Source organism: Saccopteryx bilineata, chromosome 5 (assembly GCF_036850765.1).
Source record: "Saccopteryx bilineata isolate mSacBil1 chromosome 5, mSacBil1_pri_phased_curated, whole genome shotgun sequence".
Lineage (NCBI taxonomy): Eukaryota > Metazoa > Chordata > Mammalia > Chiroptera > Emballonuridae > Saccopteryx > Saccopteryx bilineata.
This window is the reverse complement of record NC_089494.1, coordinates 162,106,715-162,178,803: the sequence shown is the minus strand read 5'-3', so window position 1 is coordinate 162,178,803 and position 72,089 is coordinate 162,106,715. Positions and strand designations below refer to the sequence as shown.

At 39.0% G+C, this 72,089-nt stretch overlaps 1 protein-coding gene across 1 annotated transcript; it reads right to left on the bottom strand.

Moving 5' to 3' along the window:
• Positions 1-26,518: 26,518 nt before the first annotated feature.
• Positions 26,519-43,995, bottom strand: LOC136338564 (aldo-keto reductase family 1 member C15-like). Its single transcript, XM_066281056.1, has 10 exons — positions 43,874-43,995; positions 40,883-41,018; positions 36,389-36,556; positions 35,399-35,515; positions 34,063-34,140; positions 33,142-33,264; positions 31,550-31,659; positions 30,619-30,784; positions 28,323-28,405; positions 26,519-26,728 (listed from the first exon to the last, which is right to left on the bottom strand). The coding sequence occupies exons 2-10, from the start codon at positions 40,967-40,969 to the stop codon at positions 26,686-26,688; spliced, it is 975 nt and encodes a 324-aa protein (XP_066137153.1). The 5' UTR covers positions 40,970-41,018; positions 43,874-43,995; the 3' UTR covers positions 26,519-26,685.
• Between the last annotated feature and the right edge of the window lie 28,094 nt (positions 43,996-72,089).

Below are 72,089 nucleotides of genomic sequence, written 5' to 3'. Positions count from 1 at the left end.
CAGTCTCTGAATAAAGCTCTCCAAAAATGTCCCCAGGTACAATGTTCTCTTGGGTTTTGAAGTGAACTTTCCTGAGATTGCAACAAACAATTACAACAAACATGGTGATGATGGTGCCGTAGGCACTACTCTACATTCTACAAGAAGAGGTCAGAAGTCCAAGTGGCACACCATGGCCAGGAGCCCTTGCCTTAGACACTCTGATGTTGTTGCCTGGGTCTCCAGACAAATACCAAACACAAGTGAAAGCCTTGTGTCCAGCCATCTGCTCCGAAATGTCAGCCATGCTTATTTCTAGATGATGGATTTGTGATAAACTTTTCCGCATAATTTAGATTTCCCACACGGAGCATGTAATATGACAAGACAAAAGTAAATTTAGAGTTTTCATTTTGGAGAAAGTTTTAGGTTTTTTTAAAGAAGGAAGTGCATATATTTGGTCTAACATCCCCTCTGCTATTTATTCTCTCCAGCGAGGATGAAGACCTATGATCCAAACCATCGCATGGTAGCACCAGAAGTGGTCAGCTCAGGTAGGTGTGGCACCCGCTGGGCTGGAAGGCACCTCTCTGCTCACTCCTGGAGCCACGGGGCGGGCAGGGGGAGGGGAGCACTCACTGTGGCCCAGCTGGTGACTGACTAGAACAGTCCTGTGTTCACCAGCCACTTGGGGCCGCCATGGTCCCATTAACTCAGGCCCCATGGGCAATTCTTCTTCCCAAGCTCCCAGACCACCTCCCTCAGCCGCCGAGCTCAGAGCTCAGTGGACCACAAAAGGAATTTGTTGTTCTCTTCCTGGCTCTAATGTCCAACAGTTCTGAGGACTGGACACGTTAATGAATTCTCGTTAAGGTATCAGAAGGTCCTCTGAGTTCCTCTCACCAGCTGCTGTCCTTCAGACATGCTGGAGGGACAGTGCAGAAGTGCTTCGGTTCCTGCGGACTCTGGAACGGAAGGTCTGTGGTGGTAGTGCCTGCTGCCCCTGACTGTGGGCTTTACTGCACAATGAAACAGGAACTGTCTGGAAGCAGCTGGTCTTTGACTCCACGTGATTGCCATTGTCTCATGAGATTTTTTTCCCTGTAAGATTTGACCCGTTTCAGATCCAGAGGAATGTGATCGTCATCCCCAAATCTGTCACCCCAACGGGACTCTCAAGGGTTTCCAAGAAGGTGTTTTTCTTCTCTGACGGCAGTGCGTTTGGGGTCATGTGTGTGCCAGACAGCTACACACGCGATAAACTGACTCAGCCTGTGAGGCTCTGACACAGCAGAGGGGCGGGAGAAGCACAAGCCACACCCACCTGGGGGCTGCAGACTGGAATAAACTGGGGGAGGAGGCATAATGAGGGGCCAGGGAGCCATATGCGCCACCTGCCTCCCAGATGCCTGCTCTGCGCCCAGCACCACTCATTAACGCTGCCCCTGGGACTGCCCACTCTGACAGGAGGGATGCTTCCAGGCTGCCAGCTTCTCCCTTCAATGCCAACCACCCAAGCACAGCTCCCCCTCCAGGCAGAACTGCTGATTAGGCATCACGTGGACTGTGGACAACCCCGTGGGTAGATTCTGGCTAGGGCCTGTCCCCTCCTGGACAAAGATAAACTCATGCCCTGCACCTTCCTGCCCGGTCCTCAGCAGCGGGTTAGCGCTGACTCTCCCGTGTGAAGAGCTGTGATTGTAGGAACAGCTCACAGTCCTTGGGCATGTTAGGGACCAAGTAAGGGACAGCTTAGAATGTCTTAGAAGAAATAGAAAGTGACTACTCGTATATTACAATATATTACAGCTATTGTTAGAGTTAATGGTCCTGAGGCTCTAACTGCTGGGGTGTGTAGAAGAAATGTGTAAGTTCTTTTGGGTTTGGGTTTTTTGGTTTTTTGTTTGTTAGTTTGTGTTTTTGAAAAATGGGAAAAACACTTTGTTACACTCTGTGACAATTCTGTATGGTCCTCACTCCTATGGGAACAACACGGCACACACCTCATCTTTCCCAGGGCCCCTGCTTAGCCAAGGCCAGGCAGATGGCCAAATCTCCCTGGGTCTGGGAACTGAGGTTGAAGGTCAGGGAGTGGGCCAGTTTCCTTTAGGTCTCTGTGTCCCCACACGTCCAGCTCAGTGCTCTGCTGGTAGCATGTGCTGCTTAAGTGTTCAGTGGACTGAGTTCCCATGAACATTTTCTACTGATTCCAGGTGGGGGTTTTTTTGTTTGTTTGTTGTTTGTTTGTTTGTTTTTTCATTTTTCCAAAGCTGGAAACGGGTAGGCAGTCAGACAGACTCCCGAATGCGCCCGACCGGGATTCACCTGGCATGCCCACCAGGGGGCGATGCTCTGACCCTCTGGGGCATCACTCTGTTGCATCCAGAGCCATTCTAGCACCTGAGGCAGAGGCCACAGAGCCGTCCTCAGTGTCCGGGCCATCTTTGCTCCAGTGGAACCTTGGCTGTGGGAGGGGAAGAGAGAGACAGAGAGGAAGGAGAGGAGGAGGGGCGGAGAAGCAGATGGGCGCTTCTCCTGTGTGCCCTGGCCGGGAATCAAACCTGGGACTCCTGCACACCAGACCAACGCTCTACCGCTGAGACAACCGGCAAGGGCCCAGGTGTTTGGTTTTGAATTAAGAAAACAAGACATGAATGATCTCCTCCGCCTGGACAGGAACAGCTGACTGACCACATTCTCGTGCGAGTACAGCCCCCTCAGTACTTTCAAAATGGAGGAAGCAATACTCAAATTGACTGGTTGGTTCCTGGATGGTATTTGTCATATACATTCTAGGTTGATGAAATCTAAGAATTCTTTCCTGTTTGAGAATGGGCCAGTGAGTGAACGCAAAGATAAATTTCATATATTAGGGAGTATAAAAATATGTGATTATGTCATTTATAATGTTTTTTTTTAATAAAAAAAATAGTAATCCCTTTTGTTCCTGTTTTTGACTTGTTCTTTCGTTTCCAGAACTGAAAATCACAAGGACTATCCTTTCAACATAGAGTACTGGGCTAACTCCCACCCCTCCTCCTGCACGGCCCAGACAGATCCAGGGCTCTAAAGAGCTCACTGCCCGGCACTGGGCACAGCCTGTCCACAGATGGGAGGGACAGAGACGAGCTCCGCCAGACTTCTTCTAAATCAGTGTGGTCTGTGACTGGAGAGCACGTGTCCCGAGTACATGCTCGCCCCGCAGACACCCACACAGGCGTACAAATCCCACAGGCACCGTGTGGGATTCTCACAAGTACTGAGAGACCAGCGTGAAGAAGCTCTACAGCCACAGCTCAGCCTCAGCAGTGAGGCCCCGCTGGCCTCTCTGTTCCCCACTGGGCGCAGACCCCCAGTGACTTCCGGAGAATCGCTTACCTTCACACCTGGAAACAGGCTGGGTGAAAGTGGTGAGCTGTCTTAGCTCAACACAGAGGCATTTTTTCTTACTTAAAATCTAAATTTTAATTTTAAAATGCTATTGTTAAAGAAAGTCTTCCAGGAAATCAGATTATACCTGTGAAAACACCAAATCAGAGATGCAAGTGCTCATTCTCCATTTTGCACTCGGCGTTCAGTCCAAGACAGGGACCAGCGTCCTGTCCTCTGAGGAAAACAGGCTGGGTGTGCACGCAGGTTTGCTCAGGACAATGTGTGATTCCTGCCTCCCTGCACATCACCTCCCACTCAGCCCAGGTGTCCTGGTCCCCTGGGAGCTGCTTGGGCTCCCGGCACCTCCTGCCGAGCTAAACACTGCAGCTCACACACACTTCTCCAAGGATGTGAACCGCCCTCGGGTCATGTCCATGGCCTGCCTCAAGGACGCTGTTCCTGTCCACCGGGGTTAGTCACTCCTGGCTGTCACTCTCTGGCCCAGCGCTGGGCTCCATCACCCAGTGGAGAAGGGGTGTGGAGGCTGGCCTGGCACAGTCCTGACCTGTCATCCCCCTGTTCCTCACCAGGTGCTCCCATCTGCCTCCCGTTCATGAGGCTTCCTTCCTGCTACCTTTGGTGCTCTCACCTCAGTGCACCCTTGATTCATACTCAAGCTTTGGTGCCCTGCCAGGGAGGTGACATGTGGGGGCTCCCGAACCCCCAGGCTGTTAACAGGAGCAGCAGAATGAAAACCTTTTCTGTGTCTGCTCCTGAAGCCAACGGCCAGCGAGGATCCGGGCTGGAGTCAAGGCTCCCCCACCCACATGGCCTGGGTGTGCTGAGCACGGCAAGGTGAAGACCACACTTCCTACCACAGTCAGAGGGGTGCTCTAATAGCACTGGTTTTCAGCCTTTTTACCCTTGGGGACTGGTGAAAGCAGAATTATTTCAGGGACGGCTAAGACATCATCCTGAGCATCAGTGAATTTGAATAAGATCATTGGATCTATAAACTTCATACAACAGCAGGGTGGTTAACTCTTTCACGGACAGGCATGAAATTTTTTGGCGGAGTGGTCTGTAGACTGGCAGTTGAAAAACTATGGAACTGGCTCATTACCATAGTTCCAATAGCTACCACTTTTATAATCACTTCATATTTTATGGAAAGGGTTTTACCAAAAAAAATTTTTTTTTTACTTTTCTGAAGGTAGAAGCCGGAAGGCAGAGAAACATACTCCCGCATGCGCCTGACTGGGATGGACCGGGCATGCTCACTAGGAGGCAATGCTCTGTCCATCTGGGCTGTTGCTGCTTTGCAACCGGAGACATTCTACAGCCTGAGGCAGAGGCCATGAGCCGTCATCAGTGTCCAGGCGAACTTTGCTCTAATAAAGCCATGGCTATGGGAGAGGAAGAGAAATATAGAGAGAAAAGAGAGGGGGAGGGTGGAGAAGCAGATGGGCACTTCTCCTCTGTGTCCTGGGTAGGAAATGACTCTGGGACTTCCACATGCCCGGTCATTCCTCTACCGCTGATCAAACCAGCCAGGACTTTTACAAATTTTTAAATATCCCCTTTTACGAGGGCCATTTAAAATAGCAAAATCACCAAAAAGAGTCATACAGATGAGAATCCCTTGGCTCTATTTAGACCGTGTAAGGGACACGAGTATGCAGTGAGAGTTGCAAGAAGGCACAACAGTGCCCTCTTCCCCCTTAGTAGAACCAGCCGAAGTGGCCCCAATTGTTGTTGCTCTCCGCATGTCTGAGAATGAGCAGGAAAGTCCGGACAGTGTTAAATTTTGTACTACAAGTAATTTTAGCCTATGAGCAAATACTCAAACATGGGATCCTTAATGATGAATGTATCAACTATTTTTGCATTTATCCTTCATTCCGGAGCCTGCATCAGAGCTGTTAACCACAGATGCCATTAGGGGGCGACAGAGACCAACTAACGCAAGCTCATTGAGTGCTAGCTGAAGGCATCTCTATCTCTGCGTGCTCTTAAGGGTTTTTGTTTTTAGTTTTAAACGCTGCTGGGCCATTGTGAGAATAGTAACAACAGGTAGCAAAAACAAACAGAACAATTATAAACCTCAGAGAGTTTTGCCAAGTTCATGCAGACATTCTCCATCCCGCATACTTCCCTGTTCATATGGTATTTGAAAGCTCTGTGCAACTTCTATCTCACAAGCCCTTCTCCCCTGAGGCTTGCTTTTCTCTGGCTAACCTGACTTCTGTGGAAGTTCTGTCTCACCCCAGGGCCTGTGGACACAGGCTCCGCATGGAAAAGTATACACTGGTCCCCTTCAAGGAGTAACTTGTGTCAGATGGCTGGTTTGTGTTTCTAATTCACAGTTCACCAAAAGAGGGATGCACCAGGCCTGATGCGTTTTATAAGAAATTTATGCATCTGTGAACAGGAGGACTGAGGCCTTAGTCGCGTCCACTCTGAGTGTCTGGGATTTAAGCTTTTATAGGGTTATCGAGTAAGGCTTAGTCAGGTGACTAGTTTTGGCATAAAATTTTAAGGTGGAGTGAGAGGATGTGATCAAGCTGGAGCCTGAGGGAGAAGATGTGAGATATCAGCCAGGTTTGCTCAGGTGGAGAGCTACAGGAACTGCCCTGTTGCCAGATAAAGTTTAACCTGGCTTAGTAGAGTTTTATTGGTAAGGGACGTAGGACTTGAGCCTAACACTAATTACGTTAGGGTGGAGGGGGTGCTCATCTCAGTCAACACTGTCCCACTGAAAACTTTCTCCTTTCACTGGAATGGGAAAGGCAAGGATACGTAAAAAAATTAGAGGCATACACAGTGTACTGCAGAAGGTCAAGGCCAGGGAGGTTCACACTGGGTTCAGGCTGCCCACAGAACAGCTGTGGAGCTGAAAGGCATTGGGCCATTCCCGTTTATTGGATTATCATGGCAGCAGGCAAGTGAGCAAACAGGAAAACTGCTTCCCCTTAGGGCAGACAAGTGAACAGGAGGAAATCACCACTGGGGTGAGTATGGTAACCTTATATAGGCTGTGCACACAAAAGTGGCTTTCTACCAAGTGCTTACATCGCTAATTGTGCAAAGTGAGTGCAGCCAGAAAACAAGAAAGCAAGCCTAACTGCAGCCTTTTCCCCACACAGCAAGGAAGAAAGCAGCCTAAGCAAAGTCAGGAGGTGTGGTTGGTTGTGGACAGACATTATGGACAATTGGTAAAGACAGTGAAGCAGATTATGGAGGAAGCTGGGGGGAGGGCAGTTTGATACCTTCATTCTTCTTGGTTTTACGAGTAATCCTTAATTGAAATTTGGATGTTTCAGCTGTTTTGTATTTTAGATATTAAAAGTCTGATAAATTTTTAGGGTGCAGTGAATTCATAGAACAAAAGAGAGAAAATAAAACAAGAACTACTGCCATGTGATGAAGTAGACTTTGAAAATTTGAAAGTGCGGTCAATGGTTAGCCTTTCTTGAGAGCACATGTTCCCCATGATCACTTCCTAGGAAGTCAGAATTTTCATCTCAGTGATGCAGGGAAAGAAGCAAACAAGCCAAAGAGGCGGCAGGTTGTTTGAACTCTATCATTATTTATTTGGGGGGAAAGACTAGGCTTAGAGACTTTTATTTCCTGATCCAGGCATTCTAGTCATATTGTGACTGATTAAGCAAAGGGGCATGGAATGACTAGAAACTCTCTCATCTTTGACATGTTCACTAATTATCAAACAAAAACAAAAAACAAAGAAAAAAACACTTAAGCAGCCACAAATTTTAAAAGTCATCAGGAAATGGATCATCTGGTTATCCAGCAAAACTGCAAGATAAAAGAAGAACTTTAGTCAACTCTTTCAGGGCTGGGTAAACAGAGGATTGCTTGTTTGTTTGTTTTAACTGGCTTAAGTATAAATTAATCTTTTTTGGAGATATATAAATGCAACTAGTTTTATAATAACCATATGCAATTGCATAACACTGTAATGAACACATTGGAAAAAAATAAATATACTTAACTTTCACTTGAGCACCTAAAAAAAATAAACAAATATATTCTGTTTTTGCACTTATGTTACTCTACAACTTAAGGATATAAAACTATTGATGTTGCAGCTTTAAAATCCCAAAGGGCAGAAATGAATTCTGCCATCTTTTTTTAATGCCCATCGGGATTCTTACATAAAGTTAACAAATATTACAAGGCAATGATGGGGAAGGTGATAAAAATATCATGGTTGAGAAATTTCTTCTCAGCACTCAGAAATCATTTATCTATGATTTTATTGGGTTAAAAATTATATATTAGACTTAGAAGTGCATACAATGATTATAAACTAAGTTACTTCAACAGAGAACTTCCAATTTAGCAAGTGAAGTGAACTCACTTTATATACATGATTATTTTGAGATGGAAAATACTAAATCACTGAATAACTGTTGAATAAACATCAATATTGTGAAGGATTACAATATGCTCCTCTACGTTCCCTTCCTCTTACCCTTTTTGTCATTTTCTTTTTTAAAAATTTATTTATTAAATTTAATGCAGTGACATTGATAAATCAGGGTACATATGTTGAGAGAAAACATGTCCAGATTATTTTGACATTTGATTGTGCTGTATACCCCTCCCCCAAAGTTAAATTGTCTTCTGTCACCTTCTATCTGGTTTTCTTTGTGCCCCTCCCCTCCCCCAACCCCTCTCTCCTTCTTCACCCAATTCCCCCTCCCCCCACCCCCCACCCCTGTTGCCATCACATTCTTGTTCATGTCTCTGAGTCTCATTTTTATGTCCCTTCTATGTATGGATTCATATAGTTCTTAGTTTTTTTTCTGATTTACTTATTTCACTCCATATAATGTTATCAAGGTCCATCCATGTTATTGTAAATGATCCGATGTCATAACTTCTTATGGCTGAGTAGTATTCCATAGTATATATGTACCAAAGCTTTTTAATCCACTCGTCCTCTGACGGACACTTGGGCTGTTTCCAGATCTTCGCTATTGTGAACAATGCTGCCACAAACATGGGGGTACATTTCTCCTTTTGGAGCCGTTCTACGGTATCCTTGGGGTATATTCCTAAAAGTGGGATAGCTGGGTAAAAAGGGAGTTCAATTTTCAGTTTTTTGAGGAATCTCCATACTGTTTTCCACAGTGGCTGCACCAGTCTGCATTCCCACCAGCTGTGCAGGAGGGTTCCCTTTTCTCCACAATCTCGCCAGCACTTATTCTGTGTTGTTTTGTTGAAAAGCACCATTCTGACTGGTGTGAGGTGATATCTCATTGTGGTTTTAATTTGCATTTCTCTAATGATTAGTGATGTTGAGCATTTTTTCATATGCCTATTGGCCATCTGTATGTCCTCTTTGGAGAAGTGTCTATTCATCTCCTTTGCCCATTTTTGGATTGGGTTGTTTGTCTTCCTGGTATTGAGATTGACAAGTTCTTTATAAATTTTGGTTATTAACCCCTTATCAGACCTATTGTCAAATATGTCCTCCCATTGTGTAGTTTGTCTTTTTATTCTCTTCTTGTTGTCTTTAGCTGTACAAAAGCTTTTTAGTTTGATATAGTCCCATTTGTTTATCCTGTCTTTTATTTCATCTCCCCGTGGAGATAAATCAGCAAATATATTGCTCCGAGAGATGTCGGAGAGCTTACGGCCTATGTTTTCTTCTAAGATGTTTATGGTTTCACTGCCTACATTTCATTCTTTTTTCCATTTTGAGTTTATTTTTGTGAGTGGTGTAAGCTGGTGATCTAGTTTCATTTTTTTGCAGGTAGCTGTCCAATTTTCCCAACACCATTTGTTAAAGAGGCTGTCTTTACTCCATTGTATTTCCTTACCTCCTTTGTCAAATATCAGTTGTCCATAGAGCTGTGGGTTTATTTCTGGGTTCTCGGTTCTGTTCTATTGATCTATATGCCTATTCTTATGCCAGTACCAGGCTGTTTTGAGTACAACGACCTTGTAGTATAACTTGATATCAGGAAGTGTGATACCTCCCCCTTTATTCTTCTTTTTTAAGATTGCTGAGGCTATTCGTGTTCTCTTTTGGTACCATATAAATTTTTGGAATATGTGGTCTATATCTTTGAAGTATTATGTCATTGGTATTTTAATTGGTATTGCATTGAATTTATAGATTGCTTTGGGTAAAATAGACATTTTGATGATGTTTATTCTTCCTAACCATGAGCACAGTATATGCTTCCACTTGTTTATATCTTCTTTGATTTCTTTTATCAATGCTTTGTAATTTTCCGAGTATAAGTCTTTAGTCTCCTTGGTTAAGTTTATTTCTAGGTACTTAATTATTTTGGTTGTAATTGTGAAGGGGATTGTTTCCTTAATTTCTCTTTCTGACTATTCATTGTTGGTGTATAAAAATGCCTCTGATTTCTGAGTATTGATTTTATATCCTGCCACTTTCCTGAATTCATTTATAAGGTCCAGTAGCTTTTTGACTGAGACTTTAGGGTTTTCTATATACAATATCATATCATCTGCAAATAATGATAGTTTTACTTCTTCTTTTCCAACTTGAATGCCTTTTATTTCTTCTTCTTGTCTGATTGCTGTTGCTAGGACTTCCAGGACCATGTTAAATAAGAGTGGTGAAAGGGGGCACCCCTGCCTTGTTCCTGATCTTAAGGGTATTGCTTTTAATTTTTGCCCATTGAGTATGATGTTGGCTGTGGGTTTCTCATAGATGGCTTTTATCATGTTGAGGTATGTTCCCTGTATTCCCACTTTGCTGAGAGTTTTGATCATGAATGGGTGCTGGATTTTATCAAATGCTTTTTCTGCATCTATTGAAATTATCATAAGGTTTTTCTCCTTCTTTTTGTTTATGTGGTGAATCACATTGATTGATTTACGAATATTATACCAGCCTTGCCTCGCCAGAATAAATCCTACTTGATCATGGTGTATGATTTTTTCCATATATTGTTGGATCCGGTTTGCTAATATTTCGTTGAGGATTTGAGCATCTATATTCATCAGGGATATTGGCCTATAATTTTCTTTCTTTTTGTTGTCTTAGCCTGGTTTTGGAATCAGAATTATGCTCGCCTCATAAAAGGATCTTGGAAGTCTTCCATCCTCTTGAATTTTTTGAAATAGTTTGAGAAGGATGGGAGTTAGTTCTTCTTTGAATATTTGGTAGAATTCCGTTGTGAAGCCATCGGGCCCCGGAATTTTCTTTGTTGGGAGTCTTTTGATAACTGTTTCGATCTCATTTTTTGTAATCGGTCTGTTTAGGTTTTCTGATTCTTCCAGATTGATTTTGGAAGATTGTATGTTTCAAGGAATTTGTCCATTTCATCTAGGTTGTCTAGTTTTTTGGCATACAGTTCTTCACAGTATTTTCTTACAATATTTTGTATTTCTGTTGTATCAGTTGTTATTTCTCCTCTCTCATTTCTAATTTTATTTATTTGAGTCCTCTCTCTCTTTTTCTTGGTGAGTCTAGTTAAAGGTTCATCAATCTTGTTTACCTTTTCAAAGAACCAGCTCCTAGTTTCATTGATCCTCTGTATTGTTTCTTTAGCCTCTATGTCATTTATTTCTGCTCTAATCTTTATTATTTCCTTCCTTCTACTACATTTGGGCTTTACTTGTTGTTCTTTTTCTAATTCTTTTAGATGCAGGGTTAAGTTTTTTATTTGAGCTTTTTCTAGCTTCTGAAAGTGTGCCTGTAGTGCTATGAACTTCCCTCTTAGCACTGCTTTTGCTGTGTCCCATAAATTTTGAGTTGTTTTATGCTCATTGTCATTTGTTTCTAGGAATTTTTTTATTTCTTCTTTGATCTCATTCTTAATCCAGTCATTATTTAACACCCTGCTATTTAGTTTCCATTTGTTTGAGAATTTTTGAGCTTTTCTGTCGTGATTCATTTCTAGTTTCATGCTGTTTTGATTGGAGAAAGTGCTTGATATGATTTCAGTCTTCTAAATTTGTTGAGAGTACTTTTGTGCCCTAACATGTGGTCTATCCTAGAGAATGTACCATGAGCACTTGAAAAGAATATATATTCTGCTGCTTTAGGGTGAAAGGTTCTGAAGATATCTATTAAATCGAGTTGATCTAGTGTTTCCAATAAGTCTCCTATTTCTTTGTTAATTTTCTTTCTTGAGGATCTATCTAGTGATGTTAGTGAAGTATTGAAATCCCCTACTATTATAGTATTGCTGTTGATCTCGCCCTTTAAATCCATCAAAGTCTGCTTTATATATTTGGGTGCTCCAATATTAGGTGCATAGATATTTATAATAGTTATATCTTCCTGTTGGATTTGTATGTTGGTCTGTACATATATCAAGGTACCACTGTATTACATTTAGATTTGCAGATATTGTACCAACCTTGCTCCTTGGAATAAATGCCACTTGATCATGTTGTATGATCTTTTTAACATGCTGCTGGATTTGGCTTGCTAATGTTTTATTGATGATTTTAGCATCTATGTTCATCAAGAATACAGATCTACAATTTTTTTCTTTGTAGTGTCTTTCACTGGTTTCAGAATTAAGATAATACTGACCTTATAAAATAAACTTGAGAGTTGTCCATTTTCTTCAATTTTTTGAAATAGTTTAAGAAAGATAAGTGCTAAAATTCACCTTTGAAGCAATAGATGAATGACCTTTTAAGAGTTTTCTTTTTTAAATTAATGCTTCAATTTCACTGGTTGTAATCTATCTATTCAGATTCTCTGATTTTTCCTGATTTTATTATGGTAGATTGTACATTTCTAGGAATTAATTCATTTTGTACATATTGTGTAATATTTTTACTTATAGTTCATAATATTTTTTTTACAACCTTTTGTATTTTTTTGGTGTCAGTACTTACTGCTCCTTTTTTATATTATTTATTTTGGTCCTCTCTATTTTCTTTTTGATAAATCTGATTAGAGGTTTGTCAATTTTGTTTATCTTTTCAAAGAACCAGCTCTTCATTTCAATAATTTATTGCATTTTTAAAAGACTCTACTGCATTTATTGATGCTCTAATCTTTATTATTTTCTTTTTTCTCCTCACTTGGAGATTTGTTTCTTTTTTTAAAGTTTCTTTAAATGTAAAGTTACATTGTTTATTTGAGATATTTCTTGTTTCATTATATAGCCTTGTAAGGCTATGAGTTTTCCTTTTTAAACTGCTTTCACTGTACCTCATAGATTTTGGGTGGTTGTGTTCCTATTTTCATTTGTTTCAAGGTATCTTTTGATTTCTTTCTTGATCTCATTGTTAATCCATTCATTACTTCATATCATGCTATTTATCCTTTATGTCTTTGTGTTTTCTCAGGGTTTTTTTTTTCATTGATTTTAGTTTCATATCATTATTATCAGAGAAGATGCTTAATATGATATCACTTTTCTTAAATGTATTGAAAATTGTCTTGTGTTCTAACATGTGGCCTACTGTTGAGAGTGTTCCATGTGCACTTGAAAAGAATGTATATTCTGCTGATTTGGGGTGAAATTCTCTCAAAGTACCAATGAGTTCATCTGATTTAGTGGGCCATTTACTTGCTGCTTTTCTGTCCAGAAGATTTATCTTTTGATGTCAATGTGGTGTTAAAATCCCCTACTATAACTGTATTGCTGCCATCTCTCCCTTTATTGTCATCAAGATTTACTTTACATATTTGGTGTACCTATATTGGGTAAATAAATGTTTACAAGGTTTATATCCTCTTGTGGATTGCTTTCTTTATCATTATATAGTGTCCTTCTTTGTCTCTCACTAGTATCTTTGTTTTAAAGTTTATTTTGTCAAATATAAGTATTGCTACATTAGGTTTTTTATTACCATTTACATGATATATCTTTTCTATCCCTTTCATTTCAATCCGTGTCTTTTGTTTTGAGGTGGGTCTCTTGTAAACAACATATATAAATATATAGTTCTTTTTTTTTTAATTCTTCCAGCTACTCTGTCATTTGGAGCATTTATGCATTTACCTTTAATGTGATTATTGATAGGTCCATATTTATTGCAATTTTATTCTTTTCACTATGTTTCTGTTTTCTCTTCTTCTTTTTCTTCTTCTCTTCCTCCTTCTCCTCCTTCTTTTCTAGATTTTCCTTCTCCCCTACTCCTCTTTTTTCTCCTCTATTTCCTTCACCTTCTCCTTCTTCCTTTTAAAGCAGGCCTTTTAACATTTCTTATAATAGTGGTTTGGTGGTAACAATCTCCTTTAGCTATTCCTCGTCTGAAAGCTCTTTATATTTTCTTCAATTTTAACTGAACTCTTTCTGGGTAAATAAGTTTTGGTTGTAGGTCTTTCCTTTTCTTCACTTTGAATATTTCATTCTAATCCTTTCTGGCCCATAATGTTTTGTTGAAAAATCAGTGGAATGTCATTTGGAAGTTTCCTTATAAGTAAGTAGCTCTCTTTCTTTTGCTGTTCATAAGATACTCTCTTTGTCTTTAATCTTTGCCATTTTAATTACAATGTGTCTTCGTTTGAGCCTCTCTTCTTTTGGCCAGTTTTTAAGAGTCTGTGCTTTTTAGACTTGCGTGTCTTTTCCCTCATCCAGTTACAAAAGTTTTCAATCATTCTTTCTTCAAACCAGTTTTTGATTCATGCTCTCTCTTCTCTGTCTGGTACCCTTATGATAGAGAAGTTGTTATGGTTTTGGTTGTTGCAAAGGTATCTTAAACGAGCCTCATTTTTTAAAACTGTTTTTTTTCTGTTGTAATTAAGTTTTTTTTCTACCTTGCCTTCTAAATTGCTGATTTGATTCTCTACTTCATCCATCCTATTGTTTATTCTTTTCAATGTAGTCTTCATTTTAGATATTGTATTCTTGATTTCTAACTGGTCTTTCTTATAGTTTCTATGTTCTTTTTCATTCTGTTGAGCTTTCTTTTAACTATTACATTACTTTAAACTTTATATCTAATAAATTGTTTGCTTCTATTTTATTTAGCCTTTTTTTGAGACTTCTTTTGTTTTTTTATTTATCTGTGCATTATGGCTGCCTCTTTTTTGTTTGTTTCTATTATTAGATAGGTCATCTATGACCCCCAGTCTTCATGGGGTGGCCTTAGGTAGTACATGTTCTATTTGGTACAGTCTCACTTATCACCTGAGCTTGATACTCCTATAATGTCCTTGTGTGGATTATGTTGTTCCTCTTGTTCAATTGGATCTTGATGCTATTGGGAATTCATACATGAGATTAATCATCAGGCTGACTGATTGTGAAGCTCAACTTCAATCACAGTATGTAAACTGCTGTGCAGATGCTGACTACACGCAGCAGAATTTGCCTCAGCAGGGTTCAGTGCCAGTTGAGACCTTTTTTTTGAAATGCCACTTGTGAAGATTACTCGATCTTGCTCTGATCGTGTTTGTAGCTGGCCACTGCATGTATTGTTTCTGGGGCTCTTGGGAGGTACTCTGGTGCAGGCAAACATAAGAGGCTGCCTGTGACTGGACATCAACAAACTGTTTGGAGCTACAAGTGTTCCATGTATTTGTGGCTGCCTCTGCTGGACCTGGGTGCACATGGAAATGACAAGCCATGCACCATGGCCAGCTTTTACCAGCACCAGTGCTGGGGATGGTTCTGCAAACGTTTCAAGAATTCCTGAAACCCACCTCATCCTTACTCTACCTACCATCTGTCTGTTAGGATTAGTCACTTAAAGAGCCCCTGGCGGTACTCCACAAGAAGGCATAACATACACAGGTCAGGGTGAAAAGGACTTTAAAGGGTGGGGTTATTGCTTTCCCCCAGGCTGATGCCTTATGAAATGGAGTACTTCACCCAAGATAGATGGTATCTGAGGTAAAGGAGAATGACTCAACACAGAGATCCTGGCAGCTGTCCCTTCATCTGCCTTCCAAGAGCCTGAAATTCCAGACTCTTTTCAAGACTCTACTCTGCTCCACCATTCTTCTGCCAGAGCCCACACTGAGTGGCTATGAATGAGAGTTTGTGCATTAGCCCTTCTATAGAGTTCTTGTGTCACTAGTGGTCTCCTATGTCTCCCTGGTAGACAGAAACTCTGCTGCTTTTTATAGATGTTACGTAGATGCTTCTTCCCAGCTCTGATGTTCTGGATGAGGAACCTGGCTTGGAATGTAATCCCCACACTTCTGAGGAGGGACCCCCCTACGCACACACACCTGAGATAACCATCCAAACCTCAACAATTGCCCATGGGAGTAGGGCCAGCCCTTTTCATATTATTTCCTTCCTGGCAGTCTAGATGAGGGTTCTTCTCTAAATCCTTGGTTATAAGTTTTTTCAGCTAGTCTTCAGTTGGTTATTCAGGATGATTTTTTATAATTATGTTGGTATTTCAGTTTGGTCCTGGGAGGAGGTGAGTGTAGCTTCCACATACTTGCACACCATTTTGGATTTCCTCAAGGACAATTTTAAATATGAGAGAAAAGAAACTTAATCACCTTTGATGTTTTACTCAGCAAACACAAACTCTTTTTAAGATACAAAAATTGGCTCATATAGCTGTCTTTCAGAAACAAGTCTGAGTATGATTTGAAAATTTAGAATTTACGCAGGTGACAAATCCACTTAGAGAATATTGACTGTCTAATATAAATACAATGAAGTTAATTAAAACTATAGATATAACGATGTGAATCAAGTGCATGAACAGTGGGAAAAATAATTTATGTCAGGAGTTAGATATTCATCCCTAAACTTTTAAAGAGTTTTCACACATCCCTTATTTTTCTCTTTCTATCCTCTATATAATAATGGCTTGTAGCTACTTGGAATGGAATGTGGTTGAATTCCTTAGGCTTTGAAAGACTCTGTTGGGGAAATTAAGTAGAAGTATCATTGAATCACACTATATTATATTTGTTCTTCCAACAGTCACTTTACAAAGAGAGATGGATAAACATTTTCCTGAACATTTTCTTAAATTATATCATTTGCACATGTGTAACACTCTCATGAGTATGCACAGATTTTGATGTTGGTCTGAAGCACTGGTTGCAAAACATATCTACAGATACCATGGTCCCCAGTATTGTAGCTACAATGTTACTGTGTTCACCAAACCTGACAGTAGTGGACATGAATGTTAGTGCAGCTATTGAGGAACACTATGATGGTGAACATTCTTAGTTCAAGGTCTTACTCAAGTAAACATGCATTACTGAATCATGATTTTTAAAGATTATCTACATGTATGTGGTTCTTTTACAAGAATTTAATTTTATGGGACAGAAAACTGCAGTGTGTGATTGAGAACTCACCATGCAATTTTCCTATAGCTCTTGGAGGAAACATCACTTCACCTGCCTTCTCTACTCATTAGTCAGCTATCTCACCATTCACTGCTCTTTTCTGCCTCAAAATAGTCATTTAAATTTCTAGATCACTTAGGCTGTGGTCTCCAGTGTTCTACCCATATTAACTTGGGTGAGGTATGATGAGACCAGGCACAGATCGAGAGGGAGTTCTGGGAAGTTCAAAGATTGTCCATAATCACAGTTCACTGGGGACAACCCAAAATAACAAACATGGCTACAATGGGGCTGGTCAAGTGAGGCAGAGAAAATAATTGTGAGCAAGTGACTTCAGTGTGGTTTCCATGAGAAAGATGGAGAAAGAAGGGATAAGCAGGCTTAGTGTTGGCTAGCTCTATTTGAAAGTGGCACCTCTGCCTCCCAAAGTTCACTAGAGAAACTGTCTGGTTGATAAGGGCTTTTGTTTGATCAATCTGGATTAATACAGTGGGGAAAACAAAGTTTCATAAAAAGAAGTCTTGAGCCAGCTCTGGGTGTCATCCACAGGAGGTCGAGACCTTCTCTGATAATCCCTTGGCTCTCCTTCTTCTGTGTATGAGCATCATCTTTGAGTTCTGTGAAGACAGAGTAGCAGTTTCAGACACCACATCACAACAGGATGTATACCAGCCAAAGAAGAGGGGCCACCTGTTTTAAAATTTTCTTTCCTAGAAGGAAATTAAAAGTAAGGGAACACTCTTAGAAGACCTTTGCACAGTTCTTTTCATGTGTCAATGAACAAGACTGAGTCATAATCTCCCAAGGCCATTTCACATTGAGGGCACTTAAATTAACATTACATGAATGTTAATTCCAGAACGATGGTGGTGCAGTGCATAGAGCATTGACCTGGGATGTTGAGGCCCCAGGTTTGAAAGCCTGAGGTAACTGAGTGTGGAATTATTGACATGATCACATAGTTGCTGGCTTCAGTCCAAAGGTTGCTAGATTGAAGCCCAAAGTTGCTGACTTGAGCCTAACAGCTTGAACAAAGTTCACTGGCTCAGCTGGAGCTCCCCATTCAAAGTATGTAAGAGAAGCAATCAATGAGCAATTAAAGTGCTATAAGTATGAGTATATGCTTTTCATCTCTCTCCCTTTTTCTCTCTTGATGTAACTTATTTTTCTCATTGTTCATACACTAAATATACAGCTGACATACAACATTATATTAGTTTCTCATGTACAACTCAGTGATTAGACATTATATAACTTCTTAAGTGATCATCCTGATAAGAACAACACATCTGACACCATATGCTGTTATTAAAATATTGATAATATTGAATATATTCCTTAAGCTGCACTTTACACTTATCCTCATGATTATTCTGTAACAATTAATATGTACTTCTTAATCCCCTCACCTTTTTCACCCATTCCTCCAACCCCCCCATCCATTTGGCAATGATCAAAATGTTCTCTGTATGTATGACTGTGTTTCCATTCTGCTTGTTTGTTTATTTTGTTTTTTAGATTCAATTTTAGACAGATGTGTATTTATTGTCATTTTATAGTATAATTATTTTGTTTTTGAAATTTTATTTAGAAAATTAACTTTAACACTGTGACATTGATCAATAAGAATATATAGAATTCAGGAGAGCATTACTATAGCATTTGATCTGTTGATTATATTGTATACCCATCACCCAAAGTCAAATCATTTTCTGTCACCTTATATCTGTTCCTCTTTATACACTTCCTCCCACCCCCTCACTTTTCCCAACTTACTCAAGTCTCCTTCCCCCTCCCCCATGTTTCCTTCTCCTTGGTAACCACTTCACTTTTAAATTTGTCCATATATCTCACTTTTATATCCTTATTCTTATCTCTTTTTTTTTTTCTTAAAGAAGACTTTTAAAATTTCATATAATACTGGGTTGGTAGTGATTAACCCCTTAATTTTTTTTCTTTTTATCTGGGAAGCTCTTTATCTGCCCTTCAATTCTAAACAATAGCTTTCCTGGGTAGAGTAATAGTTGCAGGTCTTTTCTTTTCATCATTGAGTGTTTTGTGCCAATCTCTTCTAGCCTAAAAAGTTTCTTTTGAGAAATCAGCTGACAGTTTTATGAAATCTCCCTTGTAGGTAATTCATTGATTTTCCCTTGCTGCTTTTAACATTTTTCTTTGTTTTTAACCTTTGCATTTTAATTATAATGTGTCCTAATGTGGGCTTCTTTGGGTTCAGATTGTTTGGGACTCTGTGCTTCCTGGACTTGAATGTCAATTTTCTTCATCAGTTTAAGGAAGTTTTCTATCATTTTGTTTTCAATTCCTTGCTCTCTCTCTTCTCCTTGGACCCCCATGATGCAAAAGTTGGTACATCTGAAGGTGTCCTAGAGGTTTTCTATACTATCCTTAGATTTTGGATTTTTTTTTTTTGGTTTTTTTTTTACTTTTTTTTTAAGGATTTTATTAATTTTTCAGAGAGAGAGAGAGAGAGGAATAGAGGAAGAGAGAGCAAGAGAGAGAAGGGGGAGGGGCAGGAAGCATCAACTCCCGTATGTGCCTTGACCAGGCAAGCCCACGGTTTCGAACCAGTGACCTCAGTGTTCCAGGTCGACTCTATCCACTGCACCACCACAAGTCAGGCCTCGTTTTGTTGTTCAGACTGGTTGTTCTTTGCTTCCTTATATTTCAAATCACCAATTTGATCCAAGTTTGATGTACTCTATTGTTGAGTCCATGTAAATTATTTTTTCATTTTAGTTAGTGTATCCATTCTTTCTGACTGGTTCTATTTTATGGTTTCTGTATTCTTTTTTATGCTTATTGTTTCTTTGTCAAAGTGCTCGCTACATTTCTTAAGCATCCTTATAACCACTGCTTTGAACTCTCTATCTAGTAGTTTGCTTGCATCCATTTTATTTAGTTATTTTTGTGGAGATTTCTTCTGTTCTTTCATTTGGGACATGTTTCTGTGTCTCCACTTTTGTCTGATTCTCTGTGTTTATTTCTATGTTTTAGGTAGGGCTTTTATGTCACCCACAATTGGAAGGTTGGCCTTGTGTAGTAGGTGTCCTGTGTCCTGTATGACCCAGTGACTCAGTCTCCCCAGTCACACGAGCTGGGTGCTCCAGGTGCCCTACTGTGTGGGCTGTGTGCATTGTGCTATTATAGATGAGCCTTGATTGCTGTAGGCAGCACTTGGATGGATTGACCTCCAAACTAGTCAGCTGTAAAAACCAGCTGCAGTTACAGTAAAGAAGCTCCTATGTAGGAGTCAACCATATGGAGCAGGACTTGCTTCAGTGAAGCTTTGGTGCTCACAGAGTCCACCCCTTGAATGTGTTGTTTGTGGTAGTGATAGAGTTTTACTCCAGCATGGTCTAAAGCTCTCTACCAGGTGCACTGGCTCTGAGTCCTCCCAGAAGGTAGAAGTTTAGCCACTCCCTGTGTCCTTCATGGAGCCACCCAGCATAAAATACAGAGTAATGTAGTAATGTGCAAATGACGGCTTCTTGTGCCCAGATGAGGCAAAGCTGTGAACCAATATCAGTTACAACTAGTGTCAAGCCAGGGGTCACTTAGAAGAGGTATGGGGTACACAGGGGTCAGGTGCTGCTTGTTTGAGATACTTTAGAGAAATACCAACCATAAGCCAAGACAGGCTATTTGTATGAAAAAAACACTGAAAATGGCTTGTGTGGACCCTTTAAGAGAAGCTTCCTGCTACTCCATCAGCTCTCCACCTCACTCAGCCACAATCCCCATTATGTTTCTCAGAAGTTATGAGGACTTCTCTTCCTAGCACTGGAAGCCAAGGCTGGGAGGCCTGTGTGAAGCTGGGTCTCCTTGTTCCTCAGGGAGAACCTCCAAAGCAGAGATACACATGAACATGGGACCAACCTGGTCCACATCTCCATCCCTCCTATCAGTCTCAACAAGGCTTCTTCATTTCCCTAGTTATAGGACTTAAACTCAGCCAGATTTTCAGTGGTTCTGCATGATGGTTCTTCTGTAGTTTAGTTGTAATTATGATGGGGTTATGGTAGCATGCAAGAACTATATATACCTATGCCACCATCTTGACCAGAAGTTACCTTGCTATCTTGAAATCAATTTTGTCAGCTATAAATGAGGCTAAGCCTACTTTCCTGTAGATGCTATTTGCTTGTAGAATTATTTTCCAACTTTTCACCTTGAATCTATATTTGGTTTTCCAGTTTAGATGAATCTCATGAAGGCAGTTCATGGTTGTATTTTGGGTGTGTTAATCTAATCTGCTACTCTGTGCCTTTTTATTGGTGAATTAAGCCCATTTACATGCAGGGTAATTATTGATAGGTGATCCATTTTATCTAAATTTTCTGGTAGCTCTGAGCTTCCAGTGTTTGTTGTTGTTGTTGTTCCTTTGTGTTTCTGCATGTTGGTTTTGATGGTATTCCATACCTTTTTCCACTATTAACTCTTCTTTTCAATTGATGAGTCTCAGTTTTGGGTATTTTGTACGTAGTTCCCATTAGGTTTATGTAAATAAACTTTCACATACACAGCACTCTTTTTGTTTTCCATTCTAATGCAATTAATTTTAATTCTTCTTTGAAAACTTTCAAAACTCAGACCTTTTACATTTTTTTAATGTTTTTGTTGTCAGAAATTGTCTCTGTTTATCTGTGAGTTTTTTTGGTAATCTAACATAGTTTTGTGACATTTTGTTCTTTGTTGGTAGAATAACCATCTTGAGTATTTCCTACAATGGAAGTATCCTGGTGGTAAATGTTCTAAGCTTCTGTATTTCCAGAAAGTCTTTATTTTTCTTCATATATAAAAGATAACTTGGCTAGATATAGTATTCTTAATTGGTAATTTTTCTCTGTCAGTAGTTACTTTCTTCAATTTCCCGGCTGTGCTGAAAATTTTTTCTTTGTCACTAATTTTTGATAGTTTTAATACAATGTGCCTGGAGAAGGCTTTTTCACATTGAGGTCATTAAGTTTTCTGTTCACTTCTGAATTAAAGCAGCTATTTTCAACTAGTGTGTCATAAGAGGCACACTGATGTGCCACAGGAATTTAAAAAATATGAGATATCTGACTATTTAGGATCACTGGCCACTTTTCTTTGAGATTGTTAATAAAAAATAACAACAACCCACACGGGAGCCAACTAGTGTGAATTAAGAAAATTATACGTACTTTTTTTCAGATCATCAAAATATAATTTTTGCTTTGCAAGAATTTTAGTAATTACTTTATTTGTGCCATAAAATAAAAATGTTAAAAATCACTAGATTAGAGGGTGTAGCTCTTTACATATGTGGAGGAAGTTCTTGTCAATCGTTTGTTCGAATAAACTCACCATTCTTTTCCCTCGCTTTTCTTCTTTTGGTATGCCTATTATTTTTTAAAATGCTTTCTGGTGAAATCTGATTGTTCTTATAAAATTCTTTTACTTTTTTAAAAAATTCAAGTCTATCTCTTGTTCTCTCTGCATCATTTCTAGATTTCTATCTTCAATACTACTAATTATTTCCTTCGTCCTGTCAGCTCTAATTTCCCTGCTTGTTAGCTTGTTCTTTTATCTCTTTTGTTGAATTTGTTATCTCCAGAATTTTTATTTCATCTTTTAGAGTTTTAATATCCTTGTTAAAGTTCTCATATTTTTAAGTGATTTTTCTCCTAACTGTGTTAAACGGACTGAGTTTTCTTACATCTTGTTGAGTTTTGTCAGAACTGCAATCTTGAATACTCTGGCATTTAAATCACATATTTCCATGTCTTTAAGTTTATTATATGGAGATTTTTAATTTTCTTCATGAGCTATTTGTTACCTTGGTTATTCATGGTAGTTGATGGATTCATCCTCTGTCTGGGCATTTATGTATGAATGACACTGTTCTAGTACATTGATAAGTTCTTCTATTGTTTTCCAGTAGTTGGCACTGTTCACAAGCTTTATAGCTTTTTGCATGCTCCAACTTTTCAGATCTCTTAGGGGTGATGGAAAATTAGATGTGTTCCTAGTCAATGTGGGTGTCTCCTCTATGTCCCTTTACTTCAGACTCAAAGAACCAGCCCTACGGGAGAATGTGGCGGCAATAGGTTTTCAAATTTATGAAATCCCAGTGCTATTCCCTTCAACCAGACACTGTCAGAAGTGCAGCTGTGATAACTGAGGGTGGGGTGAAATGGAAGAATCTAACTGCTTCTTTATTTTTCCCTGTTCTTCCAGTAATGTTGGTTGCAGAACTCTGAGGCATCCTCTGTTGTCTTCATCCAACACTGGCATTAGCTGTAGAGTGCACCTGTTGTTAAGGAAAAATGTGTTTCAATAGCACCAGTTCTCTCTTTTGCAGATAATGTTCTCTGCAACCTAACACTCACTGCTAAAGCTTCTTCTTGGGCTTAGGGAGAGTGAGGGAAAACAGCCAGGCTCCATGGCTTTGTTTCTGTGTCTGGAATGCCAATTGCCAGACAACTGTGGCTACACCACTGTGCTTCGTTTCTGACCAGGTCTTGGGACTCAGCTGTAGCTCGTAGTGTCACTCCTGCAAGAATGCTCTCTGACTCTCATTGCTCCTCCTGGCTAGAGGGACTGGCATAGGAACCCTGATTTCTCTTCTCTATGGGCTGAGCCCTACAGTGAGCTTGGCATTGTGAACTCCCAGCTTCAGGCTAGTCTCAGATCCTCTCTCTTCCAACAGACACAGTTTATATTTACTTATCCATCTTCAGATATTTCATTGTGCAGATTTCTCAAACATGTTTGTGCATTGATCAGGGAATGCTTTGTTAAATTATAGACATTCAAATTGTTAAAACTTCTAGAGGAGAATTAAGTGGATCTCTCATGCTGTCATTCTTCTAATGTCACAAAATAATCTGGATTAGGGGTTTCCAACCTTGGCCTACTCAGAACTGCTTGATAAGCACTTAGAACAGGGGTCCCCAAACTATGGCCTGCAGGCCACATGCGGCCCCCTGAGGCCATTTATCCGGCCCCCACCGCACTTCCAGAAGAGGCACCTCTTTCATTGGTGGTCAGTGAGAGGAGCATAGTTCCCATTGAAATACTGGTCAGTTTGTGGATTTAAATTTACTTGTTCTTTATTTTAAATATTGTATTTGTTCCCGTTTTGTTTTTTTACTTTAAAATAAGATCTGTGCAGTGTGCATAGGGATTTGTTCATAGTTTTTTTTTATAGTCTGGCCCTCCAACTGTCTGAGGGACAGTGAACTGGCCCCCTGTGTAAAAAGTTTGGGGACTCCTGACTTAGAATTAGTGATCTGGTGTTGGCCAGTTTGTGGATATCCTGGGTTTTATTCCTGGTCAGAGCACACATGATTAACAACCATCTGCTTCTCCACCCTTCCCCATCCATTTCTCTCTCTCTCTCTCTCTCTCTCTCTCTCTCTCTCTCTCCCTTCGCCTCTTGTAGCCACTCGATTCCAGAGAATAAGCCTCATGCACTGAGGATCCTCTGCAGCCTTCACTTCAGGTGCTAAAAAAATGACTCTATTGCTGAGCAATGGCCCCCAATGGGCAGAACATTGCCCTCTAGTGGGTTTGCCAGGTGGGTCCTGGTCTGGGCATATGCAGGAGTCTATCTGTCTGCCTACCCTCCTCTCACTAAAATAAAAAAAACCTTGAAAACAAAAGAACATAGTGATCTGTAAGCTTTACTACAGAGCACATGACTAAGAATCTCTATTAGGTGTGGGTCTCAGCTTTAAATTAAAGGATCCACATAAATAAAGACAGAGCAATTATCTGGGTTGTAGAGACATTTGTTTCACGTGATTAGTACAAGGACAGACTAAGAAGTGAAAAACCCAGGAGGCCTCACCCAGTCTAACTGCATAGAAACTTCATTTATTTAATATAATGTTTTCTCTTTTCTTTCTTTTTGATACAAATTGACCTCACCCAACAACCTGAACCACCTCCTTCTCCCTCGCACATCCACTCAATGATCAAACTCTCAAGATGATGAGATTCTGGTAAGCATCAAGTAATTTTAAGTATGAAGCTCTGGATCTGTTGACCATAGGGACAGTCAACTAGAGATACAATCTAAGCCTCAGTTGTGTTTTAGATAAAAAGTGAACTATTCCACCAACCACATCCTTGTACAACCAGAAAGAGCAACTATGTGGCTGATTGATGTCAGGACCAGATGTAAGAATTAACTAATCCATACCCTAGTGCCCACCAATTAATAGAGACTACAATCTTAATTCTACTATCATTAATGATATTCTCCCATTATAACCTATACTTTAGAAGCCATCTGAGAGACATGTCTTTAAGCATAAACATGGTGTCCATGACTCCTGACATGGTGCCATTTCCTTTATTAATCACATTTATTTGCCTTCAAATTCTTCTTTGCATTTGATTGGGCTTTGATTCATACAGGTGAATGAACCCCTTTAGTTCAGTAATACCAAATCTGTTTAAAGGAGAAATATTAAGAGGACAAATTTTTATTTAATTTATTACTTAACCTAATCTAAACAAATAAACTCCCTGGGAACTAACAGGGGAAAAAAGGAGTCTCGCTGACTTCAATTGTTTTTTTTTCTTTTCTTTTCTTAATGTATTGATTTGAGAGAGAGAAGTCAGTAGAGAGAGAGAGAAACATCCATTTGTTGTTCTACTTATTCTGTGCATTCATTGGTTAATTTCTACATATGTCCCCCTGATTGGGGATTAAACCTGCAACCTTGGTGTATTGGGAAAATGCTCTAACCAACTGACCTATCCTTACCAGTGATGACTGCTTCATTTCTTCACATTAGTGTCAAGGATCATGAAGGACATAAGATTTGGACCTGACTCACAAGCTGATAAATGAGTGTGCATGATTTCATGGGTGCTGGTAAAAGGCAGTTTATTACTCACAATAGCTGTAGCCAAGTAACAGCATTTTTTCCAGCTCTGTTGAGATATATGTTAGTTGCCATATAACACTGTGTGAGTTTAGAGTATATGTGATGGTTTGATGTATGCATACTGTGAAATTATGTCTCACAATAAGGTTAGCTGGGCTAGTTCCTTGAGCGCCAGTTTCTACAGGGGTGAAGTGAAGGGGCACTAAAGATAAATGAAGAGGCAGTGGGTTGAGTTACAGGAGAAAATCTGGGTCTAGGTAACCTGGATCCATGAGAGTGAGCATTAAGCATACTACCCTTTCTCCGGCAGGCAGTATTTTTTTCATATTACTGAAGAGTGCCTTTATTTCCCTGAAGAGAGCCACCTGGTATCTAACCCAAGGCTATACAAACTTCTTGAGAAAAAGCAGTGTCTCTGCTTATCAAGTGTACAAAACCGTGAGAGCCTATGCAGACTTATCTCCCAAAGGGCACTCCCCAGTTCTAAAAGCCAAACACCTTTTTTCTCCTTCATAGTTTTCTTCCTTCACTGGACTGTAAACTCAAAACATTTATATTTGAATTTAATTCCTCCTATTTTACTTATTGATAAAGCAATGTCTGGCACATAAAGAACTTTCATTGAAGATATGTAGAATGAATAAATAAATAAATGGCAAAATGTGTAAGTTCTAATCACAATGCTAAAATGTATGCAGATGATTCTTACAGTGAATAAATTAATAAGATGCACTGCTTTAAAACAGTAAAATATAATACTGAAAATTTTAACAACATTTGATCATTAGGAAAAATATTTATGCTAAGTATTAAAAAATGTGTAAAACCTATAAGTTGAAGATTATTACAATTTTGTATATAAAGACACACATATACAATTTGTATAGAAAAATCATAAAGAAAAATGCACCCAAAGTTTCAGAATGTTTAAATAGGCTAAGTATAGGTTATATTTATTCTCTTTCCTTTACATTTTATTGTCCAAATTTTCTTTAATTTTTATGTATTATATATTTTAATTATCAGGAAAACAACCATATTTATTTAGAAGTATTTATTACAGCATTTATAAATTTTTCAAAAGAAAAATGGCATGGTGCTTGGAACTACAGAACTGCTTTTAATCACTTCCACCAAGTGCAGGAATCCTCTCCACACCCTTAGAAGCAAGAGATTCTGGTAGAACTCATGGTGGATAGCTGACGGTCAATATTCTTCAGAAAATGGGTAATAAGGGTGATCAGTAGCACTGCAAGAGAAGAGAGATATTCCTTTGCTAACTCGGTCCAAGGCTGTCAAAGGGAGGGTTTCTGTGGATGCAGTCAGGATGGGCCAAAAACTCTTCAGGTTCCAACCACACCCTTTTTTCCACCTCAACATGCAGACATGCAGCTCCTGGTGTATGTGCCCAATTTTTACACTCGCGTGCAGAAGATCACAGTTAGCCACAGGATGTAAGTGCTACAGCTAAAATGTGGTGGTTATTTTGGCCCATGTGTCACTTTTGTCCCTGGATCATCTGAATGCTAATAGTAAAGAGTCTGCTGCTCTTATCAACAAATTTATTTAATAATTCAGGCTCCCTCACTTAAAGAACTTCTACTCTCATGAGCAGATGAGATGTTTGCCTACATGACTATACCTGCCAACTGTAATTACTGCTTTCAGAAATTAAGTTGGTATAAGCCGTTGGAGTCACAAGGGTCAATTAATTTCATGATCCACTTATACTTCAGTTTGTTCAAATTGTATAACTGAGAAAATGGAGTTTCTGATAAGGATAAAAGGCCAGTGGAGAGGTACATTTGGAAGACACGGACGGAGAAGTGGAAAGGAATGTGCAGTTAAGGAAAAATGCCACTGGTCCCTCCTGGAGGAGGTGGAAGTAGGTGCACATTTTGACATTCTCACACTTACCTTCATGGGTCCTTCCTCTATAAAAAATATTAATTTTACATTTTACAATTGTGTTAAGACACAAATGAATAGAGTTCAGGCTGGATTCATTATTACATGGTCATTATCAATATAACCATGTTTCTCTCCTGATTTTAAGAAGAATTAGAGATGAAACATTTTTATAGACTGCTGTAAAAAGTAATATAAATGAAGCCACCTTAAAATGAGCCTTGCATGTCTAAGCCTCCAAGTTCTGGAATGTTAAAAAGGGCTAAATGTCCCTGGTGCTGGTCCTACGCAACATTGGATCCCAAGGAACTGTTTTCAAGAACAAGAACAAAGCAGTTACTATAAGTAGTGGGATGGTGACTACTAGACTGAAAATTGAAACTATTGTTTAGAATTAACATCAATTCCTTTCTTCTCTGGATGTAATTATTGTTCCTTCCCTTCCTCATAAGCACCCATTACCTTTGTCTCCTAATCTGAATATTATTTGGGCTTCTGCCAATATTACTGATTCTCAAATAGTTACTCTTAATGATATCAATAAATGATTGTTGCTTCTTACTTTGAATGGGTTTTTGTTTTTACATTAACACCCCAGAAAGTACAGTGGGCCAATGGTACTATGCCTTCTGTGTCAAATGCGTAAGTCACAGCTGGGTGAATGTATACCAGGCACAGAATTGAAGGCATAAAGGTCAGGAACTCACATGGTGCAAACTTTGGCCATTTACTATGGTCTGTCCTGAGCCCCACTCACATTTCTGTTGGGTAAGAAAGTCATCCTGGAATAAACTTCTGGTCTCATATCTCCAGAAAGCTCTTGTTTTTCTACACCAGAAATAAGCCCAATTTCCCTGATTTAAAAAAGTGCAGTACCCGTGCTAATCTGACTACTACAGAAAACAATCTGGGAAAACAACCTAAAAATTACTTACATTGGAAGTTTAAAATATCGGTAATTTTTGTTGAGGCCGTCAATGGCTTTCATGTCTTCTGGAGTCAATTCAAAGTCAAAAACCTGAAAGGAAAGAAGGAGTCACATTAAACTCTCCCCAAGGCAGCTATTCTCCACCTGGGAACTGAGGACTTTCTGGCTGGACAGAGACAGGAGGGCACGGGGGAGCGTCCCTGTCATCACTTCCAGGTGTACCGGCCTGAGAACTCTCCTCCTGGGTTCTCCACTCCTCCTTTCCCATTTGCTCTCCTTCTCTGCTCCACTTCACAAAAGAAAGACGTTTGTAACACATCGAATCCAAATCTTTTTATGGGAATTGTTTGCAACAGAAAAAGAAAAAGAAACCATTTTGTTATTTATTTTTTTAAAACAAAGAGATAGTTGGATATTCTGGAAAAATACCTGCTGACTGGACCAAACTTGAGTCTGGTTTCCCCTCCCCCACACACCCCCTAAAATTAGACATGGCCTTGAACATAAGCAAGTTTAGAAGGAAGAGCAACCCCCAGTGAAGGCCTCAACAAGAAGCTGTTGACCTCAAGAAAATTATTTGATGATCAACAATTCAACCACATGTCTGCTCATTCCCTCCCTATCATGTTTACTCCACTATGAAAAAATCTTTCTGATTCGTCTATGAGATACTTATAAATTCAACATTCAGGGAGTTCTTTCTTTTGAATCAAGCCTCTCTTACTTAAGTCCAGTTTCATTTTTTATTTGACAATACAAATTTACTCTCCCTTAAAGGAAAGTCAATTAATGGCAAAGCCGACAGATCTTTGATAAAAAATATTAAAGCAGGAAGCACATTACTTCATCGAAGGGACAATTTCATAGAAAATTCAGTGCTCTATCTATCTATATCTATCTAATTTTCTATCTATCATCTGTTGCTCCATCTTTTATTCATCTTAAAAATATACTCCAGAAGTAACTTGCTTGTCATGGAGATATATATTAATGTGTTGAGTTGAACTAAAAAAATAATAATAATAAAATAAAATAAAAAGGGATGTTTTCTGATTAGTTTAACAACGAGATTTAGATTTGACTATTAGATATTTCCATAAGTTGAATGAACAAAACCTACAACTTCAAGATTTTTAAGTAAACACATAATAAATAATGTGCTTTAAATGTTATCTCTTGCAAATATTATACTCATGATGAAACTGTTAGCTGTTATTTCAAAATGGGATACAGTTCACATAGTTTTTCATGATGTTCACAACAAAGTAAGTGAAGATCACTGATTGATCTAAGGGACTAGAAGATACATGAGGGAGAATTTAGGGGAAATATTCATTCATTTGTCAGATTATAAAGTTATATGTAGCTTCCTATCTGTGAGGAGTTTTCGAGAAAAAAGATGCCAAAAGACCCAGAGAGAGTCAAGGGATTAAGGATCTTACTGTCTAGAGCAGGGGTCCCCAAACTACCGCCCACGGGCCGCATAAGGCCCTCCGAGGCCATTTATCCAGCCCACGCCGCACTTCCAGAAGGGGCACCTCTTTCATTGGTGGTCAGTGAGAGAAGCACATTGACCAACTCATTATCCAAAAGCAGGCCCATAGTTCCCATTGAAATACTGGTCAGTTTGTTGATTTCAATTTACTTGTTCTTTATTTTAAATATTGTATTGGTTCTCTCTTTTTTTTTTACTTTAAAATAACATATGTGCAGTGTGCATAGGGATTTGTTCATAGATTTTTTTTTAGTCCAGCCCTCCAACAGTCCGAGGGACAGTGAACTGACCGCCAATGTAAAAATTTTGGGAACTCCTGGTCTAGAGAGCACACTGACATAGAAACAAGTTTAGTTTAACAAGAAGAAAACTTTCTAACACAGCCATGGCAAGTACAATGGTGAACCACAACTCTGCTGGGGTCCCAGTGGTTCAGCAAACCCGCTAGTCCTATTCGGGTTTGATACTGAAATACAAATAAAGATTCATTATGTAGAGAAGATGAAAGAAAGGAACCAGGGTTTTAAAAGTTTTTTACTGCATGTTAAGATGCCTAAAATTGATGAAAAAACAAAAATAAAATATACTCAGTATCACAGAACCAGGAATCAGAAAATTCAAGTTTAGAGGCCATAAAACATAGGACTCTGAGGCCAGTGTTCTCTCTCTCACTTTTCCAAACTACCCCCACAGCACAGGCAGAAATGCATGGGAATAAGTGAACATGGGTACATGCTGGAAGGTGAGAGACATGGCCCCCAGTACAGCACCCATTCCTCAATCTGGGGAGACGGTGTCCAGCCTGTACCTGGAAGTTCTCTTTGATTCTCTTCTCATTGAAGCTCTTGGCCAGAACCACCACTCCCCGCTGCACTTGGTAGCGCAGGGCCACCTGACCTGCACTTCTATTGTGTTTCTTGGCAATGGCATTCAAGGTTGGGTCTGCCAAGAGAACAGGGCTATCCTTGTCCACACTGTAAACAAGAACAGAAAATGGAGATTTGAAGATATAGACCTAGAAATGGAGAATGTGTCCCTGTGTCCCCAAATTTCCCAGACAATTAAAGAAAAACTATTGTTATGCAATATATCCATTTGTCAACATGTACAGCTAAGATTTATACATGACAATCTGTACAAATTTTATCATAAAATCACTTTTAAAAATATTTTTGGGGTGAAATTTGACGTTGATGGTCGCATGCGTGAAACAAGAATGAAAGAACATCGATGACTGGAAGTTCAGTGAGGGCACTTGCTACACTATTGTGTTTGCTTCATTTATGTTTTAAGTTTTCCATAATAAAATGTTAAAACCTGCCTGACCGGCGGTGTCACAGTGGATGGAGCATAATCTTGGGACATTGAGGTCCCAGGCTGGAAACCCCCAGGTCACCAGCTTGAGCATAGGCTCACAGCTTGAGCATGAGATCATGGACATGTCCCCATGGTCTCTGGACTGAGCCCAAAGGTTGATGGCTTGGCCCAAGGTCATTATTATGAGTAATAGGTCAGTGCTTTGGCTGGAGCTACCCTGCCAACCCCACCCCACTGAAAGCATATATGAGAAGCAATGAATGAATAACTATGAGATGATGCTTCTCATCCTTTTTCCTTCCTGTCTGTGTCTCTGACTCTCTCTCAAGCACACACTTAAAAAATCTTAAAACCTAATTTTAAAAAACTGTTTCATCACCAATAGGGTTGCTGACATAGGTTAGCTCTGATATTCTCATTACCACTTTGGGTCTCTTTGGGTCCCCAGGGCACTGTAGGCAACAAAAGCAATGTCCTTCGACTTGCAGAATTCCAGGAGTTTGCACTGGTTGAGGTATGGGTGACATTCCACCTGTGAATTGCAGAGATAAGGAGGTATCAGAATACATGAGCCCCATGTAAATTTGGAAAGGCTTTAAAGGGATACCATATGCACCATATTTTTCAAGTTGGTCATTTTCTTATGCACCTTCTGAAATACCTTCAAATGCTATTGTTTTTTAGAAGTGATAAAACAATTTTCTTGTTAATTTTTGTTAGTGTTTATAATAATTAAAGACTGTTATACACATGTTGTGACTATACATGTGCTTTTCTACATAAAAAAACAAGATTCCTTAGAAAAATGCCTGATTTCACTACTGGGCAAAAGGCTGCGAATTGAGCTGAAACATTTTACATTTTAGAAAACCAAGAAGACAGGAAGGACACTGAGGGATGTCATGTGAAGAGGTATCTTCTGATTATAATGGTGATAATTTGATCATCAAAAGAAAGTAAATTCATTTGTAGAAATTCATGAATTCACAATTACATATATGTGATCTCCAAGTCTTTAGTTGTAACTCCAGAAAACAAGACAGTAATATGTTCAATTGTATCCCAGGGATCAATCAGTAAAGCCAATTGTGAGAAGAAGTTTAAAAGAAAAAAATGTCTAGTTTCTCTCCCAAATGAATTGAGAGAAGGAGAGAGAGAGGAGGAAGGAGTGAGGAATATATTTGAACATATTATGAGTTATTTTCTACAAATAGATTCTCAAAAGTAAATAACTAAGATGAAGAACATATATATTTGAATGGTTTCTTGCATAATTTTCAAACAGTTTTACAAAACAAATATACAACTGTACAATATCATAGTACTTGGGCATTGGCAGCATTGTTATTTAGAAGTACATATTTTTTAATTATGTTTTATCGACTTCCTCATTTTGCATTGCTTTGCTATCTCCCTGGCCTTCCCCCTTACCATTCTGAACCTGATTTTAAGAGGTTTCCCAGGAACTCCAAGTCATGAAATCCCACATCCTTTTTACCCCTAGGTCAACTGACTGCTTCCAGAAGGATTCACCCATGGCTCTCACACACCTTTTCCAGTGTCTTCTTTGACTTTTCAGACACCACATGCTCCTCATTTTCTTCCTCACTGTCTGCCAACTTCTACTCAATTCCCTAACCAGAGCCTTAAATGTTGACTTTCCAACCCCTTCCCGTTCATTCCTTGAACTTCCCTAAGAAAAGGAATCCATTTCAATGAGTTTAATTGCAACCCATAAAGCAAGGACTCCCAAACATGTACCTCTAGCACTGATTGCCTGTCTGAGCTTCAGACCAACACTACTGCCTGCCACCTTAGCCTCTCCACCTCAATATCTCCTGGGAAGCTCAAACCCATCTATGAATGACTGCGGGCAGGATCTTTCCACTCCACCCACCTGTTCTTTTTCTGAAATTTCCTATTGCAATAAAGGAATAATCATCTATGCAGCTGACATCAAGAAAGAGGATGTGAAGAGCAGAAAGCAAAGAAGTTTCCATGGGCACAGGCTCACCTGGTTGCAGACGGGCTTGTACTTGAGCCCTGGCTTGTTCAGGATCATCTCCAGCTGCTTGTGATTGAAATTGGACACCCCAATGGACTTGGTTAAACCTGCATCCTTACACTTCTCCAGGGCCTGAGGAGAAAGAACATGTGTGGCAAACCTTTTGTGAAGTTTAGCTTTGCTATTTGACCGTGAACTTTTCAAAAACTGGAAATCTATCTTAACATACAAAACAATTTGGCTGAGTCAAATAGTTTTATCACTTGGATATATAATTTTCTACGGTACTTCATTGCTATGTACACATAGCTCATGTCCTTGAATCTTTGACATGCACACCCAGGGCAATAAATAGACATTAAGATAATTTTAAGTTCAGCTTAGCTGCCTGCCCATATCCGTGGTGCATATTTTACTGTTATGCACATAATAGTTCCAGAACAAATGGTGTCATAGGTAAGGGCAAAGAGAAACTCTTAGGTTTTCGACTGGTCAGAGGTTTTTCTGCTTTGTTTTCTTAGAATGGTGAAACAAGTGAATAGCATAGGGTGTAGAAGGGCAGGTTTCAGACTCTTCCTGCTAAGGAGACAGCAGCTTCCCCCTCTCTGGTGTGTTTATCTGTCTTGGGATAGAGCTCTAATTATTCCTCTTTTTGCTTCTGATGATGCCTCTTTTAGGGTTCATAGACTCAACCTCATCAGTGGGGCAAAGAAACCCCTTCTTAGAGCCACAGAAGTTGACATTAAAAATAGACTTTAGCTCTTACCCCCTTCTAGTCCCTGGCTCTATGCAAGAAAACACAGGTACAGAGGAGTTCACTGACTTGTCTGAGGGCAGACAGCACATAGGGCCACAACCCATTTCGTTTGACACCTGTGGATTGATGTCCACCTTTTCACAGTGCCTTTGGGTGGCAGTAGCAGAACTTACCTCCCATGTGTCACGCAAGTCCACAGTATCGAAAATAACCTTCCCACCTGCATCCATTGGTAAAATCTCCTCTCCAGGCTATAATACAGAAGGGAGAGAGGATGAAGAAGAAGGATATTCTGAAAGAATGGTCTTTCTGGTACCTAAGTAGCTTGGCACTAAGGCACCAACCTTCAAGAGGCTCTTATTACTAAGCAGAGAGAGAGAGAGAAAGAGAAATGTGTAAGAGAAGACAATGGGAAAAAGGAAGATTAGAATCACCTGAGAAACTACAGCAAAGTACCTTGCCCCTAACCACATCCACTATTTACCCCCCCTCCCCGCAAAAAAAAAACATCACTAAGAATGAGTTCTAGAGTCAGAATCAATATTTTTTTCACAAGGACAGGCTGGTTTGCATGATGAAACTTTCCCTTACTAGTAAGAATGTGTTTTAGTTCCAATTTATGACAACCCAATTCAGACAGTGAACACACCAGATGGGCTCAGGAAATGTCCACTGTGATGAAAAGCTGAACCAGCAATGCTCAGAGGAGCCCAGTTGTGCAATATTGTCCACCCAAAGGTGCTTCCCTCTTTACTGATCAGAAGGGATTATATACAAGAGTCCCTCTCCTTAAAGATGTGTGGACTTCCCATTGTATCTCTACTATATTTTGTAACTCATCACTAAGGGACTACAGACAGAAGCAAATCACCTAGACATGAGGGCAGTATTCTCAGTGCTTTGAAGTGAAGGCAGTAAGACAATGATTTTCCATTTTTCTGAAGACCATATGAAAAGAATAAAATGACTTGATAGTGAGGTGACACAACTGTCAAGGAGAGTCGTAAATCTTTTAACAGATCTATCCAATACACTCACATATACCACTTTCAGGAAGATCCCCCCAAAACTAGGTAGAGTGAGATAATAAAGGTACAACAGCAGTGATGAATATTCTTGAGCATAACAAGGAAATCAAAAGCTGATCTTCAGCCTGACTAGGTGGTGGCACAGTGGATAGAGCTTCGGACTGGGATGCAGAGGAACCAGTTCTAGACCCCAAGGTCACTAGCTGAGTGCGAGCTCATCTGGTTCGAGCAAATCTCACCAGCTTGGACCCAAGGTCACTGGCTCGAGCAAGGGGTTACTTGGTCTGCTGTAGCCCCATGGTTAAGGCACATATGAGAAAGCAATCAATGAACAACTAAGGTGTTGCAACGAAAAACTAATGATTGAAGCTCCTAACCTTTCTTTGTTCCTATGTGTCTGTCCCTATCTATTCCTCTCTCTGACTCTCTCTCTGTCTCTGTAAGAAAAACAAAAAAGAAAGAAAGAAAAAATAAAGCTGACCTTCATAGCTATTGGCCAATGCATTAGGAAGAGATCTACATAGTCCAGTTGAAGTTTCTTCAGTGATCTTTCCAGGGCCTGTCGAACCAATTCTGGTCGAAAGAAAGTAGTCCAAAGCTGCAGCAACCAAAAGAAACAAACAAACAAAATGGTTTATGATTCACACAATTGAAAAACAAAATTAACATCATAGTTAAGAGACAGTGGTAATCTAAAAATAAGTTCTGGGGCTAACTTTATGTTACTTAGTATAAATGAGGTTCTTAGTATAAATGAGAACACTGAGATTTATTTGAGTGATTGTAAGAATACTGTGAAGGAAACTTCACTGGGCCGGGAAAAGCAACCTAGCTGTTTTAGGGGTTAGAATAGAAAACTCACGAAAGGAGAGTCAAGGAATGTCAGGCAAGGGGAAGTAGAATCTACTGCCCTACATAAGAAATGCCTTAAAACAAGGCAGCTGAAAAGTCCACATTCTGGAAATGAGTCATCAGTGACGTAGACACACATAGGACCATTCAGCAATCTTTATGTTGGAAGCAGGGTTTCCCACTGAAGGAAATTGTTACAAACTTTGGTAAAGCAGTGATGCTTTGGGAACAGTATTTCTTAGTCTGGCTCCTCTGTTGGGATAATATGTCAACCTCACTTGGATATGTCCTGAGAGAATTTTATGGAGAATGAAGGTGTGGACCACTCTACAGTGGCTTGGTCAATTCACAGCAGGGAAGAAAGGTAAGTATCTTTATTCGTGCATGTGTTACAGGTGAATGCTGGCCTCTGTTTGGAAAGACTGAGCAATCATGTTTCATTCACCCTTAACACATTCCAGAGTAGAGCAATGCTTTTCTGCTTTCTGTTTTTAAATATTATACTTTTACAATGTTTTTAGGTAAATACATAATTTAAACTGAGGCCAAAGTTTGTCTTTTTTTTTTCAAAATAACGCATCTGCTCTGACGGTGACTTCTCGACAATCGCCCACAGCACCTTGGTGGTGTAGAATATGTCCTCTCTCTTCACTGTGCCATCCGCAATCTTCTCTCGGATAGCCTTGCCGACCTCCTCCTCGTTATCATAGACGTATGCTGAGTCGATGTGACGGAAACCTACATCAATTGCCACTTTGGTGGCCTCAGTAATCGTGCTCTTAGGAACCTGTAACATGAATAAGGAAGGTTGGCAGTTGGCCTGACTCAAAGAGAAACAATTTATTACCTTAAAAACGTGTTCACCTACTGTTTCTACATGTATCCTGTTCCCCTGTTTAATGAGGCAAAACTTGGTAACAAATCTGTACTCTGAGGCATGAATTAAACTCCAGTATAACCTCTAATCTAAAATGAATTAGTGAAAATCATTTCTCCATGCAACCTGGACAAACAAACCATTCAATACAGAATTGTTCAGCAGGCCCAGGAATAGAATAGCACCCAGCATAATCTCTCATCTTCACTCTCAGTTTTCCACTTGGGAGATTTATGATGCCCATTTGCTCAATTTTAGGATCTTCCAAATTAAGGGACCTGGTTCCAGTGGGGAAACCCTTATTCAGGTGACACAGGAAAGATTGTGAGTAAAGCAACGCCATGGCTTCTCCCAGTCCTTCAGAGTTCATGTGCCAGAAGACTCTGTGTTTGAAAAAGTATGACTATATGAATGGTGGTCATTAATCCTGCTTTTCAGAAGAAGAGTGGCCCCTATAAAATGGTGGTAGGAGAAGCATGTCTAGAGTTCAGGAAAGTCACTAGGGCAGCTCTTGGTGCTTCCATGCCTGGCAATAACCATGAAAGAACAGTTTAGCATTTACCACCTGGTGTGGTAACGAGGTAATGATTATCCCATTACACAAGCAGCTTAGTCCAACAGAGCATGATAGAAATCTAGAATGGCTGGAACAGGGGTCAATGAAAATTATAATGGCCTTGGACTCAACTGAAGCAAGTCTTGGTTTTGTTGTTGTTGTTGTATACATACATAGACAGATTGTTTAATGACAGGATCATGAATATTTTTAATGTTGTCCCACATTTTAAATTAATTCCCCTTTTTCCACAGGAAAACTTTAGAAACCCTCTGCCTGAAGTCCATTCTCTCTACATCAGGCAATTTTTTGTCCTTCTGTCTTTAGTCCTCTGTGCCTTCTGTTTCACTATGGGCGGTGGTCAGGGGAGAAACAGGTTACATGAGGCTGCTCCATGATCAAAATCAGACCTTTTGTGAGCACACTGTAGTAGAAGCAAGCCTTTTCTACTTGAATAAAGCCGATCCCAGCGTTCATTAGAATGCCTGTGTCTGACATCAGCCTTGCTTAAGCTCAGCTCACCTCCTCCTTGAGGCCTACCCAGAACACCCCAGCTAATATCACCTTTCTTCATCCAGAATATCTGCACTTTCCCTGGCGTTTAAAGATGTAATGTCAAGCATTGTTAGGTAGCCTTTCACCTTGCAACAAATGTCTTTATCTAGTTGTCAAAATGCCAGAGAGGCAGAAATAACTTCGGTGCAAACTCTCTACCTACTAGGATAGATTCTAATATCAAGTAGAAGTTTACTCTTGATTGTGAAATTGGCTAATAATTGATATAGTAATTAATAAATACATATTCTACCTGGATTGTTTTGACAGTCATACACATGAAAACAAAAATATTGTTCTTTTCTGCCCACCAAACCAAACAGGTTTATTAACTTTAATATTTTTTTAGCTTCTGAGGTCACTAAAATCAACATGTTGATTACACATATGGGGTTCCATGAGGCTGTCCCTTGGTCAGCATGGGGACTTCTGTGAAATGACTGAGAAGATAGGACACCTGAGCCAAATCCAGGAAAACCTAAAGCAAGAGTGGTTGGAGGCCGAAGGAGATGCCCAGAGAACTGGCTGCTGCTTCTCACCTCAACACACAGGTGCTGTCGGTGGGCAGAGTCAGCCAGACATTTACACAGCCTGCCTCAATTTCTAATGGTAGATGCCTAACTGACTAAATCTGAGACACTGAGTTTGCACGTTTCCCAGAAAACAAACCTGACCAAACAAAAGAAGTCATCTTCAGGATCTCTGGACCATACTTCTTGCTCTTGCCAACACTCACAGTTAATAGTTGATGAGTCGGGAGAGTTGCAATTAGAAAAAAATCTTGGTTGTTTCCATGTCCTGGCCACTGTGAACAATGCTGCAATGAACATGGGGCTGCATGTGTCTTTACGTATCAATGTTTCTGAGTTTTTGGGGTATATACCCAGGAGAGGGGTTTCTGAGTCATAAGGTAGTTCTATTTTCAGTTTTTTGAGGAACCACCATACTTTCTCCCATAATGGTTGTACTACTTTACATTCCCAAAAACAGTGTATGAGGGTTCCTTTTTCTCCACAGCCTCTCCAACATTTGCTATTACCTGTCTTGTTGATAATAGCTAATCTAACAGGTGTGAGGTGGTATCAATAGATGACTGGATAAAGAAGATGTGGCATATATACACTATGGAATACTACTCAGCCATAAGAAATAATGACATCAGATCATTTACAGCAAAATGGTGGGATCTTAATAACATTATACGAAGTGAAATAAGTAAATCAGAAAAAACCAAGAACTGCATTATTCCATACGTGGGTGGGACATAAAAGTGAAACTAAGAGACATTGATAAGAGTGTGGTGGTTACGGGGGGAGGGGGAAAAGGGAGAGGGAAAGGGGGAGGGGCACAAAGAAAACTAGATAGAAGGTGACAGAGGACAATCTGACTTTGGGTGATGAGTATGCAACATAATTGAACGACAAGATTACCTGGACTTGTTATCTTTGAATATATGTATCCCGGTTTATTGATGTCACCCCATTAAAAAAATAAAATTATTTAAAAGAAAAAAGAAAAAAATCTGACGAGAGTGTGAAAAAAGCTTCTTTTTACCTTTATACCTTTGTACTGTACTAAGCAGATTTACATGATACTTTTATTCTTGTGAGGGGGTTATGAGATGTTTTGTTCTATTCTCTGTCTTTAACAAGAGTTCTAAAAGTTGACTGTAACAATTATAAGACATAACTTGTGCTTAAGTTATAACAGCGGATACATGGATAATTATGTCATTGAAAATCAACTGGCCCTATCTGACAGCTATTAGATATTGATATTTTGTCATAGCTTTACAAGATGGGATGAAATGGTCTATGTCATTTATGAATTAATCTCACCTATGCAATCCCAAAGCTCCCTCTCCCCAACCTTGACCAGTGTTTGATACTTGAAGTGTATTGCAGCCAACCATGGGGATGTGATGATAATAAATCTGATGAGAAGCACAATTCTGTCTACATTGTAACTTATGCCTTCTCAGGTTTCCTTTTTAAATGCCTAACACTTGGGGGCCTGGCCAGGTTGCTCTGTGGATAAAGCATAGAGCCTTTATAGCAGAGGCTGCAGGTACAACCTTTGGTCAGGGAACATGTGAGAAGCACTCAATGAGTATACAACTAAATGGAACAACCATGCAACACAAGTTGATGCTTCTCTCTCACCCTTCTCCCTCTCTCAAATCACTAAAAAAATTAAAATAAGTGAGTAAATAAATAAATAAATACATGTCTAACCCTTGGAATAATAGTGGCTCCTTGTACAATACAGATTTTAATGACAAATTCTCTGGCAAATACTTCCAGCCCCACAATCCCTCAGAAGCAATCAAGTTAGCTGTCCTCTCCTCCTGGGCCCCGGGCCCATCAGTTCTCAGAAAGAGCAGAATGACACTGACCAAGAAGCAGATGTGTCCAAGGAGAGCATCCAAGCTTATATTCTCAACAAGGGAGAAATAAGACAAATTATGGTACCTACCCTGGTTAGCTGTTGAGGAACTGAAGAAAATAATGCATGTAAAGTACTTGAAATAAATAGTAATCATTCTATGTACATTAAGTAACCAAAAAGTAACAGTAATATTGGTAATAATAGAGATAATTTACCTGTGAAATTACCATGTCTGACTCCCCAGAATCAACAGTTCATCATTCTATTTATTTTATATTTTTGACAGAGACTGAGAGAGACAGACAGACAGGGACCAACAAGCAGAAACATAGAGAAATGAGAAGCATCAATTCTTCGTTGCAGCTCCTTAGGTGGCTACAGCAGAGCGAGTAATACTTTGATCTAGCCAATTAACTTTGAGCTCAAGCCAGCACCCATGAGGCTATAATCCCACGCTCAAGCCAGTGACCCCCCGAACAAGCCAGTGACCCCCCGCACAAACCTGATGAGCTCCCGCTCAAGCCAGAGACCTCGGGATTTTGAAACTAGATCTTCTGTGTTTCAGTACAGTGCTCTATCTACTGCACCACTGCCTGGTCAGGCTCATCATTTCATTTAGTACAAAATCAGAGGTGGTAATATAGAAGCCACAAGAGTCCTTCCAAATCACGCACTGTGTACTAGGCCCTTCTAGGGCTGCTTGCATTCAACCCTCTGTTCCCCTGGGTTTGACTTACATCTACAGAAGCACCAGTGCCAAATCCAAGCACTGGCATGAAGTGGCCATTATTCAGTTTCACAAAACGACTACGTTTGGGGTCCATCGTTGTTCACAGTCCTGGTGAAGCTGACTGTCTTTCCTTCCTTTCTGGACTGCAACCGAAATAGAAGACAAGGCTCTAGTAATTTTAATTTATACAAATCATAAGCAAGGCAGGGCTGTGATGGCAGCTGGCCAGGGTTACATAATGAAAGGAATGAATACACGGACTTCCCTGTTCTTACTTCCAGCTCTCCACAGGCACAGAGCACACAGCTCCCAGGAACAGTGTACAGAAATATAATGCATTCTATAGGAGCTAACATGTTGTCTCTAGCATTGCTCTCCCTGAATTCCTAAGTTAAAAAAAATAAGTAAATAACCATGTCAAGTTGTCCATGATAATCACAGCAGACTTACTCTACAAGATGCAAAATAGTCATTAGGTTAGTCATTTTAATTTTTTTATTGATTTTATTTTATTGTGTTTACATAGATTCTAATGTCCTCACCAAGTACATCCACCCTCCTCCATGTTCCCCTCAACATCCCATTTCCTCCTCTTCCCAGAGCCCTTCCCCCTTCATCCAAATTTGCTTTTCTGCTCTCTATAATGCTGTATTATGTGTATATAATTTCACCAATCTCTTTTCCTTCTCTGATTTCATCCTATCATCCCCTTTCTCTCTGTCTGTTTTCCCTCTGGTCCCTTTGATCCTGCCTCTTCCTCTATTCCGGTCCTCACTTCACATTGTTCATTGGATTCCTCAAATGAGTGAGGTCATACGATACTTTTCTTTCTCTGCTTGGCTCATTTCACTTAGCACGATAGTTTTCGGGTAAATCCATGTTGTTGCAAAAGGTAATATATCATTTTTCATGGTCCCACAGTATTCTGTTGTGTATATCAGTGGTAGTCAACCTGGTCCCTACCGCCCACTAGTGGGCATACCAGCTTTTATGGCAGGTGGTAGCGGAGCAACCAAAATATAAAAAAGATATAGATTTAACTATAGTAAGTAGTTTTATAAAGATTTATTATGCCAAACTTAGCAAAAATCCAACATAAAGTACTTGGTAAGTAATTATTATTATATGTTTTAACTTTCTATAACTATGCTTTATAAATTCTATAAAATAAAGTTACTTTCCTACTTTATAAATCACCATTGCTGTGATATCAGTGAGCGATTAGAAAATTTTGCTAATAACAAAGATACAAAAATGAGTGAGAGGTATAAAAAGATTGACTACCCCTGGTGTATATGTACCATAGTTTTTTAATCCACTTGTCCACTGATGGACATTTGAGCTTTTCCAGATCTTGAGACTTGAGTTGTTTCTCACCCATCATTTGGTCAAAAATACCATTTAAAAAAAGGTATTATTCAGAATTTCCTGAAAAGACCTCTATGCCTGGTCCCAAGCACACATGTAAGAAAATTCTCTAGCAACCCCAACACTTAATTATCTTTTTCCACCATATCAAGACCTCATTCAACCCTCTGATTCTGTGTTTTTTTTTAATCATTTTGACAAGGAAAAAAATAGCTTGAGATCCAGGATGAATTTTTGTATTTGTGCTTTCCTTCAGCTACACCTCCTCCTGAAACAGTCTATTCAAGATATCCCTCCTTCCCGTCAGCCCTATGAATTCTGACTCACCCTAAAAGTCAGTGCTCCTGCCTAGATCTATTTTGATCTCACTGGAGGGGTAATCACTCTTGTGTGCCCTCACATGGTGACAGCAGCAATTAATGTAGTTCAAAAAGACATATTAGGAAAATTAGACTCTCAACCTCTCAGGTACTTTTACTAGATAAAATCCCTAAATGTTGCTTTAATTAATGTTAGCATTATGCCATGTTTTTCCATCCTGTATTCATTTGTGTAGTTGGTGTGTTGCAGCCAACCACAAGACATAACATTAGAATTCATCTATTTTCAACTCATGCCTCTGGCTAGTCAAGGTCAGAATTCTGATTTCATTAGTCCATGTATTTAGTATTTATCACAACTATAAATTTAATGAGTATACTTCTTATATTTTCATTGTAAAATTGGAGCTAAGTCTTGTGTCAGATCATAAGAAAATTCTCACAATTGATGTTAATAGCCTTGAGTACATCATTCCACGGGTTATAAATTTGTCTAATAACTCCTTCAGTAATCACCAGTATTTTGCATTAAATGCCTTAAGTGCAGAGACATTATATTTTTTCTTACTTTCTGATTCAGCAGCCCATAAACTTTGTCAGTAAAAGATAATGGATCTATTATCTATTTCTTTCTTAGTCAAGTCATACCAGGCAACCAGGCTCTCTGTTTCTATTTCTAAAAGAACTCATTAAACTTGCATATAAACATTATCCTAAGACATTTCTAGAGGTTGATATCGTGCCTGACAGCATACTGTTTTCAGAATCCATCTTCCTTTTGCAGCTGGAAAGATATTGTGTTTACTTCTGATATTTCTCGTATTTTCTAAGGGTTCTCAAAGTTTACAAATGAGAGAGGATTCTATCATGGAGCTCATGGTCCACTAGGGGAGCTGTGGGCACTTCCGGATAGCCTCAGTGGTCCCTGCCCGCCTGTATACATGCCTTGTGTAATACTGCATACTTGAGTGTTGATAGCACTTGTGACCTGATTCTAACCAATAAAATATTACAAAAGCAAGGATATTATTTCTATTATTAGGTTACACAATACTGTGATGTCTACCTTGTTAAGGTGGCTGAGGGTCTACAGGGATTCTCAATATAGGGAGGGTTGCCTGAGAGGTGTGCATGCTAATCCCCAAGCCTAGAGCCCCAGTCTAGAACCGCAGAGCCTAGAAGAGGTGCCTACACAGAATTTGGGGTTGAGAAGAGCCAGATTTCTGTCTTTGAGAAAGAGAAGGAGCTCTCAGAGATGCAGGTGCAGTTTTAAAAGGGCTGTGCAGAAAAGCTAATTCACTGCCACTTACCTGGGGCTCTGGTGGTGGGAGTGCTGAAAGGAATACAGTTGCATGCAAAAAGTGTAAAGTTGGAGGCCCAGGGAGAGACATGGTGAGGGATGGCCACTGGAAACCCTGTGCTGAGTCATTCGGCACTTAACAATATTCCTGGGAGGAGCAATTCCATCTGAGCAGCAACAGTCTGAGAAAAAGCAACTACTCTGCTCTCAGGAGTCTCACCTGTCTCATCCTGTAGTGGCTGGGTAGTTCGGACAGACCAGGAAGCAGGGGCTTATCAGTTACTCAGTTTTCGGGTGTTGAGGCTGAAACTTTCACCCACACACCCCTGAGTCTAGGGCTGATACTTCCACCTCATGGGAAACTCAGAGAAACTGTCCAAACTGTGAGAAGACCACAGCTCTGGGTATCACAGGCCATAACCTACTGATAACTTTGAAAATAGTCTGGACAGACTGCACATGGGGCTGAGGGGGGAAAACACACCCACCACCCTTCCTAATCCCTGAATTGCTGCAGGTTCTAGACTCCACCAGAGATTTTTTTAGTCAAGAGCCCAATAAAAAGCCAGCAGATAGAGGCTGTAGGAAGTGAGATTCAGGGCAACTTGGGCTTTAAAAGGAACCTTCCTTCACACGCAGAGTAGGTAAAAGCCAGCCTAGGTGTGCAGCTGATATTTCTATGTGCACCTGGTCCCAGCAGAGGCAGCCACAAACTCTGGATTGCTTGTAGCACAGAAAAGGTTGCTGAAGGGCAGTCATAGGAAGTGTCTCCCAATGGTCTGTGCTGGGTTTCTGCCAGGGAGGCCTTGGGTTGGAAACACCCAGTGGCCAGCTGCAGAGAGCATCAGTTTAGGACCTAACAATCTTTGCTATAATGATATCTAAAGGAGAGATACTCACATCTGGCTCAACCAAGGCAAGTTTCACTCTCATGATCAGCACCAGCACAGCAGCTCATGTGCATTAGATAGGATGGAGCTTCACAGTCAGTTGGACTGGGTGCTACATATCCTGTCCTATGGGGCTAAATTCTACAGGGGAAGAGAGAGAGGCTTGTAGCATGGACATTGAATGGTGGGTGACTGTGAACCTATTGTTGGATCTGAGCAAGGGGCTTAGTAACTTTCTGGGGGCAGGTCACAGTCAGCCCCAAGAGAGGACCCACTCAGTCTTCTTCCCTGAGACCAGGGTCTCACCAGCTATAAAGATCTAGGCAGAAGGTACTGTGAACCACATCTGATCTGAACCTGCTGCTCACCTTGTTGGGGAGAAAAATAATTAGAGTATAGAGCAGGGGCTGAGGGATTATGGCCTAGAGTATGGGCCATGTTCCCCATACTAGGCACATGACCAAGAGACCCCTGAACTAGAGGGTCCCACCTAAGCTGTATTCTCAACCTCAGCTGCCCGAAAGCACCAAGTGTGCAACTAGTAGAAGGTTTGGTTGGGTGAGGCCAGTGTGAGCCCACACTATAGTCTTTCTACAGAAGACTCTGTTGAAAAACTGGCAGCTGCAAGAGGAGGAGGAGCAGCTGAAATGTGGAAACAAATCTTACAGAGCTTGAGTCTTTTACAGAGTTGCACTCATCTCTAAGTAGGAGAAACCTGATTCTTTTACAAAAGTTGGCACCTCCCACACAACCCAGGGACAGAAAACTCAGAGAGAAACAGTGAAAAGAGGAGTAACTACAGACAGGTAGCTCACAGAAAGTTACAAACGACAGCTGATGCCAGCCCATAGAGACATAGAGCCAACACAACTGGTAGGGGGTGGCAGACAGCACAAATCTTAGACTCAGCTAGCTACATAAGCAGCAAACCCAAAGGAAGAGTCTAGCAGGTACCAGACATGGTGGAGAATAAATATACCCAACAAGACAGACATTACACAGCATGTAATACACATAATCAAGGTTGAAACTTAGAGCCAGTCAGCCTGAAAAGAAAACCGTACCCATGAAAGAACCAACTGCATTAAATACCCACATACAACAAGGGGAAAATAGTACCCACTAAAGCGTTCATAGAACAAGGAGAACAGGTGGTCTGTCTGGAGATTAATACCAACATGCCCATCTTTTTTCAAAAAGACACCACAAAAACTTCAAAGTCACACAGCACTACATAATACACAGATAAAATGAGCAGATGGAGAAATGTGACCCCTTTGTATCAACAACAGAAGTCCCCAGAAAAAGAACTAAATGAAATGGAAGTAACCAAATGAAAAGATGCAGAGTTTATAATAATAATTTTTAGGATGCTCAAAAACCTTAGAGCAAAAATGCATGGACACAATGAGCACCTAAATAAAGAGATAGCAAGCATCAAAAAGGACATGGAAAGTATAAAGAAGAACCAGTCAGAAATGACAAATACTTTAGGAAAATGGCTGGGAATTAGACTGTTGTCCTGAGATAAGTCTTTGGTGTGGACTTTGGAATGCCAAGCCCTGCAGGAGCAGTGCCCTGCCCCTGAAAGCACTGATAAGATTGTTTAAAGGAAAAAGGTGATCCCTATGTCCTTTCCCTACATACCTGAAAGGAATTATTTAATTACTCTTCTCTGAACCTGAACCGAGGCTCTGCTAATTTTCTTTATGAGCAAAGAGACCAATAAATACAATGAGGCTTCACAGAACTGGGCTTTCAGTCCTAGAGGCTGGGATTCCCTGAAATGATTTTTTCTGTATGTTGTTCCTTGTTTTGTTTTGTTTTAAAGTACTGCAGTGCCTTACTTTCATGCACACCCATTGCTGAGCTTGTAATGGCAAAATACAATATCAAAAATAAAGACAGCACTAGTAGAAACCAATAGTAGGCTGGATGAAGCAGAGGATCAAATCAGCAATTTAGAAAAGAAGATAAACAAAACCACAGAAGCAGCACAGCAAAAAGAAATAGGGTTCAAATAGACTAAGGAAATTCTAAGAGACCTCTGTGACAACTGAAGAGAAACAACATCGACATCATAGGGGTTCCTGAAGGAAAAGAGAACAAACAAGCAATATTAAACCTGTTCGAAGAAATCATAGCTGGATTCATCCAGTGCTAGAGGTGGCCATAGCTGGAAGAGGGGTTGATCATTCCACACTATACAAGATTAAAGTGGTTTTCAGTGATGGCTCTGCAGACATCCCTCCAGCTCCAGTCAGTGCAACAAGACACAGCTGAAAACAAGAAGTAGAAAAGAGGGGCAATAACTCAGGTCTCCATGGAGATCTGAGATACTCCTCCACCTACTGAAGTGGAGAAACCACCTGGAAATAGTAACTGGCAGATCAGGCCTTCAGAGTCTCAGGTTACACATACCGCATGTCTGGATACATTTTTAAATAAGTCCACTGCTGAGATGAGAAAAATGACTACTACCTTGTTAAGAAAACTGAGAAGAAAATAAGCAAATCAAGACTTCAAAGCAGCTCTACTAGAAAAGCCAAATCCAACAGTGGATTACAAATAACAGCTGATGCCAACCCAAGATGACCTAGATACAACACAACTGAAAATTGGAGGCAGACAACACCAAGCCTACACTCAATCAGCTCTACAAACAATACACCCAAACACACAGGCATAATGAGAAGACAGAGAAGTGCAATCCAATGAAACCACAAGAAAAACCTCCAGGAAATGAACTGAGTGATATGGAAATAACCAAACTTTCAAATGCAGAGTTTAAAATAATGATTGTTAGGATGCTTAGGAATCTTAGAACAACAATGGATGGTCATTACAAACACCTAAATAAGGAGATAGCAAGTATAAAAAAGGACATTGAAATATTAAAAATGAATGTCAGAGATGACAAATACAATATCAAAGTGAAGACCAAAATGGAAGGAAATAAAAGCATAGTGGAAGAAGCTGACGATTGAATCAGTGAATTGGAGGACAAGATGAATGAAGGCACAGAAGCAGAGCAGAAAAAAGAAAAGAGATTCAAAAAGTTTGAGGAAATTCTAAGAGAGCTTTGTGACAACATGAAGAGAAATAATATACATATTATAGGGGTTCCTGAAGAAGAAGAGAAAGAACAAGGGATAGAAACTTTATTAAATCAAATCGTAGCTGAAAAATTCCCTAACTTGATGCAGGGAAAGGTCTCACAAGTTCAGTAAATTGAGAAAACGCCATCAAAGAGAAACCGAAGGAAACCTACAACAAGACATACCATAACTAAAATACCAAACGTGTGATAAAGAGAAAATATTAAAATCTGCTAGAGAAAAAAGGCTATCACCTACAAAGGAGCCCCCATAAAGATGACATTCAACTTCTCAACAGAAACACTTGAGGCCAGAAGGTAATGGCAAGAAATATTAAAAGTATGCAGAACAAGAGCCTCCAACCAAGACTTCTTTATCGAACCAGGCTATCACTTAAAATTGAAGATAAAATAAAAAGCTCCTCAGACAAAAAAAACAACAACAAAACAAAACAAAACTAAAGGAATTCAATACAAACAAACCAATGCTACAAAAAATGTTAACGGATCCATTGTAAACAGATCAAAAATTGAAAAACTAAAGCCAAAGTAGAATAGAGCTTTAAAAAATAAAGTGGCAAGAAAAAACTACATATTAATAATAACCTTAAGTGAAAATGGATTACATGATCCAATCAAAAGATATAGGATAGCTGCACTGATAAGAAAACATGGCCTATACATATGCTGTCTACAGGAGACACACCTTTAAAAAAAAGACGCACATAGCTGATGGTTAAAAAAAGGAAAAAAGTATTTCTTGAGAATGGCAATGAAAAAAAGCTGGGGTACAAATACTTATATCAGACAAAATTGATGTTAATAAAATGGCTGTAGTAAGAGATAAATAAGGTCACTACATAATGATAATGGGAGCAATTCAACAGGAAGATATAACCATTATAAATATCTACGCACCTAATATGGGAGCACGTAAATATATAAAGCAGACTTTGATAGATATAAAGGGCAAGATCAACAGCACTACTATAATAGTAGGGGATTTCAATACTCCATTAACATCACTAGATAGATAAGAAAGAAAAAAATTACATCACTCAAGAAAGAAAATTAACAAAGAAACAACAGACTTAAAGAATACATTAGATCAAGTGGATTTAAGAAATATCTTCTGCACCTTTCACCCTAAAGCAGCAGAATAAACATTCTTTTCAAGTGATCATGGTACATTCTCTAGGATAGACCATATATTAGTGCACAAAAGCAGTCTCTGCAAATTTAAGAAGATTGAATTTATATCAAGCATTTTCTCTGATCACAATGGAATGAAATTAGAAATCAACCGCAAGAGAAAAACTCAATAATTCTCAAACTCATGGAAACTAAATAACAGGTTGTTAAATAACAAGTGGAATAACAATGGATCAAAGAAGAAATAAAAAAGTTCCTAGAAACAAATGATAATGAGCATACAACAACTTAATATTTATGGGACACAGCAAAAGCAGTACGAAGAAGCAAATTCAGAGCACTACAGGCATATTTTAAGAAGCTAGAAAAAGCTCAAATAAACAATTTAACCCTGCATCTAAAAAAACTATAAAAAAGAAGAGCAAGTAAATTCCAGTGGTAGTAGAAGGAAGAAAATAATAAAGATCAAAATGGAAATAAATGACATAAAGACTAAAAAAACAATACAGAGGATCAATGAAACCAAGAGCTGGTTCTTTGAAAGGGTAAGCAAGATCGAAGAACCATTAACCAGACTCACCAAGAACAAAAGAGAAAGGACTTAAATAAAAATAAATAAAATTAGAAATGAGAGTTGAGAAATAACAACCAATACAACAGAAATGCAAAGTATTGTAAGAAAATACTATGAAGAACAGTATGCCAAAAAATTAGACAAACTAGGTAAAATGGACAAATTCCTTGAAACACACAATCTTCCAAAAATCAATCGGGAAGAATCAGAAAACCTAAACAAACTGGTTACCACAAATGATATCAAAACAGTTATAAAAAACTCACAAAACACAAAAGCACTGGGCCGGATGGCTTCACAGGGGAACTCTACCAAATATTCAAAGAAGAACTAGTTCCTATCCTTTTCAAGTTATTTCAAAAAATTTAAGAGGAAGGAATACTTCCAGGCTCCTTTTAGGAGGTGTGCATCATTCTGATTCCAAAGCCAGGCAAAGACATCACAAAGAGATTAATTATAGGCCAATATCCCTGATGAATTTAGATGCTAAAATCCTCAACAAAATATTAGCAAACTGAATACAGCAATACATGAAAAAAACTCATATATCATGATCACGTGGACTTATTCTGAGGAAGTAAGGATGGTACAATATTTGCAAATCAATCAATGTTATTCATCACATAAACAAAAGGAAGGAGAAAAACCACATGATAATTTTAATAGATGCAAGAAAAGCAAAGAATTTAGTACAGCACCCATTTATGATCAAAACTCTCAGCAAAGTGGGAATACAGGGAACATACCTCAACATTATAAATGCCATCTATGACAAAACCATTGCCAACATCATAATAAATGGGCAAAAATTAAAAGCAATCCTCTTAAGATGAGGAACAAGAAAGAGGTACCTCTTTTACCACTCTTATTCAACAGAGTACTGGAAGTGCTAGCTACAGCAATCAGACAACAAGAAGAAATAAACAGCATCCAAATTGGAGAAGAAGTAAAACTCTCATTATTTGCAGATAATATGATACTGTACATAGAAAACCCTAAAGTCACAGTCAAAAAATTACTCAACCTGATAAATAAACTCATCAAAGTGAAAGGATATAAAATTAATACACAGAAATCAGAGAGGCCGTTTTATACACCAACAATGAACTATCAGAAAGAGAAATTAAGAAACCAGTCCCCTTCACAATTGCAAAAATAAATAAATAAATAAAGTGCCTAGGAGTAAACTTCACCAAGGAGGTTAAAGACTTATACTCAAAAATTATACAAGATACATAAAAAAAATCAAGGAAAATACAAACAATTGGAAGCATATACCATGTTCGTGGTAAAAATAATAAACATCATTAACATGTCTATATTACCAAAAGCTACTTATAAATTTAGTGCAATACCAATTAAAATACGAATGATATAATTCAAAAATATAGAACACGTATTTCAAAAATTTATGTGGACCCCCCCAAAAATACGAATAGCATCAGCAGTCTTGAAAAAGAAGAATCAAGTGTGAGGTATCACACTTCCTGATATCAAGTTATACTATAAGGACATCATACTCAAAACAGCTTGATACTGGCTTAAGAACATGCATATAGATCAATGGAACAGAACAGAAAACCCTGAAATAAAACCACACCTTTATGGACAATTGATATTTGAAAAAGAAGATAAGAGCATACAATGGAGTAAAGACAGTCTCTTTTACAAATGGTGTTGGGAAAATTCGACAGCTACTTGCAATAAAATGAAACTAGACAACCAACTTATACCATTCATAAAAATAAAATCGAAATGGATAAAAATCTTAAATGTAAGTAGTAAAACCATAAGCATCTTAGAAGGAAACATAGTAAGTACACCGACATCTCTTGCAGCAATATATTTACTGATTTATGTCCACGGACATGTGAAATAAAAGACAGGATAAAGAAATGGGACTATATCAAACTAAAAAGCTTTTGTACAATTAAAGACATATGAACAGAATAAACAGACAAACCACACAATGGGAGAACATATTTGACAATACGTCTGCTAAGGGGTTAATAACCAAAATTTATAAAGAACTTGTAAAACTCAACACCAGGAAGACATACAATCCAATCAAAAATGGGCAAAAGAAATGAATAGATACTTCTCCAAAGAGGACATACAGATGGCCAGTAGACTGATAAAAAAAATGTTCAACATCACTAATCATTAGAGAAATGCAAATTAAAACCACAATGAGATACCACCTTACACCGGTCAGAATGGCGCTCATCAACAAAACAACACAGAATAAGTGCTGGTGAGGATGTGGAGAAAGTGGATCCCTCCTGCACTGCTGGTGGGAATGCAGACTTGTGCAGCATCTGTGGAAAATAGTATGGAGATTCCTCAAAAAATTAAAAATGGATCTGCATTTTGACCCAGCCATCCCACTTTTAGAAATATATTCCAAGAACACCATATCACCATCTGAAAAAAAAGAAATGCACCTCTATGTTTATGGCAGCATTGTTCACAATAGGCAAGATCTGAAAACAACTCAAGTTTCCTTCAGTGGACGAGTGGATTAAAAAATAGTGGTACATATATAAAATGGAATTCTATGGGGACATGAAAAAGAGGAAATATTATCTTTTGCAACAACATGGATGGACCTGGAAACTTTTAGGTTGAGGATAATAAGCCAGGCAGAGAAAGAAAAATGGCATATGACCTCACTCATTTGAGGAATCCAAAAAAACAGTGAGAACTGCGGAACAGAATCAAGACAGAGGAGGGATCAAAGAAACCAGAGGAAAAGAGGACAGAGAGAAAGGGGTTGATAGGATGGGATAAACCTGAAGGGAAGTGGGGAGGGCTCTACGGGAAAAGGGGCAAGTGTGATGTTGAGGAATATATGTGGGAATGAGGAGGCATTTGGGTGACCCTAGAATCTATGTAAACACAATTAATTAAATTAAAAAAAGTAATCATAGCTGAAAACTTCCCTAAATTGATGAAGGAAAAGGTCACACAAGTTCAAGCACAGAGAGTCCTATTATAGAGGAACTCAAGGAGACCTAAACCAAGACATCATAATTCAAGTGCCAAAGTTAAGAGATAAAGAAAGAATACTAAAAGCTGCAAGAGAAAAGCAGTTAATTACCAACAGGGGAGCTCCCATAAGGATGGAATCTGACTTCTCAACAGAAACACTTGAGGCCAGAAGGGACTGGTAAGAAATATTTAAAGTGATGCAAAACAAGAACCTACAACAAATACTTCTTTATTCAGCAAGGCTATTGTTTAAAATTGAAAGAAAAATAAAAAGCTTTTTGTCTGCTTTAAAAACAAAACAGAAAAAAAAAACTCTTAAGGAATTCATTACAACCAAACCAGTACTTCAAGAAATCTTAAGGGAACTGCTGAAAAAGAAAAGAAAAAAAAACTTTTTAAAATAGGATTGTAGATTTAAAGAATAAAATGGCAATAAATATGTACATATCAATAATGAACTTAAATGTAATGGATTAAATGCTCCAATCAAAACACATAGGCTATTTTCATGGATAAGAAAACAAGACCCATACATATGCTGTCTACAGAGACCCACATCAAAACAAAAGATACACACAGACTGAAAATGAAAGGATGGAAAAATATATTTCATGCAAATGGAAATGAAAAAGCAAGCTGGGGTAGCAATAAGTATATGTAATAAAATAGCCTTTAAAACAAAGGCTATAATAAGGGATAATGAAGGTCACTACATAATGATAAAAGACTTAAATGTAAGTTCTAAAATCATAAAAATTCTAGAAGATGTAGGCAGTAAACTCTCTGACATCACTTGTAGCAAAATTTTTGCCGATTTATTTCTACAAGCAAGTGAAATAAAGGACAAAATAAAGAAATGGGCCTATATCAAACAAAAGCTTTTGCACAGCAAAGGATACCTTTAACAAAATAGAAGAACAATTCATACAATGGAAGAACATATTCACCAATATGTCTGATAAAAGGTTAATAACCAAAATTTATAAAGAAATTCTAAAACTCAATACCAAGAAGGTAAATAATCCAATTAAAAAATGGGTAAAAGAACTGAATAGACACTTCTCCAAGGAGGACATATAGATGGCAAATAAGCATATAAAAAGTGTTTAACATCAATAATCATCAGAGAAATGCAAATTAAACCACAATGAGAAAGCAGCTCACATGGTCAGAATGGTGCTAATTAACAAAACATTAAATAAGTCCTGGCAAGATATGTAGAAAAGGGAACCCTCTTGCACTGCTGCCGAGAATGCAGACTTGTGCAGCCACTGTGGAAAACAAAGTTTCCACAAAAAATTAAAAATGAAACTGCCTTTTGACACAGCTATCCCACTTTTAGGAATATATCCTAAGAATACCAAACAACTGATTCAAAAGAAGATATGCATTCCCATGTTTATGGCAGCATTGTTTACAATTGCCAAGATCTGGAAACAGCCCAAGTGTCCATCAGTGAACAAGTGGATTAAGAAGCAGTGGTACCTATACACAATGGAATATTACTGCAGGGCCATGAAAAAGAAGGAGATCTTACCTGGCATGAATGGACCTGGAGAATTATTCTAAGTGACATAAGCCAGGCAGAGAAACACAAATATCATATTATCTCACTTACATGTCGAATCTAATGAACAAAGTGAACTGTGGAATAGTATAGAGCAGTGTTTCCCAACCTTTTTTGTGCCATGCCCCACCTTAACCTTTCTAAAATTTTTATGTCCCCCCCTATGTAACATACATAATTTTTAACATTAAAAAATTGATTTGTTCACTTTATAAACATAAATGATAGGTTCTAGAAAGAAATCACTTTGAAATTGTTAACAAAACACAGTAAGTAAAATTTCAAAACATATAATGAAAAACAGAAATTTAAATTCCAAATAATTTTAATACAGATTTTTCTATATTAATTTATTATTTTAATTTAGTGTGATCCTTGCACTTGATGCTTGCTGCACAGAGATTTTATATTAGGTTCCAATTTGGTTAGCTTTAGTCTCAAGTCTCCACGTTGTGTTATATCCAGCCGATTTCTTTTTTTTTACCAGTAAATCATTTACAGCACTAAATCCACATTCAGCTAAAAATGAAGATGGAAATGGTAGCAATAGTTTTCTTGCACATTTGGTTGAATTTGGGTATTTGATTTCTGTTTCCTCACAAAGCCATGCCATCGCTCCTTTGATATTAAATAAAGCTTTAACTGACTCATCATTTTGCAATTCTGCGAGTTCTTCTTGATACGGCATATTTGATATATCAGACAAATCCACTAACATTGGCTGCATCATCCATGTTGGGAAATCAATTTGTTTTAAATCAGAAAATCTTTCTTTTAAATCAGCCGATAGAATATTCAAATGATTGACAATAATAAGTAAAGCGGTATCAGTTACTTCACATTTTTGGAGCCAATGAAACTGTTTAAAGTTTTTGTTGTTAATATGTTTCTGACATAACTCAATATTGGTAATGAAACCAAATATCTTTGCTTTTGCATCGACAAGAGTTTTATTTGTTCCTTGAAGTTGCTTATTTAATATATTTAGTTTTTCAAAGATATTGGCTAGATAACTCACAAATGCTTTACCATCTGTTGTTAACAGATACTTCATTTCAGGTTTGTCACTTAAAAAATCATTAAGAGTATCAAACAGTTCCATAAATCTTTTCAAACAGTTTCCTTTAGATAGCCATCTGACTTCAGTATGAAGTAAAAGTCTCACATGGTCTTCATTTTGTTCTTCACAAAATAGCTTGAAAAGATGCTCACATTTAGCCCTAGCTTTAATAGCATTAACACACTTTATTACTGTATGTAATACTTCATTCAGAACAGGCGAGATGTTTTTAGCTACCAAGTTTTCCCTATGAATAACACAATGCGCAAGAATCATTTCTGGATTCGCATCTTTCATCAATTTTAAGCAGCCATTTTTCTTGCCCATCATATTGGGAGCACCATCTGCAGCACAAGATGTTATATTTTTCATTGGTATATCATTGACATCTAAGTAGTTTTTTAGCTTATTATATATATATATATATATATATATATATATATATATATATCTTTGGAGGTAGTGGTGCTTTCTAATCTTTTACAGAACAACATTTCTTCAGCAAAATGTCCTTTATCAATATATCTTATGTAAGTTATCAATACTGCCTCACTGTCTCTCAAAGTTGATTCATCCATTTGCAAGAAGAATTTTCTTGTTTTCAGCTTTTCAATAAGTTGTTTTTCAATATCCTCCCTCATTTCGTCTATTCTTCTGCTAACAGAATTGTTACTGAGTGGCATAGCTTTTACATCTTTGTCATCTTTTTCAAGAACTGTTTTAAGAAATGCTGATATTGATGGTTTTATTAAATTCTCTCCTATAGTGTGATTTTCTCCAGTTTTAGCAACGAATAAAGAAATTTGATAACTAGCCTCAAGAACATGATTATTAGTTGAAGTATGAGCAGTAAATAGAGACTTTAGTGTTGTTCTTTTTTCAAAAATTTTCTTTAAGCATTTTATGAATTTGACTCCAATGGCAAGAGAAGTGAAGGCAAAAATTAATGAATGGGACTACATCAGACTAAGAAGTTTTTGCTCAGCAAGGGAAACTGATAACAAAATAAACAGAAAGCCAACTAAATGGGAAATGATATTTTCAAACAAGAGCTCAGATAAGGGCCTAATATCCAAAATATACAAAGAACTCATAAAACTCAACAACAAACAAATAATCCAATAAAAAAATGGGAAGAGGATATGAATAGACACTTCTCCCAGGAAGAAATACAAATGGCCAACAGATATATGAAAAGATGCTCATCTTCTTTAGCTATTAGAGAAATGCAAATCAAAACGGCAATGAGATACCACCTCACACCTGTTCGATTAGCTGTTATTAGCAAGTCAGGTAATAGCAAATGTTGGAGAGGCTGTGGAGAAAAAGGAACCCTCATACACTGTTGGTGGGAATGTAAAGTAGTACAACCATTATGGAAGAAAGTATGGTGGTTCCTCAAAAAACTGAAAATAGAACTACCTTATGACCCAGCAATCCCTCTACTGGGTATATATCCCCAAAACTCAGAAACATTGATACGTAAAGACACATGCAGCCCCATGTTTATTGCAGCATTGTTCACAGTGGCCAGGACATGGAAACAACCAAAAAGCCCATCAATAGATGACTGGATAAAGAAGATGTGGCACATATACACTATGGAATACTACTCAACCATAAGAAATGATGACATCGGAACATTTACAGCAAAATGGTGGGATCTTGATAACATGATACGAAGCGAAATAAGTAAATCAGAAAAAAACAGGAACTGTATTATTCCATACGTAGGTGGGACATAATAGTGAAACTAAGAGACATTGATAAGAGTGTGGTGGTTACGGGGGGGAGGGGGGAATGGGAGAGGGATGGGGGTGGGAGGGGCACAAAGAAAACAAGATAGAAGGTGACAGAGGACAATCTGACTTTGGGTGGTGGGTATGCAACATAATTGAACGACAAGATAACCTGGACTTGTTATCTTTGAATATATGTATCCTGATTTATTGATGTCACCCCATTAAAAAAATAAAATTATAAAATAAAAAAAAAATAAAAAAAAAATTTTCTTTAAAGTTTTAAAGTAACTCAAATCTGAATTAATATGAGCACTATGTTTCGCCTTCAAATGCACCTCAAGACAACCTCATTTCATTGATTCGTTGGTCAGGCATTGCTGGCATAAAAGACAAAAAGGAATCCGCTCATCGTGAACAGTGGGTATGAACTCAAATTTTAAATATTCCTCTGAATATTGATGAGTTTTTTTCTTGCTTGCACCACTCATTTTACTATGGGCTATAATAAAAATAAGATCAATTAAAAACTAATATTAAAATATGTGTTAAAATATATTCAATGTGACATAGAGTAAACATATACTAAAAATTCATATTTACTTAAATGTATATAACACATTTACTACACTACCACTGCAAATCAAAAGTTATCTATATTTTTTCCACTTGACAAAATTTTCTGGAAAGTTATGCTTCTGAAATTAAAATTGTTGTGCATGCATTATTATAGCCCCTATAATATTTATAAAATATTATTGCTTTCTAGCCCCAATGCAAGAAGTACTTAATAAAGAGTTTAATATTGATAAAAATAAAATCAAATACTTACCAATTATATCTATACAATATATATATGTATATTTATTAAATCAACGAGCTTTTACAACAGTTTTGACTGACACTTACTTCAAATTAACACCATCTGAATAATGTGAAACACTACAGAAGTTGCGATGGACCAATTAGGTGAGAATAACTGCATTGTTTAACGAGTTTTTAAAACATCCAGGGTTCCCCGCGGCAGAAGGCACGCTCCGCGGTGAACCCAGGACAAAGTTTACTTGACGACGCCAATCACCCAGTTGATATTTTGGTCTCGTCAAACAAAATTATACTTAATAATTATTTACCGCAATTATTTAAGAATTGCATTTTTTGTTAAATTTGGCACCGATATCTAGCATTGCATTTAAATGGCCCAGGGCGAAAGAGTTAAAGTCGTGTCGAGTCCATTTTCAAATTGCCCCCCTTAAGTATCAAATTGCCCCCCTGTGGGGCGTTGGTCCCACGTTGGGAAACACCGCTCTATACACTATGCTATCTCAGGTCAAGCAAGACAGTGTTCTTCATTCGGGAGCCCATGTACTGGTCCGCCAGAAATTTTGTCTGGATTGAAGAAAGAGTTAATTTATGTGATGTTGTATGAATATTACACACTCAATGATAGTCAAATTCACTTAGGTTCAGGTGATTTCTGCAGGTGGTCCCCAAAATAAATCTCCAATTTTCACCTTTCCCCAAGTGAGAACAGTTAGAAAATCCCTTGCTTAAAAAAACAAAAGAAAACCTGATCTGTGGTGGTGCAGTAGATACAGTGTCAACCTGGAAAGCTGAGTTACCTGGTTCGAAAACCTGGGCTTGCCTGGTCAAGGCCCATATGGGAGTTTATGCTTCCTACTTCTCCCCCCTTCACTCTCCATTTTCCCTCTCCCTCCTCTACAAAAAAAAAGAAAAGGAAAAAATATTAGAAAAAATAAAGAGAAAGAACAGTTACAAAGCCCACAGCTAGTGGGAGTCTCCTGGCAGGGGATGCAGGCACACTGCACCCACTGGGTGGGAGCCATCACAACTAACCAGAAGGAAGCTGCTGTTGCATTCCTCTAAAAGAAAGAGTAAACACCATCCCCTTTCCATTTGCAGTCTCTCCTCAGTGCCTCCCAATACTGAAACCCAGCTGGAAACCAGCAGACAGGGGAGCCAGGACACAGCCAGCAGTGGGCAGCCCACCCAGCTACTGCTGCAAGGAAAGGTTAAAACTGGGCTGAGGGCGCAGTGTACTAAATTGACTATCAATAAAATACAGCCTCTTTTGTACTCTATGCAGATGGGACAGAACCCTGGGTTTCATAAGTATAAGGTTGTGAACTGTGTGGAGTAACTGAATATGTTAAAACTTGCTCTTGGGGAATGGCTACCATTTTTTAACATTAACAAAAGGCAGGTCACTTTTTCCAAAATTGAGATTAGCATAGGTGGGGCATTATAATCTCATGTCTTAACTGATTTGGTTCAGCAAATATTTACTGAACTTCTCTTGCACGTAGAACACTATTGCTAGTATTATTTTAATGTCATGCACTAGGAACAACTCTGAGTTCTAAAATTTGCTTTAGCAAGGCTGTATCCCCAAATCTTTCCCTGATACTAAAATGGCAGCAACTTTCTTTGAAACAAGGATATAAGTGCTGGACCTTGAAACACCTAGCCCCAGGGGTGAACTCCTTCCCAAACCCAGCCTAGGAGTCCAAAGATTATGCTCTTGCTTACTCCATGGCAAACGTCAGGGATGTGAGTGTCAATGATTCTGCATCTGTGGGTTGTAACACATATGGCCAGGGGAGCCCAACAGAAGGAATATCTGGCTTTTTTAAAGTCCAAGGAGGAGAAACCAAGCAGAGCATGACAGTCTTGTTGAGTTAAGCAGATTGAAATCTAGCACAAGAAGGCTGCAGGGGCTGGATATTGCATGACAGGAACCAGAAAACAGGAGCTAGATAGCAAAAGAGTACCAGAAATATACATAGGAGTCCCCTTGACTGCACGATGAAATACTGAAATGTGAAACTACACAAAGCCACACAAATAAAATGAGGGAGCTATTAGCTGAATTGTTACCAGAGGTGACACAAAACCTGGACATATATGAGGTATTACCAGTCAGAGGTAAGAATCTTTGTTGAACACCCATGATGGAACTTAAGTACAGTCCCTAGGAGATTAATATTTTAAATTCTAGAGGAAACATAGAAAACAATGAAAAGAGGTAAGTTACTAAGAATGTGTTAAAGCTTAATACACAACTGATACACTGTTAAAACAAAAAAAAAGCAGAAAAAAAGAACAAAGAATAGATGAAACAAACATAAAAATAACAAAATGCTGGATTTGTTTTTAAACAAATTTGGTTCTAAAATTGATATGGACAAGCAAAGGAGATGAAATAGTGAAAAAATTTTGAAAAAGAACCAGGTTGGAGGATTTAAACTACCTTATTTCAAGACTTACTGTAAAGGTATAGTAATTAAAACAGTGTGATACAATGAAAAGATAGTCATATAGATCAATGGAGCAGAGCAGATTCCAGGAACAGACGGACACATGTATAGTCAATTGACTTTATATAAAGGTGCAAAGAGAAAAATTCTTTTCAATACATATTGCTAAAACGTGTACATCTTTTCCTCCAAAAGTAGAAGATTCCCAACTAGGGTGTCAGCCTTCAGCCTTACCCTCTCCTAATCTACAGCCACACAGCAGTCAGACTACTCTTCTGAAACAAGGATTTCCCTTTTTAGTTCGGCACTGAATTTGCACTGTCCTCAAGAGAAAGCCCAGTCTTCTTAGAATGCAGCCTCTTTACAAACCACTTCTTGAACCTCCTACCTTGACCTTCATTCCCTTGTGCTCTATATTCATTCTAACCATATTGAACTACTTACAGTTTCCTGTATAAAGTAGGCTCCATCAAATGCCTAGCAAGTTCTTCTGCCTGGCTTATGAATATTCACCTCTCCTTCAGTATAATACTGTGGTATCACCTCCAGGAAGCTCCCTAAGACAGTCCATGTCTAAGTATGGACCCCTCTGATGTGCCCCTAAGCTAACATGCCTACCTCACACTTCAGTACTTGTCATACTTTATTGTCATTGCCTATTGTCTTTTAATCTGCTCTCTATGAGGATAAGTGCTACATCTTGCTAACTGTGATGTCCCTAGCTACTGGCACAGTCCCTGATATGTAGTAGGCTCAACAACTATGCATGAAATGTGGTCATCCTGTTATCACCTGCCTTTTTTACTTCACAAGTAAACAGGTGTCTCCAAAACACTTTGCTCCTCTGAGGGGTATGAAGGGCTGGCTGGACATGTTCCTTGGTAAAGCCAGTAGCCATGGTCACCATCACAGCCACCTGGCTCATGCAGGTTTGCATTTGATTCCAACAGATAGTAATGAAACAACAGAACCAAGAAATGGTGGACCATTAGCTTTAATCCTAGCTCACACCCTGCGGGCAAGAAATACACACAGTGGAATAACATTTCCCTTTCAATTTAGGGCTCCCAAAGCCACTGACTTATCCGAGTTTCCTAGAATCAAAGGTTTCTACCTCACCGGGCTTATTCACATATGTTCCCCATCTCCTTCTCTGCACAATCTCTGTACAAACCAGCTTCCCATTCAGGAAACTGATATCTTGGTTGCTTCTCCTCTCCTCCACGTGGCCTTTCTCTGCTCTCCTCCAGCATAGGTTTCTCTTCCCCATTTTATAGTGTAGAAATCAAAACCTTTAATCCAATATACAAACAAGGAAGTCTCTTACACAAAGTCATTTATCTGAAGCATAATGGGATTCCTCAAGAGAGTGCACCACTCCACATCATGCAACAGTCAAGGGTATGGGGAAAAGCTTAGTGTTGAGAAGATTTTAGGATTAAGATGGTGGGGAAGGCTTAATCTTAAATCTAAGCCTTAGGCTATAAGGACTCTACCTGCTTAAAGCCTGTTCTACACACTCAATGCAAACTATAAGCGAGTAAACACGAACATCATATTTGCAAACTTATTTGACCCAGAGTAAATCATTGATTTACCCTTCTTCCATCTGTGATTTATTCTCAGAATTTTTATTAGCATATTCTAGGTCCAGAGCCATATAGTTTCCTGTTGGGCAGATAAATTATATTATGCTCACTTTGTTTATGGTGGCGCTGCCTATGTGGAAGCCTGTCACCCCGGTGGTAATATTAGTTGCCCTTCTTGCTTGGAATGGGCATAATTATGTTAATATGTGTTAAGGGAGGGCTTTCCCGCCAAAAGGTTTTAAAAGGAAGGGAGATCACATTGTTCCAGGGAAGAGAGATTACATTCTACAAGGAGAGCATGTGGAGAGAGGAGAAGCAGCTAACATGGCAGAATGCTGAAGGAGAAGCCAGATAGTGCAGAGTCTGTGCAGAGAGAAGGAAATGGGGGGAAAAGGTAAATAAGGCTAGTGAACTAGAAACCTTTGATTCTAGGAAACTCAGATAAGTCAGTAGCTTTGTGAGCACTGAATGAGTGGGATTTGGAGTCCAGTGTCTGTTTTTACTTACAGGCTGGGTGCAAGCTAGGATAACAGGTAATGGCCCACTAGTTTTTGGTTCCATTGTTTCATTACGGTCTGCCCAATTCTAATGCAAACCAGTATGGGCCAGGTGGCAGTGATGTTAGCCGTGGCTACTGGCTTTACATTTGGCGTAGTCTGTGGCAGGATTCAATACAGATCAGTATGGAGCCACCACAAACTTTGAGTGGTGGAGTAGAGGACTGGCTGCTGTTATGGTTCCCCAAGGCTGTCCTTTTGGGGTCTATAGACTGGCTGAGTTATTTACAGCCATGCATGAGAAAACCGAGAGCTCTGTGAAAAAGGCTGCCGGGGGCCTGCAAACCCAGCAGTGGAAGGAGCTAGGGCAAATGTGGGAGAAAGAGAATCCGACCCTGTACTTGGAGCAAGCACAGGAGAAGGAGGCCGACCAGGTTAAAGAGTTTCTCTTGGAAATGGTGCAGCTGCTGGAGAAATAATCCCAGGTTTGTGAGTTGCAGCTTGCCTCGGATGTTGTGGAAAGCCAGCAGTGGTGGGAGGCCAGGGCTGAGGCCAGGCTTAAGACTGGGCTCAGGGATGCAAGGATGGCAGCAGGATTGAAGTTTTCAGTTTCTCTTTGGAGGATGAGGAGAATCGTTCTGGAGTTGCAATCTGTAGTCTCCAGAAGGTGAGAACTCAGCAGCAAGGAGTACCTATTATGCCCCTGGTAGGTCTGCAATTTTGGACCTAGGGGTGGATGATACCATGCTCTCCAGAGCAGACATGAAAATGCTGACAGCCATTGCCATGTGCTCCTCTTTGGGACAGTGTAAGACTTGCCAAAACAGCAGGGGTAAGGGGAATGGCTGAGGCCCCATGTGCGTGGACTGATTCCTGGACTATGACCGAAGTGGGTACTGGCTCCTTTGTTGGATGAACTTATAGATTTTGGACAATGTGAATTACCCTGATGGGGGTGGGGGGCAGCTTTGCTCGAAGTATTCCCCTGCCCCAGGAAGCTTTTCCCATGGCTAGAAAGAAGGCCGAGGACATTGTGCACTTTTGCAAAGTACTCAGACTGGTGAAATATACCTTTATAATTGTTGAAATTGTATGATTTGTATGTTGTTGTAATTTGCATAATATGTCTAATTTCTTTGCATAGGGATGCTGGTGGTGATAAAGATTGTGGGTAGAAAAGTGAGTATACAGGTAGATTGTGGGCAGATAAAATATATTATGCTCACTTTGTTAAAGATGGTGCTGCCCATGTGGAAGCCTGTCACCCAGGTGATAATATTAGTTGCCCTTCTTGCTTGGGATGAGCATGATTATGGTAATATGTATTGGGGAAGGGCTTTCATGCCAAAAGTTTTTAAAAGGAAGAGAGATCTCATTGTTCCGGGGAAGAGGGATTATGTTCTAGGAGGAGAGCAGATAAAGGCCACGTGGAGGAGAGGAGAAGCAGCTAAGATGACAGAATGCTAAAGGAGAAGCCAGTTTGTGCAGAGAGAAGGAGATGGGGAACAGAGGCAAATAAGTCTAGTGAGCTAGAAAGATTTGATTCTAAAAAACTCGGATAAGTCAGTAGCTTTCAGAGCACTAAAAGAGTGTGTTTTGGAGCCCAGTGTATGTTTTTACTTGCCAGCTGGGTTCAAGCTAGGATTAAAGGTAATGGTCCACCAGTTCTTGCCTCCATTGTTTCATTACCATCTGTCCAAATCTAATACAAACCTGCACGGTCCAGGAGGCTGTGATGGTGTCCGTGGCTACTGGTATTACATCCCCCAATCTGTCATCATCCTCACTTAGGACAGGCCAAGGACAGTTAGTTTCAGCCAGAGGATGTCAGTCAAACATAAGGAAAGTGGTACTGGGTCAAAGGACTGTAAAGAGAATTTCAGTGGCCCCATGCTTCACTGTAGGAGTCCTGTCTAGAGAAATGAAGACATTAAGTAACTCAAATGCCCTGGGGAAATATCTCACTAAATAAATAAGCAGCATTCACTCTACCATGATTTCATCACCAGCATTTGCTGAAACAAAGCAAAATAGGGCCCAGAACATGGACTTCTCAGCACATTTTAGTCAATACTTCCCTCTAGTGTGTGGCTGTGATACTACATTAGCCTAGGACTCTGACCACAGATATTAAAGAGTTTGAGGACACCTGGTGACCATTTCTGAATTTTCTTCAACTAGCTTATTTCACAGAGGAGAAAACACATGAAAAGTCAGTTGTTTTACTCCAGGTTGCACAGCTAGTGGGTGGCCGAGGCCAGACTGCAGGATTCTTGTCCTCCACCTTTTTACTGCCTCAGCAATGAACAGACGGGCAGGCAAAGATGAGGAAAGAAAGGCTCCAGGTAGGAGGTAGGGCTTTCTATCAGGCTTTCAAGAACTTGTAAAATGCTCAGTACTTCCCCCTTGAATTTGCAATATAAAACAAGAGAGATTATGACATACCTCAAATAAAAAAACAAAACAAAAAAAAAACAACCACAATTCATGCAAGCAGTTTCCTTGTGAGAGATATTTTGCATATTAACACCACAAATCTTCAGAGGTAGCAGAAATCCAGTAATGGGGTTTTGTGTTAAACTAAGGACTTCTAACTAAACCCTGGCAAGATGGATGGCTGTTGAAGTGTATTAGCAGAGGAAATCTAGGAACTGTTTTAAAATTTAGAAAGGCCACTCTGGCTAACGCTGACAGAGAGCAGGCCTGGAGACACAGAGACATGCACAGATTTGTTTGGGCAATACAAGGAATGCATGGTGAGGACCTACAGAAAAGACTCCTCATCTTTTAGCTTGAATAGCTAGGAGTCGACGGGATTATCAAGCTTTATAAAGAACAGAAGAGAAGGTTTGTGAGAACTAATTATTTCCAATTTTGACACACTTATAGTTTTTCTCTGTAAGTTACAGTTTTTTTTGGCAGTTCAAGATTTTAGATTTACATCTTATTGTAAAATTTTCATCATTTAGTTTAACATAATGGCGTAGAATATCTTTGGGCATCATCTTTGTGAAAAATGATAATTTATATAATGCAGTAAATATACTAATACATTAAAAGGTGATTGTATCAGAATTTGTCTACAATTTTGAAATAGAACATATTAAAACACTTTAATCAAAAATTTGTGCAAAATTATTTAAATTCTATTCAGGTAAAAATGCTCTTGCGTTTGTGTACTTGTTGGAGACAACCTCGTTTGATGCTCCATCAAGAGTCTGCTCATCACTAACAGCTCCAAGATTTTCGGATAACTTATCGAGGTAACTGTTCAGGAAATGAATTTTAATGCTCATGTTACATCCAATGTTGCGGAAAACCAACAGCGTCCTTTGAACCAGAAGTTCATAGTTTTCTGCTTTTTTGTTGCCAAGGAAGTTTTTTGTAACTGCCACAAAAGACTGCCATGCTGCTTTCTTTACCTTATTCATCTTCCTGGCAAATTCTTCAACACATATGAGGGTTCTAATTTGAGGTCCATCGAATACACCTGTTTTTATCTTCTTGAATGACAAGGAAGGAAAAGCAGAAATAATATGTTGAAAGCATTCACTTTCTCTATTCAAAGCCTGAACAAACCACTTCATTAAGTCAAGTTTGATGTCAAGTGGGAGAAAAATGATTCTGTCTTGATTAACTACAGGTTCATTCACAATATATTGCATCCCTACTTCCAGAGCTTCATGTTTTGGCCACTCCTTCTTTGTCCAGTGTTTCCCCGAGCTCAGCTGTCCCACAAACACAGAAAGCAAGGAAACTTTGTGAAAATTCTCTTTTGTCCTAGCAGGAAATTTATTATTTTAAGATCCACACAAATAATCCAATTATGCTGCTCATACTTCAGGAAGTCGAGGACAATTTTTATTCCATTATAATCTTCTCGAAGATGAGTTGAATAACCACTTGGAACTGCTACATAAACATTATATTGTGTAGAACATATTTCAGACTCCATTTAGAGCTGTCAAGAAATACCATTCTGTTGGACTGTAAGTGGTAACACCTAGCTGGCTGAGAAGACTACTGATATTATGACAGTAAACAAAATGTTTGTCTTTGGATAAATAGTCCACAAACATTTGTTCATGCTTCCTGAAAATGGGATAATTTAGCAGACTGGTGAAGTACATTCTTTTCTTGAAGACTGGAGGCTAATAACTCAGCTGCCTTCTTTGATAGGCTCAAATCTCTTACTATGTCATTCAATTCAGGTTGACTAAACTGCTGAGGGGTTAATGACTGCTTGGCATTAGAAGACACTTCAGATTCTACAACCATTTTCTCATGCATTTTATCAAAATACACTTGATCACCATGTTCACTTTCTTCATCCTTAGAAGAAATAAAACCATTGAAAACTGGAACTGGAATTGTCTCAGAGTGTGGGATAGGTCATATTGCTGAAGGAATATTAGGATATGCGATCATAGGCAATTTTTTCTTGCCGATGCCCTTTGTATGGATCAGATAGAAGTAACAAACACTGCTGTGTTCCTTAGGTTCACACCAAACTATGGGAATACCAAAAGGCATTCCTTTGCATTTTCCTTTTGTCCAGTAATTAAGCATTTACTCACAATTATGACACACAATATGAGAAGCCCAATTCTTGTCTTGATCACCAAGGGGACTTGAAAATAGGCCATATATGTACATTGTCACGAATGATAAAATATTGTGCCTTTGACGTTGAAGTAACAGACACATATAAAACAAAAGGTATCAGGACTCTTCTTACATTATGCCTACTCAAAAAAGCCATGATTCAATCTTAAAACAAAATAAGAGGGTGTCTTTATCAGATAATAAATTTTTACATCTAAAAACAACTACAATTATGTAAAAGCGATGTTTGTAAAACATTAATTGCCTTGTGTTTATGTCAATCCAAGAGTCATTGCCCTTTAACTCCAATTTAAAAACCAATAGATGCCATTAACAGTAACAAAAAGAAATTAAAATTGCATAGAAACTAGGGCATGCACCAAAAAATGGATTTCCAATTTGGAATGAGTGATGCAGAAATATATAGAAATATTTCTAAAATCTCATGCAATATAAAGAAAAAAATTATTTCCCAGTGTTATGGATATTCCCTTAGGTCTAGATCTAGGATCAGAGCTGGCTGTAACTCTTGAGCTGGTCCAAGTCTTCAAGCTGGGGTGTCTCTAATTCTTTAGCTGGTCCTAGACCTAACTCTATAGCCAGTACCAGAAATATCTCTGACTCCACAGGTGTGTAAGTCCTTGTGCTATAGGTGACTGTAATTTTTGAGCCCCTTCTTACTAGCTGTGGGTTATGTGTTGTCCCACCTGTCGAACTGTTAGCTCAGAGGGCAGTGAAGGTGTCTGGGGTTCACATTTATATTCTAGATGCCTGCACACTACAGGGAAAAGTATATGGGTGCCAAATGCATCAATGCACAAACCAGTTTCCCCAAGACTTCTGTTTGTCTCAGGTCTCTCATCTGTAAAATAAGAGAAGCTACCTCATAGGTGCATTGGAAGGATTACACGGATTCAGTGTAATCTAAGTTCCTACTAGGTACTACTAGAGGAAGCTGATTTAAGTGTGGCTTAAAGAGGGAATGTGGGTCACAGACAAGCTGTTCCAGCTCATTTGTAAGCAGTTGCCAGGATCAGCAAGTCATACACACATCTTTGTCCAGCATCTCAGGTCCAGCCTGGGTGGGGCTGGGGGACACAGGGTCCCCTTGACCTAAGCACCCATTTTCCTCATAATCCCATGTACCCATTTCTATACCTGCCCTCAGTTTTGCCATTTTTTAAATGGACATGTGAAGAAACTATTCCTAGATTCCTCTGTGAAGTTTTTCTTGAATCTATAAGACAGACAAAGAAATTCCTGTGATCTGTCTTCATATTGTTAACCTCAGCTCCTAGGGATTGAGTTTACCTAGGGAACTGGGCATTTTCTTTCAGGAGATGAGTTAGCCCCCCCTTCTCATCATTGTCCACTCTTGAACCAGTTCATTGGACTTTAAACCCCATTGGCCAGAGAGACCCTGGCGTTGGTGGCATACTACTCAAGTCATATTTCCAAGTGCTCAGAAAAGCCAGCTTGAAGTGGTAGGGACAGAACAGTGAGGGCCAGTCATGGGAGCAATCAGGACTGAGGAGAGATCTTTGCAAATGAATAAAGAGCTTCCTTTCTTTACTCTTTCTTCCTGATCTTTTCCCACCTAGATTGTATTCCATCTCAGGCATGGTCATCACTCATATAACCTGAGTGACAATGAGGGAAGTTAGATTGTTTCCAATCTTTGCTCAAATGAAGAAGGTTGCAATGAATTGCCCTGTACTACATCAAGTGTAGATGTTTCCATGAGATATATTCCCTGAACCTGGGACTATTGAGAAAAAGGAAATTTTTTTATTAATTTTAATGGGGTGACATTGATAAATCAGGGTACATATGTTCACATAAAACTTCTCTAGGTTATTTTGACATTTGATTATGCAGCATTTCCATCACCCAAAGTCTAATTGTCTTCCGTCAACTTCTAACTGGTTTTCTTTGTGCCCCTCCCCTCCTAGAACCCCCTCCCTCTCTTCACGCCCACCCTGTAACCACCACACACTTGTCCATGTCTCTGAGTCTTATTTTTATGTCCCACCTATGTATGGAATCATATAGTTCTTAGTTTTTTCTGATTTACTTATTTCGCTTAGTATAATGTTATCAAGGTCCATCCATGTTGTTGTAAATGATCCAATGTCATCATTTCCTATGGCTGAGTAGTATTCCATAGCATATATGTACCAAAGCTTTTTAATCCACTCGTCTAATGAAGAGCACTTGAGCAGTTTCCAGATCTTCGCTATTGTGAACAATGCAGCCATAAACATGGAGGTGCATTTCTCCTTTTGAAACAGTGCTATGGTGTTCTTGAGGTATATTCCTAAAAGTGGGATAGCTGGGTCAAAAGGCATTTCGATTTTCAGTTTTTGAGGAAGCTCCATATTGTTTTCCACAGTGGCTGTACGAGTCTGCATTCCCACCAGCAGTGCAGGAGGGTTCCCTTTTCTCCACATCCTTGCCAGCACTTACTCTGTGTTGTTTTGTTTGATGAGCACCATTCTGACTGGTGTAAAGTGATATCTCATTGTGGTTTTAATTTGCATTTCTCTAATGATTAATGAAGTTGAGCATTTATTCATATGCCTATTGGCCATCTGTATGTCCTCTTTGGAGAAGTGTCTATTCATTTCTTGTGCCCATTTTTGATTGGATTATTTGTCTTCCTGGTATTGAGTTTTGCAAGTTCTTTATAAATTTTGGTTATTAACCCCTTATCAGATATATTGTCAAATATGTTCTCCAATTGTGTAGTTTGTCTTTTTATTCTGTTCTTATTGTCTATAGCTGCACAAAATCTTTTTTTTATATAGTCCCATTTGTTTATCCTGTCTTTTATATCACTTGCTCATTGATATCAATCAGCCAATATATTGCTGCGAAAGATGTCAGAGAGCTTACTGCCTATGTTTTCTTCTAAGATGCTTATAGTTTTATGGCTTACATTTAAGTCTTTTATCCATTTTGTGTTTATTTTTATGAATGGTGTAAGTTGGTCATCTAGTTTTATTTTTTTGCAGGCAGCTGTCCAGTTTTCCAAACACCATTGGTTAAAGAGATTGTCTTTACTCCATTGTATGTTCTTATCTCCTTTGTCAAATATCAGTTGTCCATAAAGGTGTGGGTCAATTTCTGTGTTCTCTGTTCTGTTCCATTGATCTATATGCCTATTCTTATGCCAATACCAAGCTGCTTTGAGTACAATGACCTTGTAGTATAACTTGATATCCAGAAGTGTAATGCCTCCCACTTTATTCTTCCCTTTCAAGATTGCTGAGGCTATTTTGTGTTCTTTTTTGGTTCTATATAAATTTTCGGAATATGTGTTCTATATCTATGAAGTATGTCATTGTTATTTTAATTAGTATTGCATTAAATTTATAACTTGCTTTGGGTAATACAGACATTTTAATGATGTTTATTCTTTTTAACCATGAGCACGGTATATGCTTCCACTTGTTCATATCTTTCCTGATTTCTTTTATCAATGTTTTATAATTTTCTGAGTGCAAGTCTTTAATTTCCCTGGTTAAATTTATTTCTAGGTACTTTATTTTTTTGGTTGCAATGGTGAAGGGAATTGCTTTCTTAAATTCTCTTTCTGACAGTTCATTGTTAGTGTATAAAAATGCCTCTGATTTCTGAGTATTAATTTTATATCCTGTCACCTTGCTGTACTCATTTATCAAATCCAGTAGTTTTTTGACTCAGACTTTAGGGTTTTCTATAAACAGTATCACATAATCTGCAAATAATGATAATTTTATTTCTTCTTTTCTAATTTGGATGCCTTTTATTTCTTTTTCTTGACTTAGTGCTGTGGCTAGAACTTCCAGAACTATGTTGAATAAGAGTGGTGAAAGGGAGCATCCCTGCCTTGTTCCTGATCTTAAGGGGATTGCTTTTCATTTTTGACCATTGAGTATGATGTTGGCTGTGGGTTTTTCATAGATGGCCTTTATCATGTTGAGGTAAGTTCCTTGTATTCCCACTTTGCTGAGAGTGTTGATCATGAATGGGTGCTGGATTTTATCAAATGCTTTATCAGCATCTACTGAAATTATCATGTGGTTTTTCTCCTTCCTTTTGTTTATGTGATGAATAACATTGATAGATTTGCGAATATTCTACCAGCCTTGCCTTCCCAGAATAAATCCCACTTGATCATGGTGTATGATTGTTTCTATATAATGTTTGGATTCACTTTACTAATATTTTGTTGAGGATTTTAGCATCTATATTCATCAGGGATATTGGCCTATAATTTTCTTTCTTTGTATTGTCTTTGCTTGGTTTTGGAATCAGAATTATGCTCGCCTCATAAAAGGAGCTTGGAAGTCTTCCTTTCTCTTGAATTTTTGAAATAGCTTGAGAAGGATAGGAGTAAGTTCTTCTTTGAATATTTGGTATAATTCATTTGTGAAGCCATCTGGCCCAGGACTTTTCTTTGTTGGGAGTTGTTTTTTTGTTTGTTTGTTTTTTTGTATTTTTTCTGAAGCTGGAAATGGGGAGAGACAGTCAGACAGACTCCCGCATGCGCCCGACCGGGATCCACCCAGCATGCCCACCAGGGGCGACGCTCTGCCCACCAGGGGGCGATGCTCTGCTCCTCCGGGGCGTCGCTCTGCCGCGACCAGAGCCACTCTAGCGCCTGGGGCAGAGGCCAAGGAGCCAACCCCAGCGCCTGAGCCATCTTTGCTCCAATGGAGCCTTGGCTGCGGGAGGGGAAGAGAGAGACAGAGATGAAGGGGGGGAGTGGAGAAGCAAATGGGCACTTCTCCTATGTGCCCTGGCCAGGAATCAAACCCGGGTCCCCCGCACACCAGTCCGACGCTCTACCACTGAGCCAACCGGCCAGGGCCTGTTGGGAGTTTTTTGATAACTGTTTCGGTCTCCTTTGTTGTAATCGGTCTGTTTAGATTTTCTGATTCTTCCAGATTGATTTTTGGAAGATTGTGTGTTTCAAGGAATTTGTCCATTTCATCTAGGTTGTCTAGTTTTTTGGCATACAGGTCTTCATAGTATTTTCTTATAATCCTTTGTATTTCTGTTGTGTCAGTTGTTATTTCTCCCCTCTCATTTCTAATTTTATTTATTTAAGTCCTCTCTCTCTTTTTCTTGGTGAGTCTATTTAAAGATTCATCTATCTTATTTACCTTTCCAAAAAACCAGCTCCTGGTTTCATTGATCCTC

Bases quoted from the DNA above. Each gene is read 5' to 3' on its own strand.
- LOC136338564 (XM_066281056.1), bottom strand. From the start codon at position 40,969: ATGGACCCCAAACGTAGTCGTTTTGTGAAACTGAATAATGGCCACTTC. The intron at 35,516-36,388 runs GTGCTGTGGGCG...TGGTTGCTGCAG, and splicing joins ACATATTCTACACCACCAAG to CTTTGGACTACTTTCTTTCG. The intron at 26,729-28,322 runs GTAAGTAATTTT...CTTCTCTTGCAG, and splicing joins CGATATTTTAAACTTCCAAT to TGCTACTGATCACCCTTATT.